Here is a 72,089-nt window from a genome sequence, read left to right as displayed (position 1 = left end):
ATGACAATGACCCTATCACTATAAATTATAAGGCAGTGATTTAGATCATAAAATTTTTGTTAGGTGTGAAATCTAGGCTAGGAAGTAGTTATAAAATTATAGTCAGTTTATACAGGAGATAAATATCAAAATGATATATTTTCGCCATCTCATTATGTTTCTGTTGTAAATTTCACCACTGTATCTCAGCTGTCAACTGGCCCTTACTCTGTTTCCACCAATTCCAATTGTGTCTCTGCAAACTGATAGCTCATTTGACAAGTGTGAACAAATTTATTTTCTAATTTTCTTTCTTTCACTGTGGGTACGTTATTTGTCTCTGCTCAGAAGCTCTTTATCATTGCTTCCAAGTGATTAGGAATTCGCCATCTGTGAAATTACTGGCAAAAGTGTGTACATTTTCCAACAACATACATCGCTGCAATCTCCTCCTCTTGTGACCAATTCAATGGTTCATCACAAGAGATCCTTTTTCTTTATTTCACTCCTGCCTCTGCATGTATCCATGTACCTGTCTAAATGCTTCTTAAATGTTGCGATAGTACCTGCCTCAACTATCTCCTCCAGCAGCTTATTCCATGCACCCAACACTGACACATTCCATACACACATCACTAAAAAAGTTGCTCGTCTGGTTCCTATTAAAGGTCATGATGCCAATATGGTATCGCTGGATAGGCGCAAAATGCTGGAGTAACTCAGCAGGACAGGCAGCATCTCTGGAGAGAAGGAATGGGTGATGTTTCGGGTCGAGACCCTTCTTCAGATATCCTTCTTCAAACATGTCTGCCATCTTTTTCTTCGTTTACCCCCAATATTGAGCATATCCTGCTTCCTCTCCAGCTCTGTGGGTTCTGAGGTAAAAGATAATAGTCTGTGGGTTCTGAGGTAAAAGATAAAAGATAAAAGATAAAAGATAATAACAACCCTGCCAGCAGTGAGGCAGGAGATGCTTGAGGCCTCAGGTAGATGGAGAGCCTGGGAGGTCATGGTCATAAAGCTGGACAGCATAGAAACAAGATCTTCACCCCAACTTGGCGAGACCCACCAGGTTGTCGAACTCATAATCATAATCATAATTGTAATTTATTAGCCAAGTATGTTTTGCAACATACGAGGAATTTGATTTGCCATACAGTCATACCAATGAAGAGCAACAAGACACCCAAATAAATTTCTAACATGAACATTCACCACAGTGACTCCCCCTCATTCTTCACTGTGATGCAAGGCAAAAAAAGTTCAATCTCCTTCCCTTCTTTGTTCTTTGTTCCATGATGTTAGGCCGCAGAGCAACCGGAGATACGATCCGGAAAACAATCGCATCTCCGGCAAGGAAAGAGATTGAAAAAAGTTTCCCCCGACCCACCTCCCCCACCCCCACATAAAACAAACCATAGAACATTAACACATACTTTAAAAACACACTAAAAATAACAAAAAAGATGAAAAGACAGACTGAGGCTGCCATCGCTGACGGCGTCACTAAACTAGTCTGTGCCCATGTGCCCATATTCCCTCCAAACCTTTCCGACCCATGTATCTGTCCAAGTAGCTTTTAAATCTTGTAATTATGCCCGCCTCTCCCACTACTTTTGGCAGCTCATGTCTTATACAAACCACCATCTGTATGAAAAGGTTGCCAATCGGGTTCCTTTTAAATCTTTCCCCTCCCCTTAAACCTATGCCTTCTCGTTTTAGACCCCTCTAACCTGGAGAAAATACCTTATCTATGTGTCCTCATGATTTCAGATATCTTTATATGATCTTCCTGCCATGCTCCATTCTCTCCTTATAACCCAAACCATCCATACCCAATAATATCCTCTTAAATCTTTTTTTGCGCACTATCTAGCTTCAAGACATCCTTCCTGTGACAGGACGACCTGAACTGTACACAGTACGCCAAAAGTGGCCTAACTGACTTCTTGCTCACAGTTACGTGACAGTCCAACACTTGTACTCAAAACCCTGACCGAGGAAGGCAAGTGTGTCGATCGCTTACTTCACCATCCTGTCTGCGGGTGTTACAACCTTTTTGCCATTTGCAATGGGTTTTCCGTGCACTCCCAAACCGAATCAAGGCATACATTGCCATCTCGAATGCTTCAGTCATGGCCCACTGTTTCCCATGAGCAAATGAGAGAGAATGTTACACTCTTTCAAGGAGATATTGAGGACAAATATCAATTCCTCTGTTCACTTGGTAATCCCTTGAATCTGTTTTGGAAGGCTGGTTTGAGCATACAAAAGATGTAGCTGGCAGCTCGCTGCAGATATGGACTACCCTTAATGTAAAGGTTGTTCCTGAGATTCCTCTAAATCAATTCCCTCTCACCCTACGACTATGGTTTCTATTGATTGATTGATTGATTGAAAGATACAGCATGGAAACAGGCTCACTAAGTCCATGTCGACCACTGAAGAAGGGTCTCGACCCGAAATGTCACCTATTCCTTTTCTCCAGAGATGCTGCCTGATCCATTGAGTTACTCTAGCTTTTTGTGTCTATCACCCATTCACACTAGTTCTAGATTATCCCACTTTGGCATCCACTCCCCACACACTAGGGGCAATGCATAGCTGCCAATTCACCTCCAAATCCCAGAGGTCTTTGGCCAGTGGGAGGAAACCAGAGCACCTGCAGGAAATCCATGGTGCCCCATAGAGAACATGCAAACTCCACAGAGAACAACACCCGAAGTCAGGATTGAACTCTGGTTGCAAGCGCTGTGATGCAGCAGCTCTACTAGCTGTGCCACTCTGCTCTAGAAGCAAGGAACTGCAGATACTGGCTTACAAACGAAGTCATAAAGTCCTGACCCAAAACGTCACCTACTTACGTTCTCCAGGGATGCTGCCTGACCCGTTGCATGACTCCAGCACTTTGAGTCAGCAACTGGAGTATTCAGTCCTTGAATTTCTTCGTTCTCTCATTCGCAAACTTTCCTTTGAAAGTAGCATGCACAGGAATAATATCAGCATCAATTCCATTCTGAACAACATCAATTTTAACCACTCTGCTAGTTATGATCCCACTGCTCCATCTGCTTTATCTGATGATCTCAATGACATCAAGTCATTGATCAGCCTGAACATTCTCCAAATGAACAGTAGACAAAAATAATGTATCAGCTGCAAAAATCTCCGATTCCATTCACTGGTCTATTGATTGAAAGATTAAGGAATAACCTTCAATCTCCACTTCCAGGGGGCCGGTTCATAGACCTGCTATAAATATTCAAGAACTAAAGAAACAAAACCCATGTCAGGATAGAGAGAAACACAAAATGCTGGAGTAACTCAGTGGGTCAGACAGTATCTCTGGAGAGAATGGATTGTTGACGTTTCAGGTCAGGACCCTTCTTCAGACATCCTTGGTTAGAATAGTGCATATAGAACATAGAATGCCACAGCATAAGACAAGCCCTTCGGCCCACTATGCTATGCCAAATATGATGCCAAGACATGGGTGGTCACGGTGGCGCAGCGGTAGAGTTGCTGCCTTACAGCGAATGCAGCGCTGGAGACCCGGGTTCGATCCCGACTACGGGTGCTGTCTGTAGTGAGTTCGTAGGTTCCCGTGACCTACGTGAGTTTTCTCTGAGATCTTCTGCTTTCCCCCCACACTCCAAAGACGTACAGGTTTGTAGGTTATTTGGCTTGGTATAAATGTAACAATTGTTCGCTAGATTAGGGCGGCACGGTAGCGCAGCGGTAGAGTTGCTGCTTTACAGCGAATGCAGCGCCGGAGACTCAGGTTCGATCCTGACTACGGGTGCTGCACTGTAAGGAGTTTGTACGTTCTCCCCGTGACCTGCGTGGGTTTTCTCCGAGATCTTCGGTTTCCTCCCACACTCCAAAGACGTACAGGTATGTAGGTTAATTGGCTGGGTAAATGTAAAAATTGTCCCTAGTGGGTGTAGGATAGTGTTAATGTACGGGGATCGCTGGGCGGCACGGACTTGGACGGCCGAAAAGGCCTGTTTCCGGCTGTATATATATGATATGATGATGATGATGGTGTAGGATAGTGTTAATGTGCGGGGATCACTGGTCGGCGTGGACCCGGTGGGCCGAAGGGCCTGTTTCTGTGCTGAATCTCTAAACTAAATTAAACTAAACTTACATACCTGCACATAACCCACATCCCTCCATTCCCTGCATGTCCATGTGCCAATCCAAAAGTCTCTTAAATGCCGCTAACCTATCTGCTTCAACCACCCGGCAGCACGTTCCAGGCACTCACCACCCTTTTTTTTAGATTTAGAGATACAGCGCAGAAACAGGCCCTTCGGCCCACCGGGTCCGCGCTGCCCAGCGATCCCCGCACACTGACACTATCCTACACCCACTAGGGACAATTTTTACATTTGCCCAGCCAATTAACCTACAAACCTGCACGTCTTTGGAGTGAACCGAAGATCCCGGAGAAAACCCACGCAGATCACGGGGAGAACGTACAAACTCCGTACAGTACAGCACCCGTAGTCAGGATCAAACCTGAGTCTCCGGCGCTGCATTCGCTGTAAAGGCAGCAACTCTACCGCTGCGCCACCGTGCCACTCTTTGTGTCAAAAAACTTGCCTTCACATATTGGAAATATATTAGGTTTTGCATCTCGCAATTAATGAGATGCCCATTCAAGTTCTGAGGTCATACGTGTGCGGCTGGCAGGTATAATCAAGCTAAAATGATAAATACATGTTTATCATGGCATATTGAACAAGCTTAATTAGGGTGCCGGTAGATGTCAGCTAAGGTTAGAGATCCCGGCTGGAGGTGGGTTGAAAAGAATAATCCAGCTCCATTGATCACAACTGCAGCATCATTTGCTGCTATCTCAATCAGGTGCATGTACATTTTAATGATGTTGTTCAACTGAATCCCTTTCTGCTCGGTTCATAAACAAGGTTTGCCAGTTCACTGCTGGACCACCTCAGAAAGGCATTGCAGGGTTACAGCTGGGTGGTCAGAATAATCACCACTTATTTCAATTACATGCCAATTTAGTTACTCGATGAGTGTGAAAACAGCAATATTAAAGATTGGTTAGCTTGCTTTCATTTTTGGTAACAGACATGGATTGTACAGAAACTTTGGAAACAGTGATGCGCTGCATTATTAAGGTTTTTATACCCGCACAATTAACTGAGTAAATGGAAAAATATTTTCTCCGTGAAATTTTAAATTTGGCTGGAAGTTTTCTACTTTCAGTGAAATGACTACTGAGGCAATTCAGTGATTTGTTATGCAGCGTAGTTCAAAGGGAAATTATCGGAAGAACATTTTGTTGGTGTTGAAATCGATGTTGGTCTGATATATGTAAGCCTGACTAGTTCAGGCTGGCAAGTTTTCTTTCCAAAAGGACTTTTACATCCTTCCCTACTCTCAGCTCCAGCTTGATATCCAAACAATAAGCAGCACGGGCACAGTCTAGTGGTGCAGTGGTAGAATTGCGGCCTTACAGCATTTACAGCGCGAGAGATCCGGGTTCGATCCCAACTACGGGCGCTGTCTATATGGAGATTGTATGTTCTTCCCATGACTGCATGGGTTTTCGCTGAGATCTTCAGTTTTCTCCCACACTCCAAAGACGTACAGGTTTGTAGGTTAATTGGCTTGGTAAAAAAAAGTAAATTGCCCCTTGTGTGTGTAGGATAGTGTTAATGTGCAGGGATCGCTGGCCGGCGCGGACTCGGTGGGCCAAAGGGCCTGATTCCGCTCTGTATCTCTAAAACTAAATTAAATACTAAAACAGTGCCACCAACTCTGTCAAGATTGTTTTATTGGCATAGGTCCCGAAATGAAACAATGACATTCTTACTTGCAGCAGCTCAACATATATGCAGACATAATACTTTGTAAACACCATGCCAAACAACAAAAACATTTGTAAATATATTATTAATATATATATACAGAGACCCGGGTACAATCCTGACCACGGGTGCTGTCTGTTCGTTCTCCCGAAATATGGGTTTTCTCCGAGATCTTCAGTTTCCTTCCACACTCCAAAAACGTACAGGTTTGTTGGCTAATTGGCTTGGTAGAAAAAATGTAAATTGTCCCCGGTGTGTGTAGGATAGTGTTAGTGTGCGGGTATCGCAGGCCGGCGCGGACTCGGTGGGCCAAAGAGCCTGTTTCTGCGCTGCATCTCTAAACCAAACTAAGCTATATATATCAACAAACAATAATAGTGCAAAGAAAAAAACAATGCCCCCAAGTCTACGAGCTTCGGAGCTTGTTTAATAGTCTGATGGTTGTTGGGAAGAAGCTGCCCCTGAGCCTGGGGGTTACAGTTTTCAGGCTCCTATACCTTTTTACTGGTGGCAGGAATGAAATGACAGTGTGGCCAGTGTGGTGTGGGTCTCTAACGATGCTGGCTTGCCTTTACGATTCTTGTAGATACCTTCGATCGTGGTGAAGTCAGTTCCTCTGATGGATTGGGCAGTGTTCACTACTTTTTGCAACCTTCGTCATTCCTGGGCATATCCTGGGTATTGAGCTATCAGTATAAATCTAGTATAATCCCAATAGACATGTGAATAGTATTTTTCAGCTTGATCATGTTTCTAACCCATAGTATGTATTGCTGGCAATAATGTGGTTACTGGTTTCAAAAGAATACAAGTTGGAGGTACAATTTTGCCCAGCTCAGGGCATTAAAGTGCATCTTATGGCTTGTTGAGCATGTTTATATTCCATGGTTCCTTTTTAAGTGCGGAAGGCAAAATATCATTTGGTCAAACCTCATTACAACATAATCCTAAGGATGCAAACGTGGGTTCTGTTGCAGTGATGTGATTACGAGTGCAGAATGAGAAATAAGCTATGATTCGCTTCATTCAGTCTCCTGGGGCAGGAGACAAATTACAGATATAGGTACCAAGCAGAGTACATTGCAACATTTCTCCTTGAGGCATTTGCAAATGTGGAGGACATTGGACTTTAAATCAAAACATATTATTGCAACCTTCAGATACATTCAACACTCCCACACTTATCAGTGGAGCTCTCTCCCCCTCTCTCCCCTCTCTCTCCCCTCTCTCCCCCCCTCTCTCCTCCCTCTCTCCCCCCTCTCTCCCCCCTCTCTCCCCCCTCTCTCCCCCCCTCTCTCCCCCCTCTCTCCCCCCCTCTCTCCCCCCCTCTCTCCCTCCCTCTCTCCCCCCCTCTCTCCCCCCCTCTCTCCCCCCCTCTCTCCCCCCCTCTCTCCCCCCCCTCTCTCCCCCCCTCTCTCCCCCCCCTCTCTCTCTCATCCCCCTTTTTATTTAGGCCATGCATAGACTATTTCAGATTAACTAAAACCCGAAATTGATATATTTTTGCTGAATCCTTGAGATTAATTTAGTGTGTTTGATCGACTATCTAATAGTAAGCCAGATATACTTAAACAATGACTCCCCCCCTCCCCCCTCCCCCCTCCCCCCCTCCCCCCTCCATTCTTACCCAGCCCCCACCCCCTGTCCCTGGACTTATTGAGTTAAAATGTAAACATTTTAGACATGACACTAAACTTGTTTCCTCCTGGATAGATGCTAAAGTTCTTCTTCCTTAGAGAAAGTTCAGCCTAATCATTTTGGATGTATAGAGTGTAACTTGCCAAGTTTCACCATAATGGATCATAGTTTTGGATCTAAAGGAAACACAGTTGACTGAAGATTTTTGCATTCTGCTCTGTGTTTCTCACTATGTTGGCACTAATTGGCCTGTAAAATACCTTTGAAAAGCTCCATACATAGTACAGTCGGATAATGCAGTATGCCAAAGACACTTACCTTATCCATGACTGGATGCCGTGTTAGGTTTGTGTAATCTTTAAAGAACTCCTTGAATTGCAGATAATGACCACAGTTTTGCCCTCTGGCAAGCAAATTCCATGAATGCATAATGGATCTATTACTACACGCGCAATGCATGTTAAGCTTTAGACCGTAGCAAGTTTTATCAGGATTTGTTATAGCCAGACAATCAACATAATCTATCTACAGGTTTTGCCCTTCTTTAGCAGAACCCTAATTTACCAGAATGATATCTTCCTTTGATCCACAAAAGGGCACAAAGTGCTGGAGTAACTCAGTGGGTCAGGCAGCATCACTGGAGAATAAGAAAATAACTGCAGATGCTGGTACAAATCGATTTATTCACAAAATGCTGGAGTAACTCAGCAGGTCAGGCAGCATCTCGGGAGAGAAGGAATGGGTGACGTTTCGGGTCGAGACCCTTCTTCAGACTGAAGAAGGGTCTCGACCCGAAACGTCACCCATTCCTTCTCTCCCGAGATGCTGCCTGACCATCTCTGGAGAACATGGATAGCTGACGTTTCAGTCTGGACCTTTCTTCCTACCCTGGTTTATTGCAAATGGCAGCACATGCAGAGTAGACAGTGCCTGCTCCCTATATATTAGGCCTTACGCCTGAATGGTTATGAGCTATGAAGGTCCCACTCCTAGATATTGGAAGTTTATCATCGTTTGGCATGTTAAGGCATGTCATGCTCATCCATGCACAAAGATGTTAGAATTATGGAGAAAGATAGCATGGAAACAAGCCCTTCGGCCGATTGAGTGTACAGACTATCAACCAGCCACTAATCCTACACAACATTAATCCTACTTTTATTCTACCCACATTCTCATTAACCCTCCTTGGATTGCACCGCTCATCTACAATCTATAGGCAATTTACAATGACGAATTAGTCTACCATTAGGTCCATATGACAATAAAACACTCTTGACTCTCTCTTGACTCTTGTTGTCCCAGGGAGAATGTGCAAACTCTGTGCAGATAGCACCCGAGGTCAGGATTGAACCCAAGTGTCTGGAGCTAGGAGGCAATTAAGTTTATGTTTCTTAACAGCTACCTGCTAAATTAGTATCTGTGTGTTTCACTGCAATGCTAATGACTGGGAGGTGAGGCAGCTCCAACAACTGCCCCATGAATGCCACAGTCCAACCGCAAAGGGGAAATGGTGGTGGGGTGGTAGAGAAGGAGGCAAACAGAGTTATAGAGTCATACAGCACTGAAACAGACCCTTTGGCCCAACATGTCCATGCCAACCAAGGTGCCCATCTAAGCTAGTCCCATTTAGAGTCATAGAGTCATACAGCATGGAAACGGGCCCTTCAGCCCAACTTACCCATGCCAACTAAGATGCCCCATCTACACTAGTCCCACCTGCTCGCATTTGGCCCATATCCTTCTAAACCTTTCCTATTCATGTATCTCTCAAATGTCTTTTAAATGGTGTTTTGGTACATACCTCAACTATCTCCTCTAGCAGCTTGTTTCAGATGGAGGCAGATGACACTTTTCTGTGGTTGTCAGGACACCTCCAATCAATAATCCCCAAGCCACAATGAGCAGTATAGGAAGGAACAGCAGATGCTGGTTTAAACCGAAGATAGACACAAAAAGCTGGAGTAATTCAGCGGTACAGCCAGCATCTCTGGTTGAGACCCGAAACATCACCCATTCCTTCTCTCCAGAGATGCTGCCTGTCCCGCTGAGTTACTCCAGCTTTTTGTGTCTATCTTAAGCCACAATGAGATACGGCCTCAGCAAGGGATCAATGATTGCAATATCTTGGATGTTAGTGCATGACATAGAAATGCTGCTAACTTTGTCAATGATGTTTGTGGACAAATGTGGAAATGAGCCGGGTGGAAGCTGTATACAACGCCACAATTTCTTCTGAGGACCCATTCATTAATCTGTGTCTCTTTGCTGATTTGGTGTGGGCGTTTGCTCCTTTTTTAGAATATTAGTCCAGGTAATATTATCTGTGTGAGAGATACTGGGCAAGTCAGCAATGCAAAGATGAATCATGAACAGAGATGCTCAGTGCCTATTCCTCATCAGTCCCTCATCAAACTAAGAATGATTATGAGTATAATATAACAGTTGCAAAATTACATTTATGATCAGGGGCGCAGCGGTAGAGTGGCTGCCTTACAGCGCCAGAGACCTGGGTTCAATCCTGACAATAGATGCTGTCTGAACGGAGTTTGTGTGCTCTCCGTGGGACTATGCGCGTTTTCTCCGGGTGTTCTGGTTTCCTCCCACACTCCAAAGATGTACAGGTTTGTAGGTTAATTGGCTTGGTAAAATTGTAAATTGTCCCTAGATTGCAGGATAGTGCTAGTGTATAGGGTGATCACTGGTCGGCGCGGACTCAGTGGGCCAAAGGGCCTGATTCCGCGATGTATCTCAAAAGCCTAAAGTAAAGTCTAAAGCAAATTGCACAAAAAATAAACATGCAAATTGGTTCCGTTTGCCAGGCTCCAGCATCACCACAACTTGAGATGTAGCTGCTTCATCTCAGGTTGTCGTTTGGAATGCATCGACAAAATAATAGTTATTCTGTCTCTTCAAAGTAAGAATCTTGCTTTTTCTCGTGAATCTGGCTTGGAATCTGAGAGATGACAACAGTTCTGTGCCTGAAATGGTCTTCAATGCACCCATGCACTCTTGGTAATCACATCCCTGCCCCTATCAGCAAACAGTTGTCTTCAAATCTGAACCGTGCAGTCAAAGAAAAGCATAAACATTTTCATCTACAGCAGATATCACATTTTAGCATGCAAACAGGTGAAAGAAATTTAACGTGACCTAAATCTCTGACGCTTAGATCTTACGCATAATTGGAAGTCTGACATTGCCTTCAAAGGATTATGTCAAACGTCATGGAAAAATTGACTAGCGAACATAGAACTTGCAGCAAAATAAAATGCAGAGAACGAAAGCCTGATCCGTTTCAATCAGAACACTCCATTAAAATAAATCTAATCTAATTATCACATTGTTGGAGTTACAATCCTCCAACAGCAGCCAAAGGACAAACAAAGCCTATAGTTGCACTTTGTTTCAAAGGCATCTCTAATTTATGAAAACAATATATTTATGTATTGTAATAAAAGGACACAAAGTGCTGGAATAACTCAACGGGTCAGGCAGCATCTCTGGAGATAGGTGACGTTTCCGGTCTGAGATCCACTGAATAGCACTTTTTCTCCTTTCATGTAAATTAGCATTTCTCTGTTTCTACTATATGTTATAATATTTTTATAAAGATCTACTTCATGAATATTTTAGTGTAGTTCAATGCATTCAAGAGAGAGCTAGATAGAGCTCTTAAGGATAGCGGAGTCAGGGGGTATGGGGAGAAGGCAGGAACGGGGTACTGATTGGGAATGATCAGCCATGATCACATTGAATGGCGGTGCTGGCTCGAAGGGCCGAATGGCCTCCTCCTGCACCTATTGTCTATTGTCTATTGTCTAGTTGAGCTTATCCCAAGCAAAATGCTTCAACTGCACCTGAACCTTTGAGTAGTTAAATTGCAAATATGATACTCTCCATCTGTAAGTTTATCTATTCCTAACAGGCAAATATTATGGACAATTTGGGGCAAAGTACTGCATACTATTTCCATGCAGTATGACTCTATACTCAGGGCCGTCTTTACAGCATTATGGGCCCCGGGCAAAGCAGTGTACTGGGGCCCCTACGACAACTACTCACAGGAATAAAAATGTAAATGGTCGATAAAATTAAACATATAAGCTCGTGGGGCCCCGGGCAAGTGCCCATCAGGCCCATGCGTTAAGACGGCCCTGTCTATACTGCAGAACCTCAATAAGCAGTAAACAATCGAAACCTAGTTTTATTAGTTATTTATTTTATTTGTTTTGTGATATGGCTGGCAATTATTGCCCATTCTTATTAGCACACCAACTCCTCGACTTCCTCAGAATGCTTAGGAAGTTTGGTGTGTTCCAACAACCCTCACCAACTTCTACAGAGGCGCCATAGACAGCATTTTATCGGGACGCATCACAGCTTGGTTTGGGAACAGCTCCATCCAAGACCGCAAGAAATTGCAGCAAATTGTGGACGCAGCCACAAGGATATAGGGTGACAAGGTCAGAGGTTACGGGGAGAAGGCAGTAGAATGGGGTTAGGAGGGAGTGATAGATCAGCCATGATTGAATGGCGGAGTAGACTTGATGGGCCGAATGGCCTCATTCTGCTCCTATTACTTATGATCTTATGATCTTATGATCTTATGATCTTATCATCTTATCATCTTATGATCTTATGATCAGCCCAGACCATCACACAAGCCAACCTCCCTTTCATTGATTCCATTTATATCTCATGCTGCCTCAGCAAGGCCAACAGCCTAATCAAGGATGAGTCGTACCCTGGCCACTCCCTCTTCTCCCCACTCCCATCGGGCAAAAGATATCACGCACACCACCAGATTCAGGGATAGTTTCTTCCCAGCTGTTATCAGGCAACTGAATCATCCTACCACAACCAGAGAGCAGTCCTGAACTACTCTCTACCACTTTGGTGACCCTCGAATTATCCTTGATGGCTTTACCTTGCACTAAACATTATTCCCTTATAATGCATCTGAACACTGTAAATGGATCGATTGGAATGATGTATTGTCTTTCTGCTGACTGGTTAGCACGCAACAAAAACATTTAACTCTTTCTCAGTACACGTGACAATAAACTAAACTGAACTCAACTGATGCTGCTGCCCCATGGTTCCAATGACCCAGGCTTGATCCGGACTTCTGCTAATGCCTGCGTGGAGTTTGCACGTTCTCCCTGTGACCTTATGGGTTTCTGCAGATGCACCAGTTCCCTCAACAAACCCAATTATTTTTGGGAGTCTGATGAAGGGTCTCGACCTGAAACGTCACCTATTCCTTTTCTCCAGACATGAGACTGATGAAGGGTCTCGACCCGAAATGTCATGTATTCCTTTTCTCCAGAGATGCTGCCTGATCCGCTGAGTTGTGCCAGCACTTTGTGTCTATTTTCAGTGTAAACCAACATCTGCAGTTCCTTTTTACATATATCTCAATTGTTTCCTTGTTAATAGATTAACTGTTGTAAATTACTCCTTGCATAGGTAGATAAGTGATTAGAAAGTAAAGGGCCTGTCCCACTTTAGGCGATTTTAAGGCGACTGCCGGTGACTAGGCTGTCGCCGACAGTTCGCCGGGTGTCGCGGGCATGATCGTGAGGAGTCTTCCAAGAATCGTAGTGGATCTCAGCATGTCGCTGAGAAATCATAGGGAGTGAAATTTCTCGGCAACAGCTGGCTTGTCGCCAGGTATCGTTGCTTATTGCGGGCCCTGTCGCATGCTGTCCCCAGGTTTGCTAGGTTCTCATAGATGCATTTAGAAGCACATAATATTAAAATAAGTAAAGTCATTTCAAGATACCATAAAATACTTGTGTTTAACCAATTTATTTACCGTCAGGACATTTTACAGGTAGATTGGAGGCGACAGTTTGACGGTCAGGTAAGCGTGGGAATTTTCGCGATGTTTATGGCCATCAGCCATTACATTTAAAGTGGGCTCCCAACCCAGATATGCAACCCAGAAACCAGATATGCATCTCCTGTATATTTTCAAAGAATGCCCACACGCTTTTCACAAAAATCCACTTAACCACTTAAAAAAAAATTTTTTTTAATACAGCTATTAATAAACTGGAAGTCAATCCAGTTTATGCCTTGTTACAGTGAAGCCTGGTTTTTAAGTAACCCTTACAAGATGTTATAGTTCGAAACTCTCAAGTACTTACCGACTTGTCAGTGATTTCTGCGAAAATTAGGACGCCGGAGAAGCATTGACAGCGTGGGAATTTTTGCGATGTTTCCGAAGACGCTGTAATCTCGACCTGACTCGCCATTGTCGTGGTCATTGTCGTCGGGTAAAAGAAAATTTTGGCGATCTGCTACGACTTTGACAGTCGCCGGCAGTCGCCTAAAAAATCGCCTAAGTGGGACAGGCCCTTTTGGGTGAAGATGTTGGGCATGTGAGAGAGAATGCCTTGTGGGAAAGTGACGGGAATGAGAACTGATGTGATTGCCTTGAGAGCAAAGCATAAAGACATTGATACATAGAGTCATATACCATGGATACAGGCCCTTCAGCCCCACTTGTCTATGCCGACCAACACGCCCCATCTAAGCTAGTCCCATTTGCTCGGGTTTGGCCCATGTTCCTCTCAAACTTTCCTATCCATGTGTCCAGGTGTCTTTTTAAATGCTCTTATAGTACCTGCCTCAACTACCTCCTCTGGCAGCTCGTTCCATATACCCTCTGACGAACAAGCCAAATACCCATGTTTTTTGTCATGATGAAATGTGGATATGAATAATTTTGCAAGACAGAATGGTTTCCAAATACACAGGACAAGATGTTAGAAATCCAAAGTGCCAAATGTCAACTTGCTCCCGGTGGTGATGGGAGGCTTATGCACTCACCTATGCTCCACCGATGTTGAGAAAGGCTAGGCAGACACGTCATTGGGGTTATCAAGTGGGCACCTACTTTCATCGACGTTTCGCTGATTGGACCCACGACGTCTCCAGTAGGCTCAGCAGTGCATTTTGGCGTCCCAGAACCACCCCCCTCTGCATCTGCCTAGCCGGCTTATTTGGGAGACCAGATGTTGTTTTCTTTTTGACATATATTTTCCCTGAGTGACCATGTGGAGGCAGTAGTGGGTCTTTCCTGGCATATACGAGACTACAATTAAGAGCCCTCCACATCAATGCAACACGACAGACACAAAAAGGCATTGGCAAATTTCCCTCCCACTATGACAAAGAGGTTTTGATGGCAATCAGATTGTTTCACTGATACCAGGTTTTTTTTGTTGATTTTCAGCTTATTATTTTTTGTAAATTGAAGTCAGGTTTTCAGGTAGCCATTGGGGATTTGAATTCAAATGCTACAAAATGGAAAGTAACTCACTGGCTCCATGAACACCCATATCGGTTCCAAACACAAAGTTGGCACTTCAATGAGTAGATGGAAAATTACCAGCTCACATTGCAGAGTAGAGGTTTTTTTTTTAATTTCCCAAAGTTCATTCAATATTCACAACTGCCAACGAATCAATATTTCTATGGTTTGAGATAGTTGCCATGGCCTTCACTGACTGCTGAACTGAATTGTTGCATAACAGGATGAATTAGCTCTCCGGCTGGGCAAATAATATGACAGGGCATGAAAGATAAAACAGAGCCAAATGCACAAAAGGTCAAATGTGCCTGAAGCAGCTCAAATGAACTTGCTTCTGCGGGATTACTGCAGCGAATGCATATTATCTTCAGAGAAGGAAATTTATGCATATTATTTAATATGCTGTTCAAACATACAGCCTGTTGAACAGAGCGCCATGTGATGTTGATGAAGCCATTATCCGAATTACCTATTTCCTGTGGTTGCATTTCATAAGGAGAAAATAAATCAAGAGTTGAAAGCATATAGAATGGATAAATTAACATGGAAATTCAACAATCTGATAAAATTCACGCAGTGGTTACTTGCTCGCACCTTTTGAGAGACTGTAATTTTTGTGTTCAGCTGGAAGGATAATTGTCACACCTATTACCGTGCGGTGACTCTGGACCTAGTGATCCGCTGTAATCAATGACTTTGTGATGCTTGAATACCCCAGAGCCATGCATCTAAAGTGTGCTCCGCATAATCAAACCAGAGGAAAGTCCACACCAAACAAAAAAACAAGCAAATGCCGCAGCGATGAATCAAATATCAGAAATTGGTCTTAGGTGAAAGCACCAAACTAATGTGGGTTCAAATCAGTGGCCAGTAAATTCTAAGACAGTCGTTTGTCAGGTCTCGTCTTAGCTGCAGCAGCAGAGCAATAATATACAGTTGTCAGGGCTGGTGATTCATAATGAATGAAACAGAAACACAGCTTTGACCGTTCGGTGCTTTGCTGGAAATCTTTTGAGCGTCCTGGAGCAGTCCACTGACTCCAGTAGCACAAAGCCGACAGGTTATGATGTGTAGGAACGAACTGCAAATGCTGGTTTAAACTGAAGATAGACACAAAATGCAGGAGTAACTCTGCGGGATGGGCAGCATATCTGGAGAGAAGGAATGGGTGGCCTTTCGGGTCGAGACCCTTCTTCAGACTGATGTCAGGGGAGAGGGAGGAATATAGATAAGGAAGTGTATAGATAAGGAAGTGTAAGATGTGAAAACAGGACAAGGGGAACGGATATCAAGGACAAAGTAGAATCGATCACTGTTAGTTGGGAGAAGGTAACAACAAAGCAAACAGAGATACCATGTAGTCGGAGACAGTAAGACTGGTTGGAGAACTGGGCAGGGGGAGGGATGGAGAGAGAGGGAAAGCATATTTTGTGTCTACCGCTGACAGGTCACAGTTTAAGGGATCACAGTTTAAGGATAAGGGGGAAGTCTTTTAGGACCGAGATGAGAATGGTTTTTTTCACACAGAGTGGTGAATCTGTGGAATTCTCTGCCACAGAAGGTAGTTGAGGCCAGTTCATTGGCTATATTTAAGAGGGAGTTAAATGTGGCCGTTGTGGCCAAAGGGATCAGGGGGTATGGAGAGAAGGCAGGTACGGGATACTGAGTTGGATGATCAGCCATGATCATATTGAATGGCGGTGCAGGCTCGAAGGGCTGAATGGCCTACTCCTGCACCTATTTTCTATGTTTCTATGTTTCTATGCCTCCAGGTGCAGAGAAATGCGGTCAATATCTCCATTTTTGGGGGGTGGGGCAGCAGGGTTTGCAGTGCATCAGTTACTTCTGCAGAGGTCAGCAACGGAAACCATACCTACTGTGAATGGCGTACGAGGCACCAACTTGAGTCCTAAACCAGAAGCCTGATCCTTATAGGCTCTTGATTTGCCTCATTAACTTAGACTTTAGAGATACAGCGTAGAAACAGGCCCTTCGGCCCACCGAGTCCGCGCTGACCAGCGATCATCCTGTACACAAGTACTATTCTACACTCTGGGACAATTTACAATTCACAGAAGCTAATTACCCTACAAACTTGTATGTCTTCGCAGTGTGGAAGAAAATGGAGCACCTGGAGAAATCCCACGCGGTCACAGAATGTACAAACTCCATACAGACGCACCCATAGTCAGGATGGAACCCGGGTCTCTGGCACTGTAAGGTAGCAACTCTACTGCTGCGCCACCGTGCCACAGGAACATGGAGGGATCAAACACCTGACCACCCAGTGATAACGCTCGGGGATATGACTGTGACATGTGAAAACTGGGAGAAGAATCATACCAGAGACATAAGCAACTGCAGGTGTGGGAATCTGGTGTAGAACACGTGAGTGCTGGAGTGAATCAGTGGGTCAGGTAGCCATCTCTGGAGGCATGGATTAACAACATTTAGCGTCTGAACCCTTCGTCAGTCTGCAGTTAATTAGTGGAAGTTATTTCCATTAATTAACCACATTGTAGTACATGCTAAAAACTTGGTGGCCTAACGGGCCTGTTTCTATGTGGCATCTTTCTCAAAAAGTGTAAGTGCGACTAGCTCGGTTAGACAACTCGGTTGGCAAGGATAAGTTAGGCAGGTCTGTCTATGTGCAGCATGTCTCCATGACTATGACTCCAAATTAAAGCAGGGATGGCAATTCAGCCCCTGGTGCCTGCTCCACCATTCAGTAACGTCACAGATGAAACGTTGCTTCAGCACCGCACTCCAAGTCCTTTGAATGCCTAAACCACCAAGAAAACTGTCTCCTTGCTGAATATAATGACTTGAGGCTCCACAGCTCTCTTGGGTAGAGAATTTGTCAAGAAATATGGATGATTTGGCAGGTAAATAAATATTCGGACCCTGAAATCAATATCAATTTAATGTATTGAAAAGGAAGAATTTATTTTACCTGCCACTTTCTGCTAACTTTATAGAGGGTGCTGTAAGTCTTCAGGTTTAAGACCTAAATCATAGCAGCTTCCTATCTTCAAACAAACTGCAGAAGCTGCAGTTCTCAACGTTTCATATCAATCTATAAACTCTGAATATATATATATGAGAACACGGGGCCAAGGGCAGTTATTATCCCCGAGCTGCTATTATCTTAATGCAATACCAATCGTTTTGGTTCACACAGGGCCCTTAGAATCATAACACACATTTCCCAACATTTGCATTCTCCGCCAATATCATTTCTGTAAGCTGCCCTCGTCATTATGGCTGTCTTCCACAGAACTATGTGTGTACAAAGAAAAAACATCGCATCAGTCAGCTGCAGTCTCCTTCCATTCAAGCACGTCCACCAAAAATAATGTGCCCACGCGTTTAAAGAGCAAAAAGTCCTCTGCGTATCTTCATCTTATCTGCTTCGAACAGAGCATTTGGTTGTATTTTGTAATCATGCCTTGGCTAAGCATCCCTCTCTAAAGATACAATTCTACACTTAATGAAGACGGGGAGAATGTCTTTCTGGAACACAGTGGGTATTGGCAGGGAAAGCCAGAATTAACTGGTAAGTGAAAAGCAATATTATTTGATAAGATCAGCCTTGCTGGTTCTTGGAAAAGCTGCAGCAGGTCTGTGGACCTGAAGGTGAACTTCCATTGTCGGAATAAGGCCAATTGCTTTGTGTGACACCGACATTATCAGGTCAACCTCAGGCCTTTGCAGAAAAAAATCAAGTGAAGTGAAATAGACCGCACAAACTTTTAATGTGTTTACTGATTTGATTTAGACCAGCCGACATGATTGCTGCTTGCAGAAAGCCAGTGCTGCAAAATCTGATGCTGGGTAAAGATTTCTTAGGATTCAATTCAGAGGATGAAGGGCGGCACAATGGCCCATCGGTCGAGCTGCTGCCTCACAGCACCAGAGACCCAGTTTCGCTCCTGACTACGGGTGCTGTCTGTGCAGAGTTTGTACGTTCCCCTGCGCCACGTGGGATTCCTCTGGGTGCTCAGGCTTCCTACGACCTTCCAAAGACCTGCAGGTTTGAAGGTTAATCAACTTCTGTAAATTGTCCCCGCCGTAGGATAGAGCTAGTGCATTGGTGATCGTTGGTCAGCACGGACTCGGTGGGCCGGTGCCTGTTTGGAGTACTGTGTTCAATTTTGGCCACCCTGCAGTAGGAAGGATGTCATTAAGCTGGAATGAGTCCAGAGAAGATTTATGAGGATGTTGCTAGGATTCAAGGGCCTGGGCTACAGAAAAAGTTTGGGCAGGCTACGACTTTATTCCTTGTAGCGCAGGAGGGTGAGGGGTGATCTGATAATGATGTATAAAATCATGAGGAAATAGATAGGGTGAATGCACAGAATCTTTTACCCAGGGTAGGTGAATAAAGAACCAGAGGACATTGGTTTAAAGTGAGAGGGGCAAAATGTAATAAGAACTTGAGAGGTAACTTTTTCATTCAGAGGATGGTGGGTGTATGGAACAAGTTGCCAGAGGAGGTAGCTGAAGCAGGTATTGTAACAGCTTTTAAAAGGCACTTAAACTGGTACATTGATAGAAAAAAATAGGTGCAGGAGTAGGCCTTTCGTCCCTTGGAGCCAGCACCACCATTCAATGTGATCACGGCTGATCATCCAAAATCAGTACCCGGTTCCTTCTTTCTCCCCATATCCCTTGATTTAATTTGCCCTAAAAGCAAAATCTAACTCTCTCTTGAAAACATCGAATGAATTGGCCACCACTGCTTTCTGTGGCAGAGAATTCCACAGATTCACAACTCTCTGGGTGACCAAAGTTTTTCCTCATCTCAGTCCTAAATGACCTACCCCATTACTCTTAAACTGTGACCCTTGGTTCTGCAATAGGAAAGGTTTAGTGTGTTATGGGTCAAACTCGAGCACAATGGAACCAGCAGATGGGCATCTTGGTCGGCACGGAATAAGTTGAGCCAAAGGGCCTGTGTTCATGCTGTATGACTCCCTGACTCTGTGACCTTGGTGGTTTCCATTGGGACCTCTGTGTGCCATGTCATTGTGGTTTGGGGGCCAGTCAGCACTTTCCCCCCTACACAGCAGCAAAGCAAACTACCGCAGACAGGCGGGAAAACAGGGTACTTCTGTGTGTGTGGACTCGTCCACAGATGATGGTCTTCCCAGTGCCCCACAACCCCTTTGCTCAATAGGACAATGGTTATTTCATTCAACTTGCAAATAGGGGAACAATAACGAGGCCACAAACACTGAAGGGACTGCCAGTGAATACTTAAGCTTAAACTCTGGCCTATTCAACAGAGGATCAGGAGCAAGAGTTTACAAAACATTGATACGACAGTGCAGGCCCTTGAATTGTGACCACATTCCCGAACACCTCACACAGACCAGACAACCCACCATTGATTCCACCTACACTTCACAATGCCTCAGAAAAGCACCCAACATAATCAAAGCCTTGTCCCACCTTCTTCTTCTTCCTGCTCCCGTCTTGCGGAAGGCACTGAAGCTTGAAAGCGCGCACCGCCAGACACAGGAACAGCCCTTTCCCTCTGTTTTCAGGCTTCTGGGCGGTCCTTCCATATCATTGCATACGGTTCGATTCACCAATGTAATGTTCCCATTGAAGACATTAGACTATGAAACTAAACCACTACAATGCGGAGAACTATATTCTGCACTTTGTACCTTCTCCTTGGCTCTACCTATTGTGAGTTTGAACTGATTGGATTCTAAGTATGGTATATCTAATCCGTTTGGATAGCATGCAAAACAAAGCTTTTTACTGTACCTCGGTACATGTGACAATAATAATCCTAAACCTAGATCTGCTCGTGTAATTGAGAGTTAATAACAAAAAAAAAGCACAACCCAGAAGCCCCAAGTTCTGCCAGCAGAAAGTATATGACTTGGGGTAAAAATTAGTTATGCAACTGATGCTGCGTTTCTTTAGAATCAATTGTACCAGAGGAGCACGGTTTCACTTTTCCAAAGGGGGGATTGTTTCAGTGGGAGACAATCAACCTGGGAATGATTGACGGCACAATTTAAAATACTTTGCAAATAAAGAATATGCAAATGTGCACCCTTTTCTTGGCACAAAGAAAATCATTATGCCTACTCACTGATAGCCTAGAACAATTAAGAATGATTGACAAAAAAAAACACTTGAAAACATATACGGCGCGCACAATTTTACATCGCTTTTATAAATGATCTGGCATGAACAGAGTGTTAATTTCAAATATTGGTATTCATACGATATAGGGGCAGAATTAGGCCCATCAAGTTTACTCCGCCATTCAATCATGGCTGACCTATCTTTCCCTCTCAAACCCATTCTCCTGCCTTCTCCCCATAACCCTTGACACCCTTACTGACCAAGAACCTATCAATCTCCACTATAAAAATATCCATTGACTTGGCATTCAAGAGAGAGCTCTTAAGGATAGCGGAGTCAGGGGGTATGGGGAGAAGGCAGGAACGGGGTACATATGCTTCTGTTTTTCAATGTTTCTATGACTGTAGTGTATTTAGTTTGCCCTGAAAGGGACATAAAAGTAGATATATAAAAGTATTTGTTCATCCGAAGAATTGAAACCTATTCCAGCTTTGATCAAGCAATGGTGAACGTTTGTGGCGAATATTTTGCTTGGGCAGCTGTACAACCCACGGGTATAATATTGATTTCTCTCATTTCAAGAACCTCATTGCATTCCCTCTCTCTCCTCTCTCCCCTCACCCTAGTCATCCTGCTACATTTTCACTTTTCATATCCCTTCGTCATCACCACTTCCACTGCCAACAGTGGACCATTGTGGGCTCCACCGTTCCCGAGTCAGGGGTGCCGGCTCTGATTTGTTCTGTACCTTGTCATACCACTAGTTTCCCCCTCCCCCGACAGTCAGTCTGAAGAAGGGTCTCGACCCGAAACGTCAACCTATTGCTGTTCTCCCGAGATGCTGCCTGACCCACTGAGTTACTCCAGCATTTTGTCTTGATCGTGCAGTAGTAGCAGTGTTCTCTTTTTGCCCCAGTTATTTGCAGGGATTTGAAAATGCAAAATGCTCTTAACTTGATGTTCTCCTGTGTGCAGGGTTACAGATGTTTTATTTCCCACTATGAGCAGTATCTGGGTCTCCAGAAAAAAATAAATTAAAAGCGAACAATGCAAATGTTATTTCCTTCGAAACAGCTGCCTGTGTTTCTTATAATTAGCTCAATTATTATATTTACATTTTGCCATCGGCCTGGTAAAACAAGAACAGATGGTTTAGTTATCACAGGATTGTGCTGAATCTGTGACACTGATGTACTGATCAATTAAAACAGAGGAGTCTCCAAAATATTAACATTCGATTTATACAAATGAGCAGAAGCCTCCAAGGATGATGTTGATGACTGAAGAATCATGTCACAAGTGATGTACCATTAAAAAGAATGAGATTTCCCAGATAAATATTATAGGCCGGCCACGGTGGCGCAGCGGTAGAGTTGCTGCCTAATAAGCACCAGGGGCCCGGGTTCGATCCCGACTACGGGTGCTGTCTGTACGGAATTTGTACGTTTTCCCTGTGACCTGCGTGCATTTTCCCCGAGATCAGTTTCCTCCCACATTCCAAAGACGTACAGGTATGTAGGTTAATTGGCTTGTTATAAGTGTAAATTGTCCTTAGTGTGTGTAGGATAGTGTTAGTGTGCGGGGATCGTCGGTCTGTGTGGACTCGGTGGGCCGAAGGGCCTGTTTCCGTGCAACATCTCTAATTCAAAAAATAAATAAAATAAAACTAAATCAACTGAAAATATGCGGCGATAGACACAAAAAGCGGCACGGTAGCACAGCGGTAGAGTTGCTGCTTTACAGCGAATGCAGCGCCGGAGACTCAGGTTCGATCCTGACTACGGGTGCTGCACTGTAAGGAGTTTGTACGTTCTCCCCGTGACCTGCGTGGGTTTTCTCCTAGATCTTCGGTTTCCTCCCACACTCCAAAGACGTACAGGTATGTAGGTTAATTGGCTGGGTAAATGTAAAAATTGTCCCTAGTGGGTGTAGGATAGTGTTAATGTGCGGGGATTGCTGGGCGGCACGGACTTGGAGGGCCGAAAAGGCCTGTTTCCGGCTGTATGTATATGATATGATATGATATGATATGCTGGAGTAACTCAGTGAGACAGGCAGCATCTCTGGAGAGAAGTGCAAAAGTATTTTGTTTAGTTGATTTTATTGTCACATGTACCGAGGTACAGTGAAAAGCTTTTGTTGCGTGCTATCCAGTCAGCAGAGAGATTTCACCATGCTGTGCATACATGACAATAAAGGACCAGTGAACCATTATCTCCTTTATTGACGTGCAGAAATCTGAGAACAAGATTCTCAAAGCAGATCAGAACCAAAGACAGTGAGGAGACATTTAAGCTTTCACAATGAACAGTAGAAAATCAACGAAATGTGGTAAGATGATGGAACGCTTAATGATAAAAACGTGAAGCCTCGTCCCAAATAAACGTGCTTATTTCTACTATTACCATGGTGGGTGGGACGTTGGCTGCAGGATGTGCCCTAGAGATGCACAGATACCCTAAAGATGCCCAAAAGGTCCCTCATTAGGCAGAGATAGATATATTATTTATTAGTACGGGTGTCAGGGGTTATGGGGAGGAGGCAGGAGAATGAGGTGAAGATAGATCAGCCATGATTGAATTGAAGAGTAGATTTAGTTACAGAGTCATAGAGTGATACAGTGTGGAAACAGGTCCTTCGGCCCAACTTGCCCACACCGGCCAACATGTCCCAGCTACACTAGTCCCACCTGCCCGCATTTTGTCCATATCCCTCCAAACCTGTCCTATTCATGTACCTGTCTGACTGTTTCTTAAATGTTGGGATCGTCCCTGCCTCAACTACCTCCTTTGGCAGCTTGTTCCATACCACCCACCACTCTTTGTGTGAGAAAGTTACCCCTCAGATTCCTGTTAAATATTTTCACCTTCGGTCTCAATTCACCTACTCTGGGCAAGAGACTCTGTCCATCTACCCGATCTATTCCTCGCATGATTTTATACACAAAAGACACAATAGACTTGATGGGCCAAATGGCCTAATATATGGCTCCAATCACAAATGAACATGAACTTATGAACATTTCACGTTGAAGACCTGGGGTTAAGCTGGGATAAACAGTATGGTCCATGGTGCAGACACTAAGTACAATGCTTTCTTTCTCCAATGATGGCAAATGCAAAAGCTGAAGAGAGGAGGGAAGTGAGAGTGGGCAGAGCACTGTGGAAGGATCAAAAGAGCTTTCACAACCTCCTTAACCAAAACTTCTACCGTGATATCATCTCTCCCATTGTCAGAAAATCCCCTAACTGCCAACTCCAACAATCTCTACTTTCAGTTCACAGCCTGAGTTAGATCCACCATGTGCCCCCCCCCCCCCCCCCCTCCAGTAGTAACATTCTTCTAATTACAAAATGGATGATTGATGGTTGGCGTGCTTCTGTGACCCGATAGGCCTGTTACCATGCTTTATTTCTAATCTAAACAAAACGAAACAAAACCCATTTAGTACCTATTGCTTATAGACACAAAGTGCTGAAGTGGTACATAGATAGGACAGGTTTGGAGGGATATAAACCAAGCGCAGGCAGGTGGGACTAGTGTAGATGGGACATGTTGGCTGGTGTGGGCAAGTTGAGCTGAAGGGCCTATTTCCACACTGTATCACTCTATGACTCTATGACTATGATAACCCAGCGGGACAGGCAGCATCTCTGGAGAGAAGCAATGGGTGACGTTTTGGGTCGAGTCCTTTCTTCAATAGCCTCCCTAGCACGCATGCGCTGGATAAGACATTCCAGTAACAGTCCGAGGGAACACCCGACATGGATCAGGAATATAGTGATTGATAGACATCCCTCTTCTTAAGCTAGTGCTCCATGAAATAAAAACAAGCATGCATATAATAAACTATGGCAGAGCTTATACAAAATGAATAAAAGGAGTGCTGAAAATGGTTAGCAATGAAGACTTATAGTCGAGCGGAATCTGCCAGAAAGAGCTCTTGGCATCCAACACAGAAAATACCGCTACGTTTGCCATGTGTGCAGCCACGTCTTCCACCGTGCGCGTGGGGTGGTGTGGCCTTTTCAGCACAGCATTCAGGTCCCGTGAATTGATGCATATACGTATTTCTTCTTTATTCTTTTTGTTGGCCGCAACCATAGAGGACACCCAATCGGTTGGCTCCATCACCGACGTGATGACACCCAATGCCAGCATTCTGTCCAGTTCGGCTTTGATCCAGTCCCAAATGGCCACAGGAATGCGATGAGCAGGACGAACAACAGGTCTCACATCCGGGTCCAATGCCATTGAATAGGTCACTGGCAGCTTTCCAAGCTCGTCGGTAAAGAGATCGCTAAACTCCGTTAGAATTTGGTGTGGAGTCTCATCTTGAACCGGGGTCAGCTGGTGTACATCCTTGCTGAACAAGACCAGCCCCATTTCCTGGCATGCACCAAGTCCTAACAGTGGCACAGCACCTTCCTGAACAACATAAAATGGAAGTGTGTATAACAATGGAAGGTGGCACTGCAACTGCACCATTCCAACCGGTTTGATTTTGGTGCCACCATACGCAAGTAGGATTGTGGCTTTACTGCATGATTTTAATTATTCACCATCCTGCAGATGCATAAAGGACCTACTCAACATCACGTTGTATTTAGCTCCAGTGTCTACCTTCATTTCTACCGAAACACCATTAACTTGCATGGTGACCATAGCTTCATCGTTTCATACCCTTTGTGCATCACACGAATCCACTTTCAGTGTGATCCCTTCAACACCAACCGTCTCATCGTCACTGTTGTCGGTTTGATTTCATTGCAACTGGTTTGATTGCAACTGGTGAACAAGCTGTTTGGTTTTCTCCCAGTGATAAGTCTGTTGTGTGGATTTGCATCACCTCCTGAAGTGATTGCGTTTCCGACAGGCATAACACTGCTGACCAAAAGCTGGACACTTTTCACTTTTCCCTTTTCCCTCCACAATTGCTGCAGACAGTAATAAATCATGTCCCAGCCTTTTCCAACTGGATTCTCTTCGTTATCTCAGGCTTACGTTCTTTCCGGAACCCAGCCTGAATAGCATGAACACTTGTGGCACAATACTTAGCGTTTCAGTATGCGATTCGGTCATCTCGTGAACTTGACAGTTAGAAATAGCCTTAACTAATGTCAAGTCACAGTCACGCAAAAGTACCTTCCTTAGTTTAACGTTACAAATACCACATACCAGTCTATCTTTGATAAGCTCGTCACAGAGCCCTCCGAACTTGCAGCTCCTTGCGAGCAATTTTAAAGTATTAACGTATGCCTCAATAGTCTCACCCCGTCTTCTGATTCCGGGTGTTGAATTTGTGCCGTCCCGAGGTAAGATTAACTTGAGGGCTGCATAACTCACGAAATTTCCTCTTGTGACACTGAGGATCCTCTTTCGATTCAGCGAGGGTGACAACCTCTTCTCTGCCACCCGCGGCAGGCTGTCTCACCTCCTCCGCATACACAAACAACCACGTGCGTTCGATGGCCTCCTTTCCCACCAGGTTAAGAATATAAGCTTCGGTGCGGGGTTTCTTTTCGGAGTGCGCGGCTGCAATGAAAATGTCATATGCTTCCGCGAAGATACGCCATCTTTCGCCGATGTTGCTGTCGAAGACAAGTGTGTCCGGCGTCAGGAATGCATCAGCCATGATTGTTAGGCAAACAAACTTTTCGATCTCTCGTGCAGAGAAGAAGAGAGTGAAAAACTCACGAATCTCAAGCCGATGAAGTTCCGGATCAATACCTCTGACACCTTGTATGAAGTTGTGTAAATAACGACAAGTAGTTAAACTTCATTATGTGCTTTATTGACCACGAGGCTGTGGAACCAAGACCATGCCTGTGCATTCCATTCAAACACTCCCCAAACTCTGTCCGAGCCTCCCTAGCATGCATGCTCTGGATAAGACATTCCATTAACAGTCCGAGGGAATAGCCGACATGGATCAGAAATATAGTGACTGATCTATAATCCTGTTTCCAAACTGTGTCGAAGATTTCACGAAAATCGACACAGATTCTGTCAAATGCATTGTCCTTTTATTCACAAAATGCTGGAGTAACTCAGCAGGTCAGGCAGCATCTCGGGAGAGAAGGAATGGGTGACGTTTCGGGTCGAGACCCTTCTTCAGTCTAAAGAAGGGTCTCGACCCGAAACGTCACCCATTCCTTCTCTCCCGAGATGCTGCCTGACCTGCTGAGTTACTCCAGCATTTTGTGAATAAATCGATTTGTACCAGCATCTGCAGTTATTTCCTTATACTAAATGCATTGTCCTTATTGTCCCACTTTCCTACCTTCTCACATTATTTGATCAAACTAATGAGGCACAATCTTTGCTCAGCAAATTAACTATATCTGTCCCTGACCGAAGACCCTCAGAATTTATTCTAATAATTTCCCCACAAATAATGCTGCAGTAGTTGGCCAGTAATTATTTTGTTTACCCCTTGCTTCCAATCTAAACTAAATTTAGTGTTGTTACTCCTCAAATCCTCTGGCACAGCTTCAGGTGCGAAGAAGAATTGCATATTAATGGTCAGAGCCTCTGCTAGTTCCTCCCTCATTTCTTTTCACAATCTGTGATATATTTCCTTGGAGCCTGGTAGCTTGTACATTTTCATTCCATGTTTATCCATCCAATATTTCATTCCTATCTGTCTTTTCTTGAAGTTGGATCATTCCATTTTTAGTGAAATATTTGGAAAATATTTCCAATTCACTTTATGCACATTTTCCATATGTGAATATTGTTTTGTTTTTTTTTTAGATTTTTTTTTTTTAGATTTTGAGATACAGCGCGGAAACAGGCCCTTCGGCCCACCGAGTCCGTGCCGCCCAGCGATCGCCGCACATTAACACTATCCTACACACACTAGGGACAATTTTTACATTTACCCAGTCAATTAACCTACACACCTGTACGACCTTGGAGTGTGGGAGGAAACCGAAGATCTCGGCGAAAACCCACGCAGGTCACAGGGAGAACATACAAACTCCGTACAGACGGCGCCCGTAGTCAGGATCGAACCTGAGTCTCCAGCGCTGCATTTGCTGCAAGGCAGCAACTCTACCGCTGCGCCACCATGCCGCCATGTTACTTGGTTTACTATGTAAAAACTCAGACCTGGAGGAACTCAGTGGGCCGGGCAGCATCTGGGGAGGGAATGGACTGAATGAACGTTTTGGATCAGGACCCTACTTAAATCTGAAGAAGGGTTCTGTCCCGAAATGTTGCCACCCCATTCTCTCCCCAGATGCTGCCTGGCCTGCTGAGTTTTTCCAGCACTCTGTGCTTAGATCAATATTCCAGCATCTGCAGTTTCTTGTGTCTTCAGGTTTACTACTTCCTTAGTTTTAATTTTGTTCATAAAACACTTTTGGGTTTTCTTTGCTTTTATTTGCGAGTCAATTCTTCATACACTCTTTGCTTTCTTCATTTCCCTTTTTGTTTCATCCTGCACACTCTATCTCTTCTTGATTCTCCATAGTATTGAGCTCTCATGTCTCACCCACCCTTACTGCCAACTCTACTCTACTGCCACCCTTACAACCATTTCTACTTTCAGATGCCAGCCTGAGTTAGTACTCCCCATGGTCAACAAAGCAACTCTTCCTGAGTTGTTTTAGATGATTTTGGTCCAGTTGTGGGGGGCGCGATAAAGAAGTTTGCAGATGCCTCCAAAATTGGATATGTGCTCGGCAATGAGGAGAAAAGCTTTAAAAGATACCAGAACATAGGTTGGATGGGCAGAAAAATAACAAATGGATTTAATCAAGTGTGAGTTGATGCATTTGCGGAGTTGCAGTGAGCCAAGTGCATGAACAATAAATTGAAGTGGTGTGGGGGAACAGATGGACCTTGAAATGCAGATCCATAAATGCTCAAAGGTAGGTGGTGGAAAGGGTCCATGCAAGCTTTCCCTTAGCCAAGACATAGACTACAAGAGCAGGGAGGCTCTTGCAGAACTGCTTACAGAGCTTGGGTATAAGGTACAAAACTGGTCATCGTAATACAAGATATATGTGATTGCATTGGATATGATGCAGAGGAAATGTCTGTAGAATTTGCCAGCATTGCAAATGTCAAGAAATGAAGAAAAATTTTAAAAGTTTCAGGCTGTTTTGAAACAGAAGATGCTAAAGGAACATTCAATCGATGTAACATGTACAGTAAGAAACTAGGGGACACAGATTAAACCAATTTGTTGAAAGCTTCGAGGGAAAATAGAAAAAAAGACCACCCTATCTATTTCCCTCATGATTTTAGAGGTGAATTCAACACCCCTCAAATCACCCCTCAGCTTCCTGTGCACCAAGGAATAAAGTTCTAGCCTGCCCAACCTCTCCCTATAGCTCAGGTCCTCGAGTCCTGGCAAAATCATCATTCATCTCCTCTACACTCCTTCCAAATTAATGGCATTTTTCCAAGAGCTGGGTGACCAAAACCGAACACAATTTGCACATATTTCCCATATATAACCACTCATCTAATATCCTTCCTTTGTCCCGCCCCCCTGACATCAGTCTGAAGAAGGGTCTCGACCCGAAATGTCACCCATTCCTTCTCTCCTGAGATGCTGCCTGACCTGCTGAGTTACTCCAGCACTTTGTGAATAAATACCTTCGATTTGTACCAGCACCTGCAGTTATTTTCTTACTCATCTATTAATATGTGCATTGCCCTGCCGGCGGTTGGCTTACCAATCTTCCATGAGTTGTTAAACTTTCATGCAATTATAACTCTGCCACAACGACAATCCTTTCCTATCAATCTTAAATTGAGAATGCCAAGTCATGGGGTTCATTCAGCCCCGTTGTGCCTGTGTAAGATCTTGGGTAGAGCCATCCAAATAATCCTGCCTTTTTTTGTTTCCTTTGCCCTACATTATATTTTTCATAACTTTTTGTGGAATTTACTTCTCAACATTATTTTTGAATCCAGCCTTCTTCAATGAAGTGCACTCTATTTCATTGTGTAAAAGAAATATTTTTGCCTCAAGCATTTTTTTGAATGCACCTAAAATATCTCCCCTTTTCCCATTCTCCTCTAAGGAAAACAACCTCACTTTCTCCAATCTCTCCACGTAATTTAGGTAATTATTCCATGCAACGTTCCTGCAAATCTTTTCTATACCTTCTACAAGGTCATCACATCCTGCCTAAAGTGAATCATCAAAGAATTAATGTCATATTCCTGCTGAAGCTAACCAATGTCTCATAAACGGTTGAGCACAACTTATTTTAAACTCTACTCCTTAATTCCTTTCTTATTCCTTCATTTACTTTTCATTAACCACTGGTCTGCACCAAGCAATTGGAATGACAGCTAATCCCTCATTATTTCTTCATTCTACTCGGGCACCAGGTTCAATTTAAATCTTTTTTTCTCTCTATAGTTGGAATGGACTTCAAAGGTTTCGAAGGTCTTTTATTTTCACATGTTTCAATTAAGGTACAGTGATATGCAAATTACCATACAGCCATACGAAAAGAAGGAGAGAGAGAGAGGGAGGGAGGGAGGGAGGGAGGGAGGGAGGGAGGTAGGGAGGGAGGGAGGGAGGGAGGGAGGGAGGGAGGGAGGGAGGGAGGGAGGGAGGGAGGGAGGGAGGGAGGGAGGGAGGGAGGGAGGGAGGGAGGGAGGGAGGGAGGGAGGGAGGGAGGAAGGGAGGAAGGAAGGAAGGAAGGAAGGAAGGAAGGAAGGAAGGAAGGAAGGAAGGAAGGAAGGAAGGAAGGAAGGAAGGAAGGAAGGAAGGAAGGAAGGAAGGAAGGAAGGAAGGAAGGAAGGAAGGAAGGAAGGAAGGAAGGAAGGAAGGAAGGAAGGAAGGAAGGAAGGAAGGAAGGAAGGAAGGAAGGAAGGAAGGAAGGAAGGAAGGAAGGAAGGAAGGAAGGAAGGAAGGAAGGAAGGAAGGAAGGAAGGAAGGAAGGAAGGAAGGAAGGAAAAAAAAAAGCAAGCAAACCAAATACATATAAGTTAACAGAAACATCCACCACAGTGGATTCCCCACATTCCTCACTGTGATGGGAGGCAAAAAAGGTCAATCTACTTCCTCTTTATTTCTCCCGCGGTTGGGGCAGTTGATCCATCCATCAGGGCGATCGAAGCTCCCGCAGCTGGCGGTCGAAGCTCCCGCATTGGGGCGATTGAAACTCCTGCGTCAGGGTGGTCGAAACTCCCGCGGCTTGGAGTTCCTGATGTCGGTCTCTGACCAGAGACCACGGGCTCAGTGATGTTAAATTCCACAAGCACCCACGGTTAGAGCTCTGAGGTCGATCGCTGGCAAAGGGATCGGGGGGCTCTATGATGTCAAGTCCTGTAGGCTCCCACGGTGGAGCTCTCAAAAGTCGGTCTCCAGCAGCAAAGACCGCTAACTCCTCGATGTGAGGCCGCAGTACGGAAGGAGATACGATACGGGAAAAAATCACATCTCCGTCGAGGTAAAAGATTAGAAAAAGCTTCCCCCAAACCCCCAACCCCCCGCATAAAACAAGCTAAAGAACACTTAAACATACATTTAACACTTACAATTAAAACACAAAGAAGGAAAGGACAGACAGACTGTTGGCGAGGCAGCCATTGCTGGCGCCACCCGGTGGTCATCTTTATTTCAATAATGTGGGTCAGGTGCTCATGGCCAACATATTTCCCATGGTAGTCCGGCTCATATTCCAGAGGATGCATTTCAGGGCACCTACTACACCAGTGGTGGCATTTGGGAAAACCCTAGGGAGAGTTGGGAGAGGGTGTTTGGCTGTGGATCACCAGTGGCTCTAAGGACTGCAACTCCTAATTTCACAAGAGAAAGGCATTCTTCGGTAGAAAGCCTATACATGGACAAAAATGACTGCTGACATTCTTCAGCTGAGTAGACCCCATGTATCCTTGTCACGGCTGCAATAGGTCTGTGTGGCCAGCTGCAACTGGGACTGTAAAACAGCACCAAAATGGCACCTCTTGCACATAGACTCAGTGGGCTGTTCTATGACATTCTGTTCTGACCAGGGCATTGTGCTTATGTGTGGTGATAGTCTCGCTGAGCTGTATACAAAAAAAATACTTCACTCCACCTTGGTACACATGCTGATAAAGAACCCATTGAACCATTGAATGATGAATTCAAAGAAGTGTCCCAGCATATTCTTTATAAGGGAAATGTAAGGGATATATCGCCCTGTGCAGACACATTGTTTAAGGTTGGGCATCTTTTCACATGTCCTTGAGGCACACAACATTGCCCCATGAAATTAATTACTTTGCATTTGTTTTCTGCCCAAATGTTGAGTGCAGTATGGAGGAATATCTGTTGTTTATTTGGCTTTGCAGGAGGAGTCCCTAAATCCCCAATTTTGTTTCTAGCACTTTGCACATATACCTATGGACATGGCAAGCTTGAACATTTATATCATTGGTTTTCTCACAATTGTCCTTCTCCCATATTTCCTTTGTCTCCACAACACTGCCCTCTTTTTGTCACTGGTGGGCAGCACAGTGTCACAGCAGTAGAGTTGCTGCCTTACAGCACCAGAGACCTGGGTTCCATCCTAACTACAGGTGCTGTCTGCACAGAGTTTGTACATTCTCCCTGTGACCGCTTGTTTTCTCCGGGTGCTCCGGTTTCCCTACACACTCAAAAGATGTACAGGTTTGTAGGTTAATTGACTTTGGTAAAAAAAAATTGTCCTTAGTCTGTAGGCTTTTAGTGTACACAGATCACTGGTCTGTGTGGACTTGGTGGGCCGAAGGGCCTGTTTCCACATTGTATCTCCAAAATCCAATGAGACCATCTTAACTTCATCCACTCCCTCATTCTACTCCCTTTGACACACTAGTCCTCCTCTACTCAACATTCTTCTGTAGATTGGTTGAAATAAAGCTATAGAATAGTCCCTTGTCCAGAAAACGAATATCAACATCCAAATAGACAGAACCCCTTCCTTTATTCCACTTGAAGTCATGTGTCCACTGACTAGTCTAATGTTAGGTGCCTTGAGTCTTTCCAAAGTTATGAACCTTAAATAACATGGTTTCTTCTGTTACACCAACCTCCCCAAACTAATTTTCCAAAACTTGCAATCCTGTTTTTCCTACTATTATTAACAGCAACGTGAATCATTACCTGGATTGTCCAGTCTGACTTTTCAAGACGTTCCACATTCTTTGGCAAGTGTGAGACATTTGGTTCTTCTTAACTCTCAGAGGAGGTGACAGTGACGGAACTTAGTTCTCTCCCAATAGTCTTGTATCGTATATATCCGATTACCTCTTATCTTTCCTTAATATAACCGTTGTTCTGCCCAAACCTGTCTCAAAGGTTACCTGTTTGGCACGGCATGGTGAATCTGTTTGTGATTTTCTTTCCTTGAATGCTTGTGTGAACAATGGGCTTCCTGTATCTAGTCATTATGTGTCCAACAAGCTGAATGCATGGAAGAGCTGGCTCAGAATACCTCTCCCTCAACATGTGCGATATAACTAGTAGTGTCAGCTTCTCTGCAACCGCCAACTCAAGGTTGTTAAAGGCATTTGGAGACAGCCCCATTGGCAAAAGTTCATTAACTAGTATGAAAAACATAGCCCAGTTAATTCCAGTAATATCCTAAAAGTCACTAAGTGTTGTACCTCAGTCAGACAGTATTAGGCTGCATCTAGCTGCAAGGGCCAAAATCCTAATGAGAAGGGGAATACTAATAATTTGCTTTTTTCCCCACGAGAGATACATTTTGCCTGAGATCAAGACTCTTCATGCAGGTAATTGAGTCCGGATCAGAAAACCCAGAATTAAAGAATTTTCTAAATCTCTTTGAAGATGTCCCTGAGGAAGCAGAATGAGCTCGAACAAGTTCAGTACATGTATCTGAGATGTTTCATTACTCTGAACAGACAAGTCATTTGGAACTTTACAAAACCTTAAGCTTGAATATTGGGCAGTATTTGTTAGAAAGAGCTAAGGAAATTATATTCAATGTGCAAGATGAGTGGAATGTGGCTCAGTAATGAATTAGGACAAGGTAGAGGAGTTGCCAGATGAATGTAATAATATTTAGGTGTTATTCAACCTGTCGTGATAGAGTCATACAGCAGAGAAACAGACCATGCAGCCCAACTCATCTATGTCTACCAAGATGCACCATCTAAGCTAGTCCCATTTACCTGTAGAAGACACAGAGTGCTGGAGTAGCTCAGCGGAAGATGGGTCCCGAACCAAAATATCACCTATCCATGTTCTTCTGTGTTGCTGCCTGATCCATTGAGTTACTCCAGCACTCTGTGTTTTTTTGTGAACCATTATCTGCTGTTCCTTGTTTCCCCATTTACTTGTATTTAGCTCATATCCTTCGAAACCTTTCCTATCAATGTACAGTGTACCTGTACAAATATATATTTTAAGTTGTTATAGTACCTGCCTCAACTACTTCCTTTGGCGGCTTGTTCCATATACTCACCACCCTCTGTGTGAAAAGGTTGCCTGTCAGGTTCCTATTACATCTTTCCCCTCTCACCTTAAACCTTTGTCCTCTGCTTCTTTGATTCCCCTACACTGGGAAAAGGATTCTGGGCATTCAACTTATCTAGCCCCCTCATTATTTTATACACCTCTATGATATTTAGTCCTTTCATCTAAATTTCACCCCCAATTAAAATAATACAGATTGTTTTTTTAGTAGCTTCTAGCGATTGTTGCCATGTCTGATGGTGAGGCTGCTCAATGCTCAATATTGATAGGACTGAGTTTATACACTGGAGACATCATGAATTCAGCCTAGAAAAGGAAAACATGGCGAAATATCTAACATCGGGTCTGGTTGGCATGTTACTTTCTGCTTATTTTGTCTGTCTGTATGCAACTTAAATATTTACCATCTGAGAATGATATCTGGTGAGAACTAAGGATTTATGGATCAGATGCCATCCCCACAACCAGGCCCTACCCAGCACTGCATTAACTCCTTGTGCCTACAAGAAACAAGCAACAGATAGAAATTATCCTTCAATGTATAAATCTAAGTTTGTTAAAGTGAGTTTATTAAGGCATATGATGATTAATTTGATCTCAACGTTAGTTCAGTTTAGTTGTACAGCATGGAAACAATGCCTATGGCCCACCGAGTCCATGCCGACCAGCGATCCCCCTACACTAACTAGCACTATCCTACAGACTCGGGACAATGTACAATTTTTACCAAAGCCAAATTAACCTACAAAGCAGCACGTCTTTGGAGTGTGGGAGGAAACCAGAGTACCGGGGAAAACCCACATGGTCATGGGGAGAGCGTACAAGCTCCATACAGACAGCACCCATAGTCAGGAGCAAACCCGGGTCTCTGGAGCTGTAAGGCAGCAACTCTACCACTGAGCCACCATGCCACCCCAGATATTCATTTTGTCATTTTCTAGGTGTGCAATATATGTTTATGGCTATATTATCCAAAAGTAATTGTGTCAAAATGGCTTGATCTACACAGTGCATTTTGATTTGATTGCTTGTTAGGTGTACCTGGAGTCTACCTGAAACTAATGCAGGACGCAGTCTAGGAGATTACTGTAAATTGGTTGAAACACAAAGTGCCAGAGTAACTCAATGGGTCAGACAGTATCTGTGGAGGGAATGGATGGATGGCATTCCGGGTCAGGACCCTGCTTCAGAAGGATGGTCTGAGGAAGGGTCCCCATCTAAAACATCAACTATCCTTTCCCTCCACAGATGCTGCCTGACCCGCTGAGTTACTCCAGCATTTTGTGTTTTACTCAAGACTCCAGCATCTGCAGTTCCTGGTTTCTCTGTGTTATCCTTTAGAAGAATGAGGGGGGATCTTATTGAAACATATAAGATAATTAGGGGATTGGACACATTAGAGGCAGGAACCATGATCCAAATGTTGGGGGAGTCCAGAACAAGGGGCCACAGTTTAAGAATAAGGGGTAGGCAATTTAGAATGGAGATGAGGAAGAACATTTTCAGTCAGAGAGTGGTGAAGGTGTGGAATTCTCTGCCTCAGAAGGCAGTGCAGGCCAGTTCGTTGGATGCTTTCAAGAGAGAGCTGGATGGAGCTCTGAAGGATAGCGGAGTGAGGGGGTATGGGGAGAAGGCAGGAACGGGGTACTGATTGAGAGTGATCAGCCATGATCGCATTGAATGGCGGTGCTGGCTCGAAGGGCTGAATGGCCTACTCCTGCACCTATTGTCTATTGTCTATTGTCTATCATGAATTGGTGTCTAGCGATGGGTGAGATATCAATTCTTTTACCCAAATGTGTGTTCATTTTTATGTGAAACTCAACACTTAATGCTCCCAAAAAGCTGGAATAAACTCAGCAGTTACTCAGCTTTTTGTGTCTATCTTTGGTGTAAACCAGCATCTGAAGTTCCTATCCTCCCAGCCTCCTTTCCATCTCATTCAACTCCTTTAGGTGAAAACTTTTTCAGTCAGAGAGTTGTGAATCTGTGGAATTCTCTGCCTCAGAAGGCAGTGAAGTGGAGGTCAATTCTCTGAATGCATTCAAGAGAGAGCTGGATAGAGCTCTTAAGGATAGCGGAGTCAGGGGGTATGGGGAGAAGGCAGGAACGGGGTACTGATTGAGAATGATCAGCCATGATCACATTGAATGGTGGTGCTGGCTCGAAGGGCCGAATGGCCTCCTCCTGCACCTATTGTCTATTGTCTAAATGGTAATTTAAAAATTCAGGGCGGATGCTTGGCTCACCTGCTCATGAAAGCACACAAGGTTTAGCACGTAAGTGAGACCATTTAGTCCATGGGAGCCAAAAATATACTTTAGACTAATCCCACTTCCCAGGGTATTTTACGATCCTGCTCTTTAAGGCGGGACCAAACGCAGGCTCGACGATCGCTTCGCTCAACACCTTCGCTCAGTCCACCTTAACCAACCTGATCTCCCGGTGGCTGGGCACTTCAACTCCCCCTCCCACTCCCAGTCTGACCTTTCTGTCATGGGCCTCCTCCAGTGCCATAGTGAGGCCCACCGCAAATTGGAGGAACAGCACCTCATATTTCGTTTGGGCAGCTTACAGCCCAGCGGTATGAACATTGACTTCTCTAACTTTAGATAGTTCCTCTGTCCCTCTCTTCCCCTCCCCCTTCCCAGTTCTCCCACTGCCTTCCTGTCTCCACCTATATCCTTTCTTTGTCCAGCCCCCCCTGACATCAGTCTGAAGAAGGGTCTCGACCCGAAACGTCACCCATTCCTTCTCTCCCGAGATGCTGCCTGACCTGCTGAGTTACTCCAGCATTTTGTGATACCTTCGATTTGAACCAGCATCTGCAGTTATTTTCCTACATTGCTCTTTAAGTGCTCACACAAGGTCTGGGATAGGGAATTATTTGTGGCTTCATTAAATTTGAAAGAGGAGGCATGGAAATCTTACTGCAAAAGTCAACAGGAACGATGCCAAAATAGCAGTCAGCAGCCAAAAGGCATTTTAGATAATGGAACTCAGATGAAACTTTAGGTTTTCCTGATTTGTTTTAAAGATCTACTGTGTCCCTTCATTCCCTACAATGATTTCCACAAAAGATTCACAATGGGAAAATAAAGAATGAAATATGTTGGCCTTCGTTCACTTGGAAGTGCTCTTGGCTTTGAGCCTGTAGTTGTTTTTAGATTTTTTTTAGATTTAGAGTTACAGCACGGAAACAGGCCCTTCGGCCCACCGGGTCCGCACCGCCCAGCGATCCCCGCACATTAACACTATCCTACACACACTAGGGACAATTTTTTTTTTTACATTTGCCCAGCCAATTAACCTAGAAACCTGTACGTCTTTGGAGTGTGGGAGGAAACCGAAGATCTCGGAGAAAACCCACGCAGGTCATGGGGAGAACGTACAAACTCCGTACAGACGGCGCCCGTAGTCAGGATCGATCCTGAGTCTCCGGCGCTGCATTCGCTGTAAGGCAGCAACTCTACCGCTGCGCCGCCGCGCCGCCATGCCGCCGTTGTAGGTTGGTGTCCCACAGCAGAGACATTAAAAAGCAAGCTGATGCTCTAGTGTAGTACAAATGGAGAGTACCCTGTCAATAGGTATCAACTGTCAGGGGCGATGATAAAGTGAGACCCTGTCTGGCTTCACGTTTCTCTGTAAAAGTTCCAAAGGCCACATTCAAATTAACCAGGGGAGTTCTTCTGGCTGATATTTACCTAGACAGCACCAAAGCATATTACTCAGTCATTCCCCACTGCTATAATTGGGAGTCAGAACAAAAAACTGCAGATGCTGGTCAATACAGAAAAAGGGCACAAAGTGCTGGAGTAATTCTGCAGGTCTGGCAGCATCTTTGGGAGCTTTGGTACCATTTCCTATATTGTAACTGTAATCGCGTTTCTAAAATACTTCGTTAGTTTTGGGACAAATGCAATCCAGGCACCTCATGCTCTCTCCCCTCACCTTTGGACCATGACTTTGATCCTTACGCGAACCTAATATCAAGCCACAGCCTTTGCCCCAGCAACCAATAGTGACCCAATCGGATCATTCTCAGGTTGCCGATCTGAAACAAAGTCTGTCCATTCCCTCGGCAGATGTTCCCGCTTTCATTTGCTCAAGATTCCTGCATCTGCGGTTTCTTCTGTCTCTAGATCATCTTCTTGTCCATCTTAATTTGCATGCGACCTTTCCCACAATGAAGGACTGACCCACACTGACCTTCCTGTCCTGGGCCTCCTCCAGGTCTTTCCAGGTGAGACAAAGGTTCACCTGCACCTCCTCCAACCCCATCTATTGCATCCGCTGCTCTAGATGTCAACTTATTTACATCGGCGAAACCAAGCGCAGGCTCGGCGATCGCTTCGCTCAACACCTGCGCTCGGTCCGCATTGGCCAAACTGATCTCCCGGTGGCCGAGCACTCCAACTCCCCCTCCCATTCCCAGTCTGACCTTTCTGTCATGGGCCTCCTCCAGTGCAATAGTGAGGCCCACTGGAAATTGGAGGAACAGCACCTCATATTTCGCCTGGGCAGCTTACAGCCTGGTGGTATGAACATCGACTTCTCCAACTTTAGATAGTTCCTCTGTCCCTCTCTTCCCCTCCTCCTTCCCAGATCTCCCTCTATCTTCCTGTCTCCACCTATATCCTTCCTTTGTCCCGCCCCCCTGACATCAGTCTGAAGAAGGGTCTCGACCCCAAACGTCACCATTCCTTCTCTCCTGAGATGCTGCCTGACCTGCTGAGTTACTCCAGCATTTTGTGAATAAATACCTTCCAGGTCAGTGTGGGTCAGTCCTCCATTGTGAGAGTGAGGCCCAGCGAAAATTGGAGGAACAGCACCTCATATTTCGCTTGGGCAGCTTACACCCCAGCGGTATGATCATTGACCTCTCTAACTTCAAGTAACCCGTGCTTTCCCTCTCTCTCCACCCCTCCCCCTTCCCAGTTCTCTGACCAGTCTTACTGTCTCCAACTATCTCTGTCTGCTTTGTTGTTACCTTCTCCCAGCGAACAATCTATTCTTCATTTTCCTTGATCTCCATTCCCTTAATCCTGTTTTCACACCTTACACTTTCTTATCTATGTATCTCCCTCTCCCCTGACATTAGTCTGAAGAAGGGCCTCGACCCGAAATATCACCCATTCCTTCTCTCCAGAGATGCTGCCTGTCCCACTGAATTACTCCAGCCTTTTGTGTCTACAATGGATTATGTTAATTGGCCTGCATCAAGCCAGAAATCTTCAATTTAAGTTATTTCAATCATTACGTTATGGAGGAAACTTCCAGACCAGACTTAGTTTGTCACTTGCTACATCAAGCATGGACATTGGTATATTTGACTGTCTGTCAATAATTGGAGTAACTGTCTACTCAAGACACTAATTGTAACACTAATTTTGGGTGTCTGGTTTCCTTGTTCTCAGAAGCTTTTGGACCATCCATATGAATCACTTTGAATGGTAAAGGTGTTGGCATCTAGAGAGGTGTCCTGTCACTGCATTGTAAATGTCTCATTTAATGGCACCTTTTGTCAGACTCAAAATATCAAAGTAAACAAAAATCATTGTGCCTATTGAAAGTTGTAGTGAATCACCTGCTGTTATCTTGGATCTTAAGAGTGTAAAAACTAGATGTACTTTGAGTTTAGACATTCTACCAAAAAGGTCTGTTTCCCATGATGAATAAATACTTTTATACCAACCTGCTTCAGTCTCCAAATAACTCAGTTCCAAGGAAGTGATAAGAACAATGAAAGTCTTATTTGCTGCAGCTTTCAGGCCCATGAACGTAATAACTCGTATATTATATTAAAAATACAATAAATGAATAAAGATAATACTGGGTAACCATAATAGGGCAAAGAGTAAGAAGTCCCTTGCAATTATAGACACAGTTCATCGAAGGTCATGGTTCTTCTGAGATTAGTGTTATGTAGTACAATGAACATAGAACAGTACAGATCGAAGGTATTTATTCACAAAATGCAGTTATTTTCTTATAGAACAGTACAGCACAGGAATAGGCCTTGCAGCCCACAATGTCTGCAACAAACAGGATGCCAAGACTACCTCTCACCTGCCTGCACATAACCTATAGCCCTCCACTCCCAGCATATACACTGACTATGCAAAAGAATTTTAAATCCCATGATCATATGTGTCTCCACCAACACATTCCAGGTACTCGACACCCTCTGTATAAAATATTTGCCCCACACATCATCAGCACAGGTGCACTTCAAGGATGTGTGCTCAGCTCCAAGCTCGACTCACTCTATACCCATGACTGGAAAGTCAAACACAGTTCCAACTCCATCTTTAGATTTGCCGACAGCACCTGGACAAATTACGGATAATGATGAGGCATAGTATCGGAGGGAATCAGTCTGAAGAAAGGTCTCGACCCGAAACGTCACCCATTCCTTCTCTCCTGAGATGCTGCCTGACCTGCTGAGTTGCTCCAGCATTTTGTGAATAAATACCTTCGATTTGTACCAGCATCTGCAGTTATTTTCTTATAGTATAGGAGGGAGATCAATCGTCTGATTGTATGGTGCCAGAACACTCGGACAAACAGACAATTAGAAATGTGAAAACGCACACCTCCAGATTCAGGGACAGTTTCTTCCCAACTGTTATCAGGCAACTGAACCATCCTAGCACAACCAGAGAGCAGTCGTGAACTACTATCTACCTCATTGGTGACCCTCGGACTATCCTTGATCATACTTTGCTGGATTTACCTTGCACTAAACGTTGTTCACTTATCATGTATCTATACACTGCAAACGGCTCGATTGCAATCATGTATTTGTTATGGGAGTAGCACGCTCTGTGGCGCAGTACCGCGGATATATTACCCATGAGGCAGTAGCCAAGGAGATCCCGAATTAAAAATGGCTGAACCCAAGACTCGAGTGTAAAGCCTCTGTTAATTAGTTGTGTATCTATAATGGAGCAGGTTACAGAAAGGAAACACACTAACAAAACATGGTGTCAGATCGGGGCCTGTTTCAGGATTAGTCGAGAGGACGACAGCGGACGACGTTTGTGAGTAATTACTGCTGAGAGACGACTGTGGGGCCTACATTGTTTCAATCGATAGAGGGGCGGATTTATCAGGAACATGGATCAGCTAAAGCCCCCTAGGCAACTGAATTTTGAGGCAAGGGACCTGCCAATGGAGTGGAGACAATGGAGGGAGGAGTTTGAGCTCTATGTTGATTTGAGCATGGAAGGGAAGGATGACAAGACAATGAGGAAAATGCTCATGTACCTAGTTGGACCGCAAGGGAGAGAGCTCTACCAAACGCTTGAGACACGGATGCCGGAGGGCAACATACAACAAGTTATGCTAGAGCAGGCTCTCGATGCTTTCGAACAGCATTGTCAACCCATGAGGAACGAGACCATCGACAGGTTCTTTATGAGGAGCCAAGAAAGAGGGGAGACTTTTGATTTGTTTTTAATAGAACTGAAGCTATTGGCAGCTCATTGCGGTTTCAGAGAGTTGAAGGATTCACTGATACGTGATAGAATAATATGCGGCATAAGGGATGACATGCTGCGGGAAAGACTTATCCGAGAAACCTCACTTGACTTAGAAAAGTGTGTGAAGGCATGCCAGGCTTCGGTGCTGGCCAAGGCCAGAGTTGATGTCCTGTTAGGGGACCAGCGACAAGATGTCTGTGCAATGAGGCAGGAGGGGACCAGCGACAAGATGTCTGTGCAATGAGGCAGGAGGTTGGCCCCACCAGCCAACCATACAGTGCAAATACTGTGGATACGAACATGAGAGAAAGAGGGAGAAATGTCCGGCATATGGCAGGGAGTGTTTCAAATGCCATCAGAAAGATCATTTTGCCTCACAATGCATGGAAAAGCAGGGGCAGCAGAAGAAAGGAAAGAAAGGGAAAAAACCTGTGCATGCAGTGGTGGAAGTGGAGAGTTCCAGTGATGAGTATGATGACAGTCAAGAGGTTGATGACATTCACACAATGGAACTGCAACCAGAAGCAGAAAAAGCAGAAAAGGTGCACAGGGTTGAGGAGACTCAATTCCCAAAGAAAATCTTTGCGACCATGATGCTGAAAGGGAAGGAAGTAAAATTCCAAGTGGACAGTGGAGCCACATGTAACATCATTCCCAAGATGTATGCAAAGGATGTGGATGAAACCAAGCAAGTATTGTCCATGTACAACAATACGACAGAGGTGCCTCTTGGGAAAAGCAAGGTGAGACTGGTGAACCCAAAGAATGGAAGGAAATACAAAGTAGAGTTTGTAGCCCTGAAGGAAGACTGCATTCCAATCCTGGGAAGCAGGGCAGCCCAGCAGATGGGGCTCATCTCAGTGTGTAAAGAGAACATAATGACACTGAATGGCAGGGAAATCCCTCTGAGCAAGGAAAGATTGATAGCGGAGAATGCTGATGTGTTTGAAGGGACAGGCAAATTTGAGGGCAAGTGCCATCTGCTGGTAGCTGACAGCATAACGCCGGTGATCCATCCACCACGAAGAGTCCGTGTAGCCTTACAGAGTAAGCTGAAAGAGGAGTTAGGCAGACTAACAGAAGCGGAAATAAGTAGAGACCTACACACCATGGGTATCCAGCCATGTGTGTGTAGAAAAGCCCAATGGGAAGTTGAGAGTGTGTTTAGACTCGAGGGATCTGAACAAGGGGCTTAAAAGAAGTCATTACCCAATGACGACGATCGAAGATGTCCTCACCGACCTGAATGATGCCAAGGTCTTTAGCACGTTTGATGCCAAGAACGGGTTTTGGCATGTGGAACTGGATGATGAGAGTTCTCAGCTTACGACATTTAACACACCATATGGTAGATATAGGTGGAGACGCATGCCGTTTGGTCTGTCCACGGCCCCTGAGGAGTTCCAGCGACGACAGAACCAAGTGCTGGAGGGCCTGGAAGGAGTGAGGTCTGTTGCTGACGACATCCTAGTGTTTGGGAAAGGAAAAACGGCAGAAGAAGCAGAAAGAGACCATGACAGGAAGGTTAAAGCTCTGATGGAGAGATGTCGTGACCGTCACCTGAAGCTGAACATAGAGAAGGCAACGCTGAAGGTGAAGGAAGTCACTTTCATAGAACATAGAGTCTCTGCTGCAGGACTGAAACCAGATCCAGGGAAGGTAGAAGCAGTGCCACAGATGCCTAACCCAACGGATGTCCAAGGAGTTCAGCGATTTATTGGCTTTGTTAACTACTTGAGCAAATTCCTTCCTGGATTAAGCGATCTATGTGAACCGCTACGCAAGCTGACACAGAAGGATGTAGTTTGGTGGTGGGCACAGGTGCATGACAGGGCGGTGATGGACATAAAGAAGCTAGTAACTGCTGAGCCAGTACTCAGATACTATGATCCATCTAAGGAGCTGACAGTACAGGCTGATGCGTCAGAAACTGGACTTGGTGTGGCGCTGATGCGGGAGGGCCATCCAGTTGTCTATGCCAGCAGGGCCCTGATGGATGCGGAGACCAGATATGCCCAAATAGAAAAAGAATTGCTGGCAGTGATGTTTGGTCTAGAGAGGTTCCATGTGTACACATATGGAAGGCCAGTGAATGTGCAGTCAGACCATAAGCCACTGGAGATAATCGCCACAAAACCACTTCATCGTGCACCAAAGAGATTGCAGAGGATGCTGGTGAGGATGCAGACCTATGATGTGACAATAAGATACAGACCAGGGAAGGAGATGCACCTTGCAGACACGCTGTAGCAGAGCATATATTCAGACTGGCAAGACTGACAAGACCATGAGAGAACTGGAGACTGTAAACCTGGCAAGGCACATCCCAATAGCACAGCCTCTGCTAAATGGCATAAGGAATGCAACAGAAACAGATGAGACTATGCAGAAACTGCAAGAGGTGATCAAACGAGGCTGGCCAGAGAACAAGAAGGAGGTTGACCCAGAACTTATCTCCTATTTCCATGTGAGGGACGAGCTGAGTGTTGGAGATGGTCTCATATTTAGGGGAGAGAGAGTAATCATCCCTAAAGCCAGGAGACGCGACATGCTCACACGAGTACATGATTCCCACATTGGTGTGAATGGCTGTCTAAGAAGGGCAAGAGAATGTCTGCACTGGCCCGGAATTAGTGCAGAAATCAAGGACTTCGTACAGAAATGTGAAACATGTCAAGCTCAAGGGAAAGAGCAACCAAAAGAAACACTGCATTCCCATGAAATTCCAGAGAGACCATGGGCGAAGGTGGGTGCAGATTTGTTCCACTTGGGTGGAAGGAACTATTTGGACACTGTGGACTATTTCTCAGGATATTGGGAAATAGACTATCTAGAGAAAACACTGGCAGTGAAGGTCATCCATAAAATCAAAGGCCAGTTCACAAGACATGGAATACCAGATCAGCTCATCACAGATAATTGGCCACAGTTCACAGCTGAGGAGTTCACGAAATTTACCAAGAAGTGGCAGTTTGAGCATACGAGCGCATCACCCTATTATCCACAGAGTAATGGAAAGGCGTAGAGCAGTGTGAAAGTTGTGAAGTCATTGCTGAGGAAGGCTAAGGCTGCCGGAGCTGACCCTTACCTGACCATACTAGCTTTTCGCAACACACCAACACCTGGCATGAGTAGCAGTCCAGTTCAAAGATTGATGAACAGACGTACCAGGACCATTCTACCGACTACTCAGAGGCTGCTCAAACCTGAAATTCAGAAAAAAAGTAGGAGATGAGTTGAGAGCAGCTAGAGGCAGACACGCAGACTACTACAACAGAGGATCTCAAGACCTGATTCCCCTGAAAGCTGGTGATCCAGTTCGAGTGAAGCCGACCGATGATCGACATCAGCCCTGGAGGAAGGCTGTGGTTGTAGGCCGTGTTGTGCAACCCAGATCTTATGAAGTCAGAACCGAGGACGACGTCATCTATCGTCGGAATTGGTGCCATCTGAAGAAGACCAACGAGCCATTTCATTGCGTTGATGTTGACCTAGATGACCTGGTGACGTTGCCTGAACCGGAGCGAGAAAAGTGACCTATTTGCCGACCACCGGTCCCCAGGGAGCATCAAACCCTGACAACAAGGTCTGGTAGATGCGTTCGAAAACCACGCTATCTGCAGGATTATGTGCCCAAATAAGGATAGGGCCTGTACATGTAGTTGAGTATAGATGTACAGGGCTATTAGATCATGTTTAAAAAGTTAATGTTACATTTGTAAAGGCTATTAGGTTATGTTTAAAAAGTTAATGTTATATTTTCGGTTATAGTTTGATATGAATTGTTTTATGTAGAAGTAGTGGTAATGGCCATTGTAAAACTAAATAAATAAACAGACAAATTAATAAATAAAAAGGGGAAAGGGAATGAGGAACCAGATATGTGTTGTTCAAAGTTTAGATAATTCCGAGCACTGAACTGTTGCAGAACCAAGGGAGGAAAATTTGGAAGCTACCACGGAAATGGATTGTCAAAGGCATGTTGGATAATGGACTTTTGGAGACATGTTGGACTCAGTGAAATAAGATGCCATGAAAGAATTTAACTTATGGCTACACATGTAAAGTTCCTGTACATATATGTTTTGTGAATAAAGGGGGATGTTATGGGAATAGCGCACTCTGTGGTGCAGTACCAGGGATATATTACCCATGAGGCAGTAGCCAAGGAGATCCTGAATTAAAATGGCTGAACCCAAGACTCGAGTGTAAAGCCTCTGTTAATTAGTTGTGTAGCTGTAATGGAGCAGGTTACAGAAAGGAAACACACTAACAAAACAGTATTGTCTTTCCGCTGACTGGATAGCATGCAACAAAAGCTTTTCACTGTATCTCGGAGCACGTCACACTAAACTAAACTGTATAAAAAAGAAATAGGTCTGTAGTAGTGCAAGAGGCAGGATAGGATTACGGTCGTTTATGTTGGTTCAAGTACCTGACGGCTGCAGGAAAGTTGCTGTTCCTGAACCTGCTGAAGTGAGATTTAAAATGGAGCCAATTTCATATCATTGTTACACAATACATTTGTTATTGAGATTACTTTGGTTAGAGTATTAGTGCTTTGATACACTGGTGAAGAAAGATTTGTTTGCAGTTGACAGAATGAAAATGAACAAGAACGAACAGCATCCATGGTATGATCGTAATGGTATTTTAATTGGCCTTGTTTTCCCTTGCCAAGGCACTTCACAAATTAATGTCATAATAGCTGACGGAATAGAGGGTCATATTTGTGACAATAGGTGGATTAGTGACTAAACATCAAAGAATTCAACAGTGGGTTAAAAAGAACTCGTATGCGGTTGATATTGAAGGTGTGCAATCGGCTCTTGTCTGCGAGATTAGTTAATAAGATCTTTCATCTGAAGTATCATGAAGACAAGCACAAGACAACAAGGAGAACTGGTGGAGGTGGGGACAAGGACCAGAAAGACAAAATCAAATGCTCAGAATAATGTAAGGCTGGAATAGTACAATAACAAGCAATACAAAACCAGAAAATAGACACAAAATGCTGGAGCGGGTCTCGATCCAAAACGTCACCCATTTCTCTCCTGAGATGCTGCCTGATCCATTGAGTTACTCCAGCATTTTATATCTACCTTCGATTTAAACCAGCATCTGCAGTTTTTTAATATATATATATATATATATATATATATATATATATATATATATATATATATATATATATATATATATATATATATTGCAGCCTCCATTTGTTAACATATCAGATTCACGAAAGGCCCACAAGGGAAATCACAGACTTCACAATCTTCATTATAACATCCCATTTTTTATTAAATTAAAGCCTTTGATCACAAACATTCAAACGTGCTGCAATGACCGTGGCCCGATACATGCTCAAGGTTTATATAATTATGCTAATCAGTATGCAAATAGCATACAGCACTGCCATGCCTCATTTGCATATAGCTTCGCATAATTATATAAACTCTGAATATATCGTGGGCATTAGATGTTTTCGAACACTCCTTTCTTGCAAATGGAGAGAAGGGTGCTTAGCCTAGAGTTACATTCACAAATAACTGGAGGTTTCATTACTCAATGTTAAATTATAAAAGCTAACAACTTTTAAGGAGTGTTGGGAAAGACTCTATACACACTATGAACGGACTCGATAGACTGTTTTGCATCACATCCATTTTTTTTTCTTTCACACCAGTTGTAAAGTTAGGCTGGATGCGATAAGATGGCTATTCACTACCATCCATTTTACAAAACCGCTCAAGATTACTTTAATTGCACTGGAGGCTTCTTGCCATCTCATGCCAGTGAATATGTGATGTGGCGTACAGCTTGTGGTGGTGAAGGTGGTGTAATCGAGCCCATTTTTAAATGCCCCTTTCACAGAGAGCACAAGCAAATGGCCAAGTTAATGCTTGTTTACAATTGTAGACAAGCACTCATGAAAAATTGCCGTCAATGTTGCCACAGAATCCACATCAATTTGTTACTACATTCATATTGCATGATTAACATTTAAGTTGTGTTTAAATGCATTTGCCTTTTTGATGAATGTGCACTTCCATATAAAAGAATTTAACTGCATTTGAATGTTGAGCAATTGATGATATTCGCAATCTGAAGGTGCAGAGCCAATACTTTTAATCGATCCACTTGAGTTATTCAGTGCTTTGATTGTGTTAAGTATGACATTCAAACTTCGTCTGTCAACTCTCCAGCTTGAGGTTTGTGAATCCTTGGGATATTCTACCCAAAGGAGCTGTGGGCCATCAGTCACTGCGAATATTCAAGAAAGCTATTGACGTATTTTTATATTTTAACATAATCAAGGGATTATGGGGTTGGTGAATAAATGCAGTGTCAAGATAAGAATTCTTTGATCTCGTTGAATGGTAGAGCAGGCACAGGGCCTATTGAATGCCTTCAATTGCTTTTACTTTTTATGTCCTAATGCCCGTGGCAACACGGCAAATGTGGAGACCCTGTTCTGCATGTATAGATTCCACATGTTTATGAATGCAATGATAATGCTGTAATTAACCCTTACAGCCCTCAACTTGAATGTTATTTTAGGACACACATTGTTGGTATAAATACATTGAAAATGTGTAAGTATTTTCAAATCGGTAGACTCTTCAGCATAATGGAGACACGAGGGGGAGCGAGAAGGAATTGCAAATGCTGGAAATTTGAGTATAAACACATAATGCTGGAGAATTCAGCAAGTGAGGCAGCATGGACAACAACATTTTGGGTCGCGTGTCTTCTTCAGATCCAGGTTCGTCAGATATATAGGTATCTAAGTATCAGGTATCTAGGTCTGTAGTTTGCATCATTTCAATATAAGAACTGTCTTCTGCAAACTATGTTAATGCAAATACTTAAAGCCATTGCCTGTTAATTTGGAAATTTCTTACCCAATTAAAAAATATACTACTTAATTCTTTCTTGAAAATGCTGATCAAAGTCAATTCATATTAATGAGTTGAAAAGGGGTGCACAAGAGAATGCAGATGCTGGAATCTGGAGCAACAAAAAAAAATACCAGAGGAACTGAGCAACATTTTGGGTTCTGACCCAGCAAAGGGCAGGGTGGAGTTGTGTAATGAGTTCATTGAGGTAATGATTATTACATAATAATATCACACATTGACAGTACATGGTAATATAAATCAGGACTGTGGGAAATTTAGAAATGTGAAAACCTGTACCGATCATTTTGGACTTCAACAACCACCTGTTCAAGTAGCTTAATATTGTTTTTATTTATAGTTAATTGAAGGCAGTTCTCCATTTTGAAGGGATGATAGCATCATTTCGTCCATTTGGTGCATGCATGCCTGGGAACCCTTTGCTGAATGCTTGCATTAGCAAAATATAATGTAGTGCAGGACACAATGATATGGCTTTAACACAATGGCTCCCAGAGTTGCATTGGTGCATGAAATCACATCTAATTATTTAGAAAGGCATTTTTGCTGGAAAACATCATTATTTTAATCACTGTGCAACAATTTCTGACCTTGTTCTGTGTGGGTATAATTTTTTTAATGTGCAAACAATTTACAATAAGTACCAGTTTGGTGCAGAAGATAGTCATTGGCAAATGGCAGAAAAAAAAGTTTATTTCAGACTAGGGAATAAAGAGGGGCAACCTTGTTAACTTAATCCTCAAGTAAATTCTGAAAATGCTTAGCTCCCGAAAAGTGCTTTTGGTTAATTCCTCCACACTTATCCAAATGTTTGCACAAAATTAGCTCCAACATGCATCATTTACTGACATTGGATGGATTCCATCTAGGCAGTGTGGTCATGAAATGGGAACAAGTCATGGACATTATGTTCCACGCTGCTGGGTGAGGTTATTGTAGTAAATGCCGTTTAAAAATGCAAATATTTAGTGGATAAGCTGACAAAAATTTATCATGTAAGGCCTTATTACATCTGTTGCAGGGGATTTTACCCATTATTAATTACCATAATGGCTGTGAAGCATTTTAGGAGATCTAATAACCCATACTGTGTTTTACAACATCTTACCTCTCTCATCAGTGCACATGTTGTGAGCAGGACTTGCTGCTGAGTTGAACTGATTATTCTGGGTCTCAAACTCTATGGTTTGCGCTCTCCCACAAGTAATCCCCAATCTCCTTCATCCAGAAGTTCTGAATGCCATCAACACTTAATTATGAGACAGCCAATCCAGCAGCGTGACAGCAGGACTTCATTCAAAATGAATTAGATGTGATTTTTCCACGTGTCCATACGTGTACTTACCATTCTTGTCAGATGCAAACCGATTCACAATTAAATTCAGTTTCGTTTATTGTCACGTGTACCAAGGTCCAGCGGAAATCTTTTTTGGTAGCATGCTATCCAGTCAATGGAAAGACTGTACATGATTACAATCAGGCCTTCCGCAGTGTACAGATACAGGATAAAGGGAATAATGTTTGCTACATGATAAAGACCAGTAAAGTCTGATCACAAATAGACTGAGGATCTCCAATGAGGTCGATGGTAGGTCAGGAACGCTCCCCGACCGCCCCGACCGCCCCGACGTGCAGCAGCGGCGTCTTCGCCCGCCCCGGATCACGGGGCTTCGGTCGGCCCGTTGCGGACCTTTCACCGTCCGGCGCGGCCTTGATCGTGGCAACTTCAACAGCCTGACCGCGGGAGAAGATGGCAGGGGAAGAGAAAAGACATTCTGGCCTTCCATCACAGTGAGGAGGTGACTGGAGGAGACTCACTGTGATGGATGTTTCTTTTTTTTGTTTTGTGTTGGTTGTGATTGTGTGTGAAATTGTTTATTTTTATTGCTCTATTGCTGGACTGTGGGTGACCTTTCATTTCCCTGCACATCTTGTATGTGTATGTGACAAATAAACTTGACTTGACTTGACTTGAACTAGAACTGAGATGAGGAAAAACTTTTTCAGTCAGAGAGTTGTGAATCTGTGGAATTCTCTGCCTCAGAAGGCAGTGGAGGCCAATTCTCTGAATGCATTCAAGAGAGAGCTAGATAGAGCTCTTAAGGATAGTGGAGTCAGGGGGTATGGGGAGAAGGCAGGAACGGGGTACTGATTGAGAATGATCAGCCATGATCACATTGAATGGCGGTGCTCGCTCGAAGGGCCGAATGACCTCCTCCTGCACCTATTGCCTATTGTCTATTGTCTATTGACTTGAATGGTTCAGTTGCCTGATAATAGCTGGGAAGAAACTGTCCCTGAAACTGGAGGTATGCCTTTTCACACTTCTGTACCCCTTGCCTGATGGGAGAGGGGTGAAGAGGGAGTGACTCATCCTTGATTATGCTGGTGGACTTGCCAAGGCAACGTAGAGTGTATATGGAAGGGAGGTTAGTTTGTGTGATGGTCTGGGCTGCGTCCCCAATTCTCTGCAATTTCTTGCATTCTTGGATGGAGATGTTCCCAAACCATGCTGTGATGCATTCAGATAAAATGCTTTCTATGGTGTATTTGTAGAAGCGGGTGAGAGTTGTTAGGACATGCTGAATTTCTTAAGCCTTCTAATGAAGTTGAGGGTTTGGTTTGCTTTCTTGGCCATTGCTTCGCTCTGGCCAGTCCAGGACATGTTAATTGCATTCATTGCATCTCATTAAATTAACAAATATACAAACAAATTTAATCATGGAATGAGGGGAGCTACATAATCATTATGGGACAGAAGGTGAACATTTGGACGATACAAGGAACTACAGCTGCTGGTTTACAAAAAAGCCACAAAGTGCTGGAGTAACTCAGCAGGTTAGGCAGCATCTCTGCAGAACGTGAACATTAGTCTGAGGAATGGTCCCGACCCGAAATGTAAACTATTCCATGTTCTCCAGAAATGTTGTCTAACCCTCTGAGTCTCTCCAGCACTTTTGTGAACAATCAGGCCAATAACAATTGATTTTGTATCTCTCCTTGCATTCATTAAAAAAAAATACATATGCCACAATAATCCAATCATCGGAAATACAATTGATAATTTTAACCTTAATTAATAGTATAAATAGGTAATAGCTGATCAGACTCCCATTTTGTACTGTTTTCTTTTCTATTGAAACCAGTGAGAACAAGCACGGGGAGCAACATTTCATGACGGTACGGTGGTACAGCAGCAGAGTTGCTGCCTTACAGCGCTAGAGACCTGGGTTCGATCCTGACTACAGGTGCTTGTCTGTACGGAGTTTGTATGTTCTCTGCGTGGGTTTTCTCCGGGTGCTCCAGTTTCCTCCCGCATTCCAAAGACGTACAGGTTTGGAGGTTGATTGGCTTGGTATAATTGTAAATTGTCCCTAGTATGTGTAGGATAGTGTTAATGTACGAAGAAGATGTTAGGCTTATGCTCACGGATTGTTCTTTTAAGGACCCTGTGGCATACGCGGAGAAAGCCGATGCGCTCATGGCGTCCAAATCGAAAAAACATAGTTCGATCAACAGGGTCTCGGCTCCATCGGGCAGCCCGCAACGGCACCAAGATGGCGCCGCGACTCCCGCCATTTCTCCAAAACCCCGCCAGAAAGATCCGCACAAGCGCGGCTGGTGTTATTATCATCTGAGATGGGGTGGAGAAGCCTGCAACTGCCGCTCGCCTTGCACCTTCTCGGGAAATGCCTCGGCCGATCATACATTGAGGCAGTTGCGATTGGGCAGAACCGACGCCTCTAAGTCCGAGATCGTTTCACGGACACAGAATTCTTGGATGATACGGGAGCCATAGTCAGCATCGTGCCGCCGACCAACTTCGAAGCCCGATCGGGTAAGAGAGGGCCTACCCTCATCGCGGTTAACGGTAGCCCCATCCGCACGTATGGTACGCGGGCAATGTCTCTGTCTTTAGGCACCCGCACGTACGAATGGTCGTTTATCGTCGCGGAAGTCAGTCAAGCGATCCTGGGCGCAGATTTCCTCTGGGCCTTTTCGCTAGTTCCTGATGTCCGAGGTAAAGGCCTTCGACCATCCGCTAGCAGCGATGAGCCCGCTGCTCCACCGCCGGCCACCCCGCCCAGCCCGACTGTCCAGGCCATTGTCACGGCCTCCGACCCGTATGCTGCGGTCCTGGCTGAGTTTCCGGAGCTGCTCGTTCAGCGTTTCAACGCCCCTTCTGCAAGGCACGGCATTGTCCATCACATTCACACCGAGGGGCCCCCCGTTTTCGCGCGGGCCCGGAGGTTGCCGCCGGACAAACTCAAGGTAGCACGTGAAGAATTTCAGAAGATGGAACAAATGGGCATTGTCCGTCGGTCCGACAGCCCGTGGGCCTCTCCGTTGCATATGGTCTCCAAAGCATCTGGGGGTGGAGGCCATGTGGAGATTACCGGCCATCACCACGGCGGACTGCTACCCCATACCGCACATCCAGGATTTCTCGTCTGGGCTGGAAGGTGCCGTAGTATTCTCCAAAATTGATTTGGTGCGGGGCTACCACCAGATTCCTGTGCATCCGGGAGACATACCAAAGACTGCCACGATCACTCCGTTCGGGTTGTTCAAATGGTTGCGTATGCCTTTCGGTTTGAAAAACGCGGCACACGCTTTCCAGCGGCTTATGGACCATGTTGGTCGGGATTTGTCTTTTGTTTTCATTTATTTGGATGATATCCTGGTCGCCAGTCGCTCGGAGCGAGAACACCTGGTCCATTTGCGGACTGTGTTCAAGCAGCTTCAAGACCACGGGCTCATCATACACCCCTCCAAGTGTCAATTTGGCCTCCCCTCTATTGATTTCTTAGGACACCGGATCACCTCAGCCAGCGCCACTCCTTTGCCTGACAAAGTGGAGGCGGTTCGTGCCTTCCCGCGGCCCACCACAGTAAAGGGGTTGCAGGAGTTCGTGGGTATGGTGAATTTCTATCACAGGTTCGTGCCGGCAGCGGCACGGGTCATGCGTCCACTCTTCCAGTGTCTCGCAGGCAAACCTGTCGAGTAGGAGTGGTCCGCGGCCGCTGAGACGGCCTTTGAGGCAGCTAAAGTGGTTCTGGCCGATGCCACCATGCTTGTACACCCAAGCGCCTCCGCCCCCACAGCCCTGACGGTCGATGCGTCGGACGTGGCGGTGGGAGGGGTTTTGGAACAGCATGTTGATGGCAGTTGGCAGCCCTTGGTGTTTTTCAGCCGACAGCTTAACACGGCTGAGCTGAAGTATAGCGCCTTTGACCGAGAGCTTCTGGCTCTCTATTTAGTTGTCCGCCACTTTAGGTATTTTTTAGAAGGCCGCCCATTTGTGGCCTTTACGGACCACAAACCGTTGACTTTTGCTTTTTCGAAAGTGACCGACCCATGGCCGGCCCGCCAGCAGCGGCACCTGACTGCCATCTCAGAGTTTACTACCGATGTTCGCCACGTCACGGGTAAGCTGAATGTCATTGCTGATGCCCTGTCCCGGCCAGCCATTTCCCCAATTTCAGCGGTGGAATGCGAGGTGGATTTCCAGGAGCTTGCGAAGGCACAACGCCTGGCAGACACTGCCTCAGCATACCAGTCCACCACTTCGGGGTTGAAGTTGGCCCAAGTGGCTTGCGGGCCTGCGGGTACAAAAGTCTGGTGTGATGTTTCCCTTCCCCACCCTAGGCCGGTGGTGCCGGCCACCTTTCAGCGCTGGGTGTTTGATGCCATTCATGGGCTGGCGCACCCGTCCATTCGCTCCACCTCTGCCTTAGTAGCCGCTAGGTTTGTGTGACATGGCCTGCGGAAGCAAGTAACCGCTTGGGCCCGTTCCTGTGTTCCCTGCCAGACCGCTAAAGTTCACCGGCATGTCCAACCTCCGGTGCAGGAGTTTGTGGTCCCTGCGGTCCGTTTTTTCCATATTCACGTTGATTTAGTTGGGCCCTTGCCTTCCTCCAGGGGCTACACTCACCTACTCACAGTGGTTGACCGATTTACCCGTTGGCCGGAGGCTTTCCCGTTGTCCGACACCTCCGCCGCCTCTTGTGCCCGGGTCCTGGCCCTCCATTGGGTGGCCCGCTTTGGTGTTCCGTCCATTATTACCACCGACCGGGGGCCCCAGTTCACCTCTACCGTTTGGGCTACGCTAGCGGTGCTGTATGGTTCCCGGTTGCAGCAGACCATGGCGTACCACCCACAGGATAATGGGCTCGTGGAAAGGTTTCACCGGCAACTGAAGTGCGCGACTGGACGGCCCTGACTGGGTAGACCAGCTCCCTTGGGTCCTTTAGGGCATCCGTACTGCTCCTAAGCAGGACCTCGGAACTTCGTCCGCGGAACTGGTATATGGCTCGCCACTCAGAGTGCCCAGGGATTTCCTTCCGGAGTCCTCGGGTCAGCAACCCTCGGTTCCGTCGGTTTTAGCATCCCTCCGGGCGCGAGTGGGTTCCCTGGCTCCGGTCCCTACTTCATGTCACGGGTGTCCCATGGTGCATGAACCGCCTGCCTTGAAGGACTGTGAATTTGTGTTTCTGCGTAGAGATGCCCATCGTTCCCCGTTGCAGAGGGTCTATGAAGGACCGTTCCGAGTGTTGCGTAAAGGGACGGTCACCTTCACCTTAGATGTTGGGGGCAGGAGTGAACTCGTCTCCGTGTCCAGGCTCAAACCTGCACACTTGGATCAGGACCGCCCTGTCCTGGTCGGCCAACCGCCTCGGCGGGGCCGCCCTCCTGCAATTCCACCTGACCCGGGACCCCCTGCTCCTGTGGTTCCTGCAGCCCCTCTCCTTACTCGTTCTGGTCGCGAAATCCGGCTCCCTGCTAGATTCCGTACCTCGGGTTCTGGGGGGGGGTCATGTAGCGACCATAGGGATTGGTCCTGAGAGTCGAACCCTCGGATTGGCCAGCTAGGTCAGGTGGTGGTTTTGGCGCCCAAAACCAGTCAGTGGGAAGAGAACTTTGAAGCGAACAGTTTGATTTAATGGTTGTCTGTAATTTCGTTTGTTATACTTTGTAATCGAATATTGCTGCCGCAATAAACTTCTTTAACAAAGAACAAGCCTCCAGACTCGCCATAAAACACTATTTAACAGCTCACCGTACAATTTTGCAAAACAGCAGAAGACTGTAGTCCTTTGCATCCTAAAAATTAACAACCTCATAATTTCGAAGTTAAAGAAGTGTGCAAAATTGAAATGAGCATTCTTATCACTCAGCAAATGTGAGAATATGTCTGCAATTTGAGCTCTTCTGGTGGTTTTGGGCGATAACACGTTCATCAGCTTTTTTATTCCCCAGAGCAACCTGAATGTTTGAACATCAATTATTGTCAAAGCATTCACCTTAGCTTTCCTGTTAATAAACTTTCAAGTTTAGCATTGGAAGATGTGTATCAACACAGACTTTACTTCCATTTTGTAGCAGTGCTAAGGAGCTAACATTTATGGATTAAAAATTCAGTCTCAACATCAAACTCAGTGAATCTTTTAGGGACAGCACTCTGAAAATTAGTCTTCCTAACGTATAGAGAGGGAAAGAGAGAAGGAACAAGTGCTTTTGCAGCACTTCACGGCTGGGGAACCAATAAGACATTCTTCAAAAATAATTGAAAATGCATATGTTCAAATCCTTAGATGTTCATTAATTCTTTATGTGCCCAGAAGGACATAACCAGTGGGATATAAGCCAGCTGGAGCACTAGAAATCACAAGCATCACACAATTGAGCTTTCTCTTTTGAAAGGTTGGAAAGTCTCAGTGAGCAGTCATTCACGGTGTGTGGGATGGTCTGGTCTGGATATCCACAGTCGCAAGCAGGGCTGTCTGTCTGTCATCCCCCACTTGTGCAGGTGATGGGCTGTTCTTGCATGGAGGGTGCGGATCCTGTTCAGGGTTAGCCATTGCACAATCTATAGCAAGCCAATTAACCTACAAACTTGTACATCTTTGGAGTGTGGGAGGAAACCGAAGATCTCAGAGAAAGTTCACACAGGTCATGGGGAGAACGTACAAACTCCATGCAGACAAGCACCCATAGTCAGGATCGAACCCGGGTATCTTGCGCTACAAGGCAGTAAATCTACTGCTGTCCCACAGTGCCACCTTTTGTTTTTGAAAGGATGGAATGGATATTTTTAAAGCAGAGATAGATTCTTGATTAGTACCTTGTCAGGGGTAATGGGGGGAAGGCTGGAAAATGGGATTTGGAGAGGGAGATAGATCAGCCATGATTGAATGGCAGAGTAGACCTGATGGGCCAAATGGCCTGATGGTAAAGAAGTGTTTTGGTTGGGATTTTGTGAAGTTGGGATTTTCTGTTACAGATGCACAAGACATTGATGAGTGTTGTGTTCAGTTTTGGTCACCCTGCTATAGGAAGGATGTCATTAAGCTGGAAAGAGTGCAGAGAAGATTGATGAGGATGGTGTAATTACTCAAGGCCCTGAGCGACGGAGAGATTGGGCAAGCTAGCACTTTTTCTTGGAGCGCAGGAGGATATGGGGTGATCTTATAGGCATATAAAATCATGAGGGGAATTGATAGGATGAAAGCACAGTCTTTTTCCCAGGGTAGTGGAGTCAAGGGACCAGAGGACATAGGTTTAAAGTGAGATGCAAAAGATTTAATAGGAATCTGAACCTGAAGTGGAGCTTGAATCATTGGAAGAGAATTAGTTATCAGATGGAAAATGAAGAGTGGGAATAAAATCATCTTTCTGAAACTGGCAGAATGTAACTCGTGAAGTATTGCATGGATCTATGTCTGGATTTCAGCTCTTCAGGATCTATCAATGATTTGGCCAAGGGGACATATGTCTTTTTCTCCAAATCTGCTGATGATATCAAACTAGATAGGATTGTGATGGACTAGATAGGATCAGTCTGAAGAAGGGTCTCGACCCGAAACGTCACCCATTCCTTCTCTCCAGAGATGCTGCCTGTCCCGCTGAGTTACTCCATCATTTTGTGTCTACCTACGATTTAAACCAGCATCTGCAGTTCTTTCCTACACGTAGATCGTATTGTGAATAGGGAGGAGGAAATAAAGAAGCTTCAAGGTGAAATATACAAATGGAGAGATTAAATAAGGACATAGCAGAACAAATGCAATGTCAAATAATGCAAAGTTGCCCATTTTTGGTGCATAAATCAGTATTTTAGTGATGTCTGCATCACAGCACTCTATGACGTAGAGAGTTCCAAAGATTCCAAACCTTCTGAGAGAAGAAATCGCTACTCAGCTCCGTATTGAGGCAAGCTCCTTATCCTGAGGTAACGCCCCTCTTGTGCAAGACTCTCTCTCTTGAGGGAAAATATTCTCACAACATTCACCCTTTAAGCCCCTTCAAATCTGAAATGTTTCAATAGATAATCCATTATTCTTCTGAATTCCCAGAGATTATGAACATTTTCAGAAATAAAAACACAAACTGCTGTATTTTTAACAAAAGGGCTTAAACCTGAAACATAAACTTCCTTTCTTCGGACACTGCCTGGCCTGCTGAGCATTTCCAGCATTTCAATAGACAATAGACAATAGACAATAGGTGCAGGAGTAGGCCATTCAGCCCTTCGAGCCAGCATCACCATTCAATGTGATCATGGCTGATCATTCTCAATCAGTACCCTGTTACTGCCTTCTCCCGGTACCCCCTGACTCCGCTATCCTTAAGAGCTCTATCTAGCTCTCTCTTGAATGCATTCAGAGAATTGGCCTCCACTGCCTTCTGAGGCCGAGAGTTCCACAGATTTCCTGTTTTTATGCTGCGTATCTGCAGTTTTAAAAAGTTTTCATGAACTAATTCTGTTCACTCATAAGACAACCCTTATCCCAGCAACCATTCTAACAAACCTCACTTCACCACCTTCAAGAGAAGTATATGCCTCCTGGTAAGGGCACCAAATCTATATCCTGCACTAGATTTGGTCTCAAAGATCTATACAGATGCAATGAGGTTCTTTTTAATTTTTATACTCCAAACTCTGTTACGTAAGCCAATACTCTTTTTGCCTTCCGAAAGTATTTGCCCTATCCTCATCTCATTGTCCTCACCAACACTTACTGAAAGGACGTTTTATTTCTGAAATTTGCAAATTAACAGCAACGTTTTGCCAAATGCCTTGGCAAAGATGTTTGCAATAATTGTGTCCACATTTAGAAATCTTACTTTAAGATCTTCCACTGCAAACAGTTGTGATCTTTGAAGGGTTATTTGTTCTTGCTGGTTATTCCATCCCCAGACAGCGAGATTGCACTATTGCACATTTAAGCTTAAATGAATGAATGCGATTTAAAGGTTCCTAAATGCACATGCTTGTTCGGAAGCAAGAATATTACATTTCCACATGTAACCAAACAGACCATGAAAGACCCAGTGGCACTTGTACAACGTACCTTTTAAAATAGGATTCTAACAAAACCTGCTGTACACAGCCTGAAATGATGACCGCTCCTGAAGGCTGTGCTTATCATGTCTTCACTGCTGAGTATAGCAACCAATCCTTGTCAAATCTCAGTGCACTATCTACCAAGAAACAGCTACACACTATCCAAACCTGATCAGAAGAATGAAAGCAGCTTTCAATTCCTAGAGTTGGAAGCAGAATTCTGAAGCACAACATCAATTTGATATCTGAAAGGTTGCAGAATATAATCAAAGGAAAAGCACCTCTTCTGTTAAGTTGGTGTTGCATTGAGCCAAGATAGCAAATTACCAGCAATCAAGCATCAAGAAATGTGTCGAAGAGGCTAAAGTACTTGATGCACGAGAAATTTTCGTCGAGGTTTTTGTTATACCTTTTGAAATGGCTTAATTTGTCTAGTTTGTACTGCAATTAATAAAATCGTGAATATATTGACCAGGTTGCAGGATTGTGGGTGATATAGTGGATTGAAGATTGGATAATGGACAATAAAAAAGGAAAATAAATAGATCATGTCACACTGTTACTAGAGGGTGCTGACCTGGACATTAGCTGTTCATTATCATTATTGATAATTCAGAAGAGATCAAATGCAATATATCTACAGTACATGTGATGATTCTACAGAGCTGGTTAAGTTGAGAAGATGAAGACAGTTTTTAAGGGAAATTTGAAAAGCTAAGCAAATGGGCAAGAAAATGGCAGATAGAATAGAATGTGAAAAATGTGAGGTCATAATAATAATAATAATAATAATAATAATAATATTCATTTATTGTCATTGCAACGAGTACAACGAAATTAAAAAACAGCCAATCCTGACGGTGCGTACAAACATATATGCAATAAATGCAAAAACAAATAAATACATAAATACAATTAAATTAAGTACAAGATTTTTTAACGGTGTTGCCTAGTGCACAGGTAGTGTTCAGTTCTCGTATGGCCCTGGGGTAAAAACTGTTCTTAAGTCTGTTTGTTCGGGATTTGATTGACCTGAAACGTCGACCAGAGGGCAGATGAACAAACAGACGGTGGCCGGGGTGGGATGGATCTTTTATTATTTTGCCTGCTCTACTGAGGCAGCGCAGGCTGAACAGGTGCTCCAGGGAGGGCAGTGAGCAGCCGATGATTTTCTGGGCCGTCGTGATGACCCTCTGAAGGGCCTTCCTGTCCTTTTCTGAGCAGCTGGCATACCATGTGGTTATACAGTATGCCAGCACACTCTCGATGGAGCAGCGATAGAAGGACAACATGAGCTTCTCCTGCAGGTTGGTTTTCCTGAGGATCCTCAGGAAGTGGAGTCTCTGCTGTGCCTTCTTTACTGTGGTGATGGTGTTGGTAGACCAGGTGAGATCCTCTGCGATGTGCGTACCCAGGAACCTGAAAGCTGGTACCTACTGTGATAGAAAAGTAGGGCTTTTTTTAATGAAAAGAGATTGAAATATGTTGGTGTTTAGGAGGATATGAATCTCGTTGTATTTGAATCATTGAAAGTTAATGCGGATAGCAAGTGATTAAGATGACAGAACTGTATGTTAGCCTTTATTAGATTATTTGATTATAAGAGTAGAGATGTCTTATTGCATTCAAACATGGAGTATTGTGTACAGGTCTGGTTTCTCTACCTAAGAAAGAATCTGCCTGTGCTGATAAAAATGAAACAATGGATCACCAGAATGACTCCTATCATGGGAAGGACTGTCCCAACCATGATTGATTAAGTAGTGAAAACCGTACAGAGTGCTGGTGTAACTCAGCAGGTCTGGCAGCATCTCTGGAGAACATGGATAGGTGGTGTTTTGGGTGGGGACCCTTCTTCAAACTGATTGTAGCAGGAAGGGAGGAAAGCTGGACCTCCTCCATCTTTCTCCCCCCCCCCCCCCCCCCCCCCCCCCTACCCCCAGATGTCGTCTCATGCTGTGCATCATGAGACGAAAAATGTCATGGAAGTTATGATTGTTATCATATTTCAAACAAAATTGATTTTCAAACAAAACACAATTGAATTTCCCGGCAGCATCCATGTGCCTCCTCTTCAAGGGGACCCCCAATGTTGTGTGTCTCCTGCAGATTTTCTATACCTGAAAAGCTGTAGATGTTGCATTAATTTAAGAGACCTTCCCAGAGCAATATCTTAGACAATAGACAATAGACAATAGGTGCAGGAGGAGGCCCTTCGAGCCAGCACTGCCATTCAATGTGATCATGGCTGATCATTCTCAATCAGTACCCCGTTCCTGCCTTCTCCCAATACCCCCTGACTCCGCTATCCTTAAGAGCTCTATCTAGCTCTCTCGTGAACGCATTCAGAGAGTTGGCCTCCACTGCCTTCTGAGGCAGAGAACTCCACAGATTCACAACTCTTTGACTGAAAAAGTTTTTCCTCATCTCCGTTCTGAATGGCCTACCCCTTATTCTTAAACTGTGGCCCCTTGTTCTGGACTCCCCCAACATTGGGAACATGTTTCCTGCCTCTAACGTGTCCAACCCCTTAATAATCTTATACGTTTCGATAAGATCTCCTCTCATCCTTCTAAATTCCAGTGTATACAAGCCTAGTTGCTCCAGTCTTTCAACATATGACAGTCCCGCCATTCCGGGAATTAACCTAGTCAGGTGAATTACAGAGCAGGTGAATTACAGAGCAGGTGAATTACAGAGCAAGTGCAGTTAAGTGCCTTAACTGAACAACAAATTAAAAATGTCTTCATTGTCACCAAAAGGAATTCCAATAATTATGATACTTATATATTTAACAACCCAGAGGCTTTATTTTATACACATTTTTGGAATGTGGGAAGAAACCAGAGCACCCTCGGAAATCCCACAAGGTCACAGGGAGAACATACAAACTCCGTACAAACAGTACCTGTAGTCAGAATCGAACCCGGGTTTTCTGGTGCTGTAAGGAAGCAACTCTACCAGTGTGCCACTGTGCCGACTTTGAAGGTTGCTGCTTTCAAAGATACATTTCACAGATTTAGATGTGTCTGGTATTCATGGCCATTGAAAACAATTGTAGCAGCTTAAAATAATAAAATTAAAATAATTTAAAAAGTAAAATCCATTAAAAAAACGTATACTATTTATTCATAAGATCATAAGTGATAGGAGTAGAATTAGGCCATTTGGCCCATCAAGTCTACTCCCCCATTCAATCATGACTGATTTATCTCTCCCTCCTAACCCCATTCTCCTGCCTTCTCCCCATAACCTCTGACACCCGTACTAATCAAGAATCTATCTATCTCTGCCTTAAATATATCCACTAACTTTGCCTCCACAGCCTTCTGTGGCAAAGAATTCCACAGATTCACCACCATTCAAAATAGATCTACGGTAAAATATAAAAAGCATAGCTGAACTTGCCTTGTTAATGAATGCCAGCAACACCATTCAAAGGGATGGAGTAATTGCTTTTACATAAGCTATGGCTGATGTGAAGATGTTATGGCCTGAATGGGATGTATTCTCAGCCCTTCAGAGCACAGTCCAGTTCCTAATCTCAGTACTGAGTCCAGCAATGAAATGGGAGCTCAGATGCACCAGCATCTGATCCCTGGAACCCTTACCTGCACTGAAACAAAATCCACACCAACATTCATTTGAAATTAAGTTCCCAGGTTTCCTTACATCTGCAACGGATATTTTCTCAGTTCCATTCAGATCCCCTTATCTCTGCTAGGGTTCAGAATCTTCCGTTGTAATTTTTAAGTTTAGAAAATTGCTAGTTGCCCTTGAATTGGTGCTAACCATTAGTTACTCAGCCAATTCTTGATTTATAAAATATTGTAAATAGATGATAGTTAGCTAACCTAGTCATAGAGTCATGGAGTCATAGTCATAGAGATATACAGCATGGAAACAGGCCCTTCAGCCCAACTTGCCCACACCGACCAACATGTCCCATCTACACTAGTCCCACCTGTCTGCATTTGGTCCATATCCCTCTAAACCTGTCCTATCTATGTACCTGTCTAATTGGTTCATAAATGTTGCAACAGTTCCTGCCTCAACTACCTCCTCTGGCAGCTCGTTCCATATGCCCAGCATCCTATGTGTGAAAAAGCTACCCCTCAGATTCCTATTAAATGAAAAAGTTACCCTTCACAGACTCCTATAAAATAAATAAAATGTGCGAAGGAGAGAGGCAAATACACAAAACTTTTATTTATGTATATTATTTGGTGTTTTTTCTATGTTTTTAGATAATAATTCCAGATACAATTTGCCCCATGAGGATTACACTTGCAGAATAAGAACATCTGATTTACTGCATCAAGCCACTTGTCCATGCTTATTAAGTCACAATTAGCTTGGGTAATGTAATGTTTTACAAATTTGATATATAGTATTCTGAGCTGAACGATTCAAGAGGACATATTAAAAACTTAGTTATAATCCTTTTATTACAATTCTAACTGCTTGGTATGTATTCTGGTAATCCAAGTAAACAATTAAGAATTTTCCTGTGCGCTTGTAAATATTATGAATCATTAGGAAGTCAAATTGAAAGCTCCTCGCCTTGGTTTTTTCCAAATCCAATGCCGTTCCCTCAGGAGAATGATTAAGAACAGTGCAGTGATCTTTATCCTAAATTTAGATAAGAATGCAATATCATTCGATAAGAAAGCCTGAATAGTGCTAGTTATTCACATTTAATCTTCATAAATGCAAGATAAGTAAGGTGGTTTCAAGCAAGCAAAACCAGAAAATGCTCAAAGCACTCTGGTCAGGCAGCACTGTGGAAGGAGAAACAATTAATGCGACGTCGGGTGCTGAACCCAAAAACCCTGACTTTTCTTATCATAACCAGCAGTTTAAAATACTACGAGTTGCAATTTGTAGACTTTCACAGTATCGTCACGTCTATCAAAACAGAAATGTACTCAGGTTAGGAAGCATCTGTGAAGAAAGAAATAGAGTTACTGTTTCAGTTCAGCAATCTTGGAGCTTTAGATAGACACAAAAAGCTGGAGTAACTCAGCGGGTCAGACAGCTTCTCGAGAAAAGGAATAGGTGATGTTTTGGGTCAAGACCCTTCTTCGGACTGGGAATCAGGGGAAAGGCAATATGAGAGATATAGATGGTGATATAGAGAGATATAGAACTAATGAAAAGAGATATGCAAGAAAGTGCCGATGATAAAGGAAACAGGCCATTGTTAGCTGCGGGCTAAAGCGAAAACAAGTTACAGATTTGACCTTTCATTCGTTCACTGGAACAGAATATTGTATGGAGATCTTTACTTTCTGGTAAAAACTGCCCAATTGTGTATTAAATTAAATTATTTGAATTTAGAAAATAAATAGACTAATCCACAGGATTTCAGTCTTTTGTAATCTGCAGATGGGTAAAATAATTTTACATAAGTTTCTACTGAATATTTTTACAAACATGGGTCTGGTAGCCATTTAACCTTTGTTTTCAGTTAGATCTATGTTTGATCATTTCCCTTCACTGATAAACGGAAGATGTCTCCATTGTTACATGATAAAAGGATAACAGTTTAGAATCAATATTAAGATTAGCACCACTTTATTTCATTTATGAGTTCACATTTGACTGGCTAAAATGCTGCAATGTTTGTCATTCAATAGGCACACAGATCAATGAATCAAATGTAGAACTGGATGGAAATCTGAGATCAAGAACATTGATCCAGTGGCTAATTTTCTTATCAGAGTCCCATCAAATTGCAAAAGGAGTGGAGTCTCCTGTCAACTTTGATCAATTAGTAACATCCATCTCTGGATCAGGATTCTAACACAGCAGAACGGTAATGCATAATTTAGGCTAATTCCCACACAGGGCTGAGTAGTTGCTGAACTAACATATCTGTGATCACATAGACAACACTAGTTTCTCATTTTCACCCAACAAACAGCTAACAGTGACCTGTTTCCTTTATCACCGTCACTTTTTTGCATATCTTTCATTCATTTTTTCTTTATCTCTACATCATCGTCCATATCTCTCATTTCCTTTACCCCTAACCAGTCTGAAGAAGGGTCTCGACCTGAGACGTCACCCATTCCTTCTCTCCAGAGATGCTGCCTGTCCCGCTGAGTTACTCCAGCTTTTTTTGTCTATCTTCATGTTAAACTAAAGATAGACACAAAATGCGGGACTGAAGAAGGGTCTCAACCCGAAACGTCACCCATTCCTTCTCCAGAGATGCTGCCTGACCCACTGAGTTACTCCAGCATTTTGTGTCTTTCTTCCGTGTAAACTAGCATCTGCAGTTCCTTCTTACACATGTTAAACTAAAGTTTTACTGAGCCGAAGTCTCTATATGATGATACGGTATGATAAGATAAAACTTTATTCATCATCGGAGGGACATTGGTCCGCACACAGTCACAACACACAACAAAGTACACAAAAAAACTGAAATTAAAAGTGAAAACAAAAAGCAAAAGACATGCGTAGGTTCACGAGATTGATCCCTGGGATGGCGGGACTGACAAATGAGGAAAGATTGAAAAGACTAGGCTTGTATTCACTGGAGTTTAGAAGGATGAGAAGGGATCTTATAGAAACATATAAAATTATAAAAGGACTGGACAAGCTAGATGCAGGAAAAATGTTCCCAATGTTGGGGGAGTCCAGAACCAGGGGCCACAGTCTTAGAGTAAAGGAGAGGCCATTTAAAACTGAGGTGAGAAAAAACTTTGTGAATTTGTGGAATTCTCTGCCACAGAGGGCAGTGGAAGCCAAATCACTGGATGGATTTAAGAGATAGAGCTCTGGGGCTAGTGGAATCAAGGGATATGGGGAGAAGACAGGCACGGGGTATTGATTAGGGACGATCAGCCATGATCACAATGAATGGCGGTGCTGGCTCAAAGGGCCGAATGGCCTCCTCCTGCACCTATTTTCTATGTTTCTATGTTTCTATGTTTCTAAGCGACTGTCGGTTGGCTGCCTTGTGCACAGTGCCTTCACCGGAACAAATGAACAAACAAACAAACAAACACAGACTTATCCCCTGGGCAGATGATTCTAAACTACAGTGTCCCCCCCGTCTTTCCCCACTCCCCCATTGATCTTCACGGCAGTCCACCCATGCCGGGTCCCCATGTCTTCCCCTCCCCCTCTCACGCTCATTGACCATTGCTCACGGGTCGATCGTGTGGCCCCACCGCCACCGAGGCTCCTGTTGCCGCCGAGTCCCCCGATGCCGCTAAGGCTTCCGTTGCCACCGAGACTCCCCCCCACCACCACCAGGGCTCCTGTTGCTATAGAGGCTCACGCTGCTGCCAAGGCACGCGTGCTGCTGCCAACGCTCCCATCGTCACCTCCGCTGAGGCTCCATCGGCCAACGCACGCCTCGCCGCCCGGCTTCTCCGCAATCCCCTGGGAGGCCTGTGGGGCGAGTCGTGCCTACCAGAGTGCATTCTGGTCGGCGCAGCGGTTGCTTGGCGGGTGGATCGGGCCCGCACGGCTCCCGGGGACACTCCCGGGACACTGATGGGAACTTCTCCAAGTTTTACAGCCACGTTTCCTCAGTTGATAACAGGAACAAAGTGCAAGGTCGCTTTAATGCTTCCGTGTTTCTGAGCCGTTGCTCACGCTGCACTGTCGCAGTTGTTGCACTAAAAATAATTAATGCATGAAGCATCGTGAGGTATTCCTGAGATAGGTGAGAAGAGAGTGTTTAATTAAATCATTCTTAATATGCCACACAAACAGTAAGTTCTAAAAATACTCAGCAGATGACAACTATCTGTGAGGAGACCGGACGAGACAGATCATTTCAAAACTCTACCTTGATCAGACAATCGCCATATTATCCTCCGTTTCCATATCCTTTTTAGGCAGCATTATTTCACAGTTTTGCTAGTGATTTGTCCATATACATACATTGGCCAAGCGTTCGCATCAGTTCCATGTGAAACTCTAGGCATATCATCATATCAGTACCACCGATTCATCGAAGAATGGCAGTCAGGCCGTCGAGAACAAAGAGGGACCAGGTGGGACTATAATGAGTACTTGCGACTAAGTCATGGAGTCATAGAGTCTTACAACGTGGAACCAGGCCGCTCGGCCTAACTTGCCCACAGCGGCTAAGATGTCCCATCTACACTCGTCCGACCTTGCCAGATGTCGACACCAGATACGTGGCGACACTCTGCACACTTGTGTATTGTATGCAAAAACAAAGAATTTCACCGTGCATCGATACATGTGACTGTAAAGTATCATTGCATCGTTGAATCGTGCCACTGGCTTCTGCACACAAAAAGATGGGACATGGAAGTTCCAAAATTACTGAACTGCCTTTCACAATCTTTATCCCACCGAACATATCTGATAAAGTTAGCAGTAGGAGCTGAGAAGATTCAGCAAATTCCCAGCATTTACTGTTGGGGATTTGCTCAGAGAATCTGCTCCATGCATTTGAATGAACATTGAATGGTACAGCACCGGAAAAGGCCCTTTGGCACACAATGTCTGTGCCAAACATAATGCCGTAACAAACTAACCCCTTCTGTCTGCACAAGATCCCTGTTCCCCCATTCTTTACCTGTTTTGGCGTCTGTCCAAATGCTTCATATTCGTATCTGCTTCCATCACAACTGCTTCCCCGGTGAACCTCTTCTGTGCCCTCTCCAAAGTCTCCACATCCTGCCTGCAATGTCTTGACCACAACTACATACAATTCTCCAAAGACAGTCTAACTAAAGTTCTGTACAGCTGTAACATGAATTCCCAGCTTTCATACTCAACTGCAGAGGAACAACTACAGTATTATAGGTCAATAGACCAAGTGGACCCGTTGGTTCCTCCCCACCACCCTCCTCCCTCCCTCCCCTCCCCCTCCCCCTCCCCCCTCCACCCCCCCCCCCTCCACCCCCTTCCCCTCTCCTGCCCCCTTCCCCTCCTCCCCTCCCCCACTCCATCCCCCTCAACCCTCCTTATCCTCCCTCCTCCCCCTATCTCCCTCTCCCCTTCCCTCTCCCCCCCCCCTCCGTTCCTCCCTACCCCCTCCCCCCTCCCTCCCTAGGAGATAGTTTTAAACTTTAAAATATGAATAACTTTAAAAATATAACACCGATTTCAATGAAACATCTTCCATTAGCACCATTAGGTTGACTGTGAGTAAGGTGGGCTAAAATTGTCACGCTATCGTGTACTGTTTTGGCCGTAGTTCAGGAACAAACAAACAAACAAACAAACGAGTGTTTTAGTATATAGATTTACATCTTCGTTGCTTTTAAGTGTTAATTTAGTGTCTTTTATTTTTTATTTTTTTTTACTCATTTCAAATGACCTTTTGTTGTATGATTGATCCTTAATAGTTTTTGAATATAAGTACTGGGGTCAGCCAAATCTAACTTCAGACTAGGCAATCATTTCGCTGAAGACCTTTGCTCAGTCCGCCTAGGCCTACACGATCGCCTTGTTGCAAAACACTTGACCCTTGACTCTCTATTTAACTGCCCCTCCCATTCACACACTGAACTTTCTATCCTAGGCCCCCTCCACTGTCAGAGTGAGGCCCAATGCAAATTGGAGGAACAGCACCTCATATTTTGCTTGGGCAGTTTACAACCCAGCGGCATGAATTTTGATTTCTCTAACTTTAAGTAACCCTGGCCGCAGTGGGGCCGCAGTTAGGTTGGGCAACTCAGCACTGGCTGATAATTCTGGGCCATTATGTTCTGCAGTGTTAAATTACTTTTTAAATGAAGAAATAGCAGCGGGTCTTGCAAGCTAATTGTGATTCAAAGATCTTCTATCTGTTTCAATGGCAGCGTGTATTCATTATACGAACACTCAGTACAGAAATGCTGATATAACAGATGGTACAAATCGTGGTACACTTGATTAATTATGGTACGCACCATGTGATTCATGTGTCCCTTCAAACCCTCGAGCCTCTAACCTTACAGGACTCCTTCCCTGTTAATTCTGTTAAGCTCTTTTCACTTGCCATTAAAAGCAGCAAAGCAGATCCATCAGACATTCCTTTCTTTACCCCCTTATGCAGGGAAGTTTCACCTTGCAAGGCAGGGGAATTTAGACACAGTGGCCTGAGCCCTGAACATTATTGCCAACCATTAATTTTCTTTATTATCCTGCAGTGTGGAATGTAATGATTTGAAGCAGCATCTTTTAAAATTTATATATATATATATATATTGGGTTCTCACACAACAAACAGCTAACTATGGCCCGTTTCCTTTATCATCATTACTTTTTTGTATATATTTTATTCATTGTTTTATATCTCTCTACATCATTGTCTACATCTCTTGATCCCTCCCTTTCCCATGACTTTCAGTCTGAAGAAGGGTCTCGACCCGAAACGCCACCTATCCCTTCACTCCAGAAATGCTGACTGTCCCGCTGAGTTACTTCAGCTTTTTGTGTCTACCCTTGATTAAAACCAGCATCTGTAGTTCCTTCCTATGTACTGTATATATTTTCACAGGTTGTGGGTGTCACCGGTAACGTCAGTAGTTATTGCACATACCCAAGCATCTTTGAGTAGATGATACTTGAATCTTTCTTGACAACCTATTGTTGGGTTGATAATACTTGGGAGGGTGTGTGGCATGATGACGAGATTCTTTCATCCTGCAATAATGGTAGCATACATCCATACTGGTGTGTTTGGTGACTTGGGGGTGAAGTAGTAGTTTTGCCATTGGCATATATTGGAGTTCCAGAAAGTGCTAGTTAAGAAACCTTAGTGAATCTCAAAATGATTGTGGGAATTGTGAGAAGAACTGTGCTGTTCTTCCACCTTGTCATGAACATTGTCATGACAATGTCATCTGTCCTATCTATGTACCTGTCTGATTGTTTCTTAAGCATTGCAATAGTCCCTACCTCAACTACCTCCTCTTGTTCCACACACCCACCAACCTATGTGTGAAAAAGTTACCCATCAGATTCCTATTAAATCTTTCACCCTTCACCTTAAACTTATGTGCTCTGGTTCTTGATTCCCTTACTCTGGGCAAGAAACTCTGTGTATCTACCCGATCTATTCCTCTCATGATTTTATGCACCTCTATACGATCACCCCTCATCCTCCTGCACTCCAAAGAAAAGAGTCCCAGTCTGCTCTACCTCTCCCTTTAACTCAGACCCGTCGAGTCCTGGCATGCAACACCTGGCATTACCTACCCCCTCGACTCCATTCAAGGACCCAAACAGTCTTTCCAGGTGAGGCAGAGGTTCACCTGCACCTCCTCCAACCTCATCTACTGTATCCGCTGTTCCAGGTGTCCACTTCTCTACATCGGCGAGACCAAGCGCAGGCTCAGCAATCGTTTCGCTGAACACCTCCGCTCAGTCCGCCTTAACCTGACTGATCTCCCGGTGGCTCAGCACTTCAACTCCTCCTCCCATTCCCAATCTGACCTTTCTGTCCTGGGCCTCCTCCATTGTCAGAGTGAGGCCCAGTGCAAATTAGAGGAACAGCACCTCATATTTTGCTTGGGTAGTTTACACCCCAGCGGTATGAACATTGACTTCTCTAACTACAGATAGTCCCTGCTCTGCCTCTCTATCCCCTCCCCCTTCCCAGTTCTCCCACTTGTCTTCCTGTCTCTGACTACATTCTATCTTTGTCCCGCCCACTCCCCTGACATCAGTCTGAAGAAGGGTCTCGACCCGAAACGTCGCCCTTTCCTTCTCTCCCGAGATGCGGCCTGACCCGCTGAGTTACTCCAGCATTTTGTGTCTACCTTCGATTTAAACCAGCATTGCAATTTTTTTCCTACACGTAAGGATGAAACTGAAGGCTACGTTGCAATGGGCAGGGGCAGAATGCTGCATCACAATAGTTTACTGTGTGAACAAATGTATGTGACAGGCTCCACAGCTTTGCTGTCAAATATTGATATAAAAAGGCTGCAAGTTTTGTGTCGGTAGAACAGACTCTTGCGTGACTGTTCTTCTTGTCTGACAAGTTCATGTGAATAAAGAAGTTTACTCGCGTCTCATATACATTATTCCGACATATTAGACATCCACATTTATTTGTTGGGTGCCACATTCTTGGCCATTTCCGGTCGACTCTGCTGTTGTTGAAATCGGATGGTATTAACCAAGTTGGCTAAAAACTAGAATATAATCAAAACACAGTGCTGGAGCAACACGGGGGTGGGGGGGGGGGGGGGGTCAGGCAGCATCTGTGAAGGGAATGGGCAGATGATGTTTTGGGTTGGGTTCTTCTTCAGGCTGAGCAATTCAGACTGACTCGTCATGTGCCACATCTGAAACATCGTTGCTTGTGTTTAGTTTTTAGTTTAGTTTAGAGATGCAGTGCGGAAACAGGCCCTTCGGCCCACCGAGTTCGCACCGACCAGCGATCCCTGCACACTAGCACTATATCAAGCCAATTCACCTACAAACCTGTACGTCTTTGGAGTGTGGGAGGAAACCGGAGGTCCTGGGGAAAACCCACGCAGGTCACGGGTCAAGCATACAAACTCCGTACCGACAGCACCCGTAGTTAGGATCAAACCTGGATTTCTGGCGCTGAAAGGCAGCAACTCTACCACTGCGCCACCGTGCAGCTCCCATTGGAATAAGATGGTTGTTACCTCAGGAAGGTGGAGACTCATTGTCATATTATTTCCCACTTTTAACTTCTTCCTTTGTTAAGGCATAATACATTGTTACTCGTTACAATTCATCATAATCCCTTCTTTGGGTGGCACCCGTAATGGCTGCCTCGCCAAGAATCTGTCTCGTCCTTTTCCTTCTTTGTTAAACATAGAAACATAGAAAATAGGTGCAGGAGGAGGCCATTCAGCCCTTCAAGCCAGCACCGCCATTCATTGTGATCATGGTTGATCATCCCCAATCAATAACCCGTGCCTGCCTTCTCCCCATATCCCTTGATTCCACTAGCCCCTAGAGCTCTATCTAACTCGTTGTTTTTTAGTATGTGTTAAATGTATGTTTTAGTGTTCTTTAGCTTGTTTTATGTGGGG

The sequence above is a fragment of the Rhinoraja longicauda genome, chromosome 10, assembly GCF_053455715.1.
Source record: "Rhinoraja longicauda isolate Sanriku21f chromosome 10, sRhiLon1.1, whole genome shotgun sequence".
Taxonomy (NCBI): Eukaryota; Metazoa; Chordata; class Chondrichthyes; order Rajiformes; family Arhynchobatidae; genus Rhinoraja; species Rhinoraja longicauda.
Note: the sequence above shows the minus strand (reverse complement) of the source record.